The sequence below is a fragment of the Andrena cerasifolii genome, chromosome 15 (genome assembly GCF_050908995.1).
Source record: "Andrena cerasifolii isolate SP2316 chromosome 15, iyAndCera1_principal, whole genome shotgun sequence".
Classification (NCBI taxonomy): Eukaryota; Metazoa; Arthropoda; class Insecta; order Hymenoptera; family Andrenidae; genus Andrena; species Andrena cerasifolii.
In genome coordinates, this window is record NC_135132.1 from 3081531 (window position 1) to 3153619 (window position 72089).

The following is a 72089-nucleotide window of genomic DNA, read 5'->3' on the forward strand; positions in this document are numbered from 1 at the left end:
AATTTAGCGACAAAATAAAACGTTTAGAAACAAGCCCCTTTGGTGGAAAATGTAAAAAATAAGCTCTTTTGTGTGAAACCAGTTGGAAATAGGATATATAAATGTTTCTATCTATCTTTCGTCCCTTCACTGTTAAGAACTTGCGCAATCTTTTCTGCCATTTTCAAAATACTATAATATAATGCTTATGGTTGGTTTGTTCTGCCAGATTTAATTCTAAAGACCCAATGACAGTGGGTACATTTTTAAACTAATTTACCTAAGTTTGGGTAACTCTGTGGAATTAAGTTCTTTTTCCTTCGAATTCATTACAATTTCCTAGGTGACTATAGGAAATATGTCTGTTTTGTTTCGGCCTAAAAAATTATTTCACTAGGGTATGTGTCCCTATTACATCTGTTTTTGTTTAATTAAATACATTACAAAGATTTATTTTTTTTTACTTAAAAAAATTCATCCAAAAAGAAGAATTGTTCACCAACAGATATTAATTTTCAGATTATGAAATTCATGTTGCAATATTGTTTAAAAAATAGTCCTCGAACATAAGAATTCCATTTTTTTGTTCGCCTTCATAAATAAAAAATGTTCCAGAAGCATTTAAACTTTCAAAATTTGAGGAAAAAAAAGTTTATTTTTTTAGTTTTTCGGACTATTTTCGAAAACCGTTTGTCGCACGAGAAAAAGTAATAGAACATAAAAGATGCTCCTTGTCCAGATCTACAATTTTTGTTTGAAATATTTTGTTATTCAATCAATAACTTGGAGGATATTATATAAAATCGACTTCGCGAGCTGTTAAATAATTATTTAAATGTTTACGGGCCCAGGGGCACCCTTTCCCGTTATCCGATCGAGTTCAAACTTTACACGGATTTTTTTTTAATTATTTGAAACTATTCTGGAGGGTGCTCCGAAGAAAATCTTGAAAAAAAATTTTACCAAGAGTAAATAACAGCCACCCTAATTAGTCACCTTCACACTTTGACAGTTATCAACACATACTTTTTCACATCACGATACTGAGTGTATAAAATATTCCTACAGATGAAAATTTCAAACGAATAAAAAATATGAGTAGAAACGCCTTGTTGGGAGCCGCAAAAACATTCCACACCAAACCTTTTTTTCCGAGTAATCGTAATTTTTTTCAGAATTTCAAACCCGATTTGGAGGAAGGAGCAAAGTTATGGTAAAATTCCTACGTGAGTGCAAATATAGTAGAATAATAACACGCGTCCAACGTTTCGCGGTGCCAAGCAATTATTGCTACTAACCGAAGAAGTACGAGCTTGCTACTTTCAAGCTCGAAATTCCTCCTAATTTAATATCCCTGGCCGATAAATCATTCGAGGGTTTCTAATTTGGTAGGAGGCGCTTTGGCCCAAACCAGAATTAGCCCTTTGTCGGAGTCTCGTCCGAAGTGCGAAGAATCCCATTAAACACCATAAAGGAAATTTTTTTTTCTTCCCTCCCCCTTCTACCCTCGCCGCTGTTCCAGTTCTTCAATAGTTCTGCTCAGTTATTCCATATTAATTATCTCGTTCTTCGATCCACCATTACAGAGATAATCATAACGACACATTTTCTTCCCTTTTGTGCTTTTGCTGCGCGATTCAATAGGCCCAGGCAAATGGGGAACCCCTATTTCGAAGTGGAACGAATTCCGTGCAAATTTCCTTTAGGAATTTTTGGGGAATTGTGGGCTGCGAACAATTCGGAAAGGTGATTTTAAAGTGAAATAGTAAAGAACGTGGGGTCCCTAGTAGCACAAAATATTGAATACACATACATCCAATATTAAAAAGAGGTTCAATAGCTTTCTAATATTTAAATATACATACAATATTTATTCTAGATTAAGAAGCAAATATTTGTTTCCAATTATGCTGGAAATATTCATTTTATATTAGAAAACAATATTTTTGTCCAAATATAAATAAAATATTTATTTAATATTAGAAACAAAATATTTTTTTCCAAATATACTGGAAATATTCATTTTATATTATGAACAAAATATTTTTGTCCAAATATAAATAAAATATTTATTTGATATTAGAAACAAAATATTTTTTTCGAATGTTCGGGAAATATTCATTTTATATTATGAAAAATTCATATATTTCAAATATAAAGTAAATATTTATTTAATGGTAGAAACAAAATTATAAAAAAATATATATTTTTTCAAATATAAAGTAAATATTTACTTTAAATTTTTTAAATATTAATTTAATATTTCATGAATATTTATTTCACATTTTCTGAATATTTACTTTACATTTTTTAAATATATATTTTACATTTCCTGAATATTTAGTTCATATTTTCAAAACATTTATTTCACATTTTCAGTATGTATATATAATATTTGTAATCAACATTTTTGTCATATTAAAAAGTGTAGCCAAAAAAATATTTTTATAATATTTGGAAAAGATATTTAACCAATATTTTGTGCTACTAGGGGTGAATTGAAAGTCGGATATATATACCATTTGCTATTTTTAATTTACAATTTTAATTGCAAAATTATGACTGCTATCATTTTACTTCTTTTTAAATACGAATTCTGCATAAATATAAATTTCCTATTTAGTAACAATTTCACAATTCTAGGATTTATTAAAACTTTGCAATGTACCTAAATACAACGTTGTACATAAAATAAATATATTCATTTATGAATATTCATTTATGAATATATTTATTTTTTGTACAACGTTGTATTTAGGTACATTGCAAAGTTTTTCCTTCGCAAAGACTATAAATCCTAGAATTGCGAAATTGTTACTAAATAGGAAATTAATATTTATGCAGAATTCGTATTTAAAAAGAGGTAAAATGATATCAGTCATAATTTTACAGTCACAAAATTTAAATGTTGCAAGATGAAGCCGAAAAAATTAGCAAACCAGTTTTAATCACTTTTTTTTACGTAATATGGTAATATTCTTGCAGTAATCTGTTAGCATCACGCTACCTACTGACAAACCTGTGTATTCTATGTATGTATAGGTAAATAAAATTCCTTTACATCGTTTGAAGAACGAAAAGAAATAATTTCAGTTGAGAATTGGTACATCATAAAATAAACTATTAGCAGATGGGTCGAGTCGAAAAATTTCGTGCGGGTACCGACTACATACGAATGTTCGGTTAGCCCGAAATTTGCGGGCTTGGTTGGAAGAAGTCGGGCGGGTTCGGTCCAAGGCGTTATCGTCGTATTTCGTCGTCGATTTCTCATACAATCATAGCTGCTACTGACAACACAGGAAATCTTGTGTAGTTACATTTCCACGAATCCATAATGTTTGTGTATTGGGACACGACACTGTCCGAGCTAATGAATTCGCAATGCATGACGCCCAGTCTTCAGTGAACTGCAGTCAGAGCAGCAAATTTTTCGTATATGTCAGAGCGTTTCAATTTATAATTATGTCCGATGATTGTATGAGTAATCGACGACGAAATACGACGATAACTCCTTGGGCCGAACCTGCCCGACTTCTTCCAACGAAGCCCGCAAAATTTAGGCTATCCGAACATTCGTACGTTGCGGGTACCCGCCGGAGCCCATCCGAAATTTTCCGAACCCGCCCGAGACCATAATCTCGGGTACCCGGCAAAAAGCTTTTTACTCTATGTTGTTCAGTTTCTTTTTGTTTAATTCATGAAAATCACGTATTTTTCAAGCGTTTCTTCATTCTTAATCCCGGGCAATGCCGGGTACTTTACGCTAGTTAAGGGGGGAGCCTGGTGTAGAGGATCGAAGAAGTCGAATTTTTTTTGCATAAATCAATAGTTGAACATCACGACAATATGCTCCCAAAGCCGCAAAACGAAATTCGAAAAATTAAAGCGGATATAGCCGGTTTTGCTACGGAGCGCCAGGCTACCACAAAACTTGAAATGCGTTTTTCTCGAAACGACAGTTTTACACTTTGCGGGCAATGTAACTAAAAAAATATTCACCAATCGGCTTGGCCTTGTGCACGCATATTTGTGAACATTTTCTTCATAGTACTAAGTTATTAGTATAATGATATTGTTTAAATAAATAACTTTTTTTTAGATTTCGTTGGAAACAGTGAACTTTTTATTCAAGAGGCCGCCATTTGTTGATTTCGCATCTTTTAAGTTTCAAATATCTTCATTCTGTGCGTACACACATAAACTAAAAGAAAATTGTTCGATTTTTGGTTTCAGATGAAACCAAAAGACGCTACGTTGCCCGCAGTGCAATAATTGCGTCGCCAACGGACTGGGCATAACTTTGTTATCTGCCGCTCTTTTTTAATAAAATTTTTTTCTTATATACCTTAACCTGTTAATACAATACCCTGAAAGTTTCAGAAAGATCTATCAAATACTTTCTTTAAAAAAAATTCCCGAAGAATGCCTCGATTTTCATTTAGTCACACCAGGCTGCCCCCTCAAAGATGGGAATTAGTATTCAAGGAACTTGAACGATCTATAAATCGATTCTAGTTTCATCCACCCTGCATTCGCCACAATCTACTCAGCTGCTACGCCACGTTGAAAGCAGAACCACTTTACGTTGCATGTATCGTTAGCAATTGGCGGTCCGTTAACATTCATCACCTATCCGCGCAGACATTCTATTCAGTAGGGATTGCTGGTTGAGTGCCGACACAATGTACCCCCGGTGCTGACTGTGCTGACACTGTGCGTCGATATACGTAATAGCAGGCGGCTCGCCGTCACATCGGGTCTCGAGAGTGTTCCATGTTTCGTTACGTGACGATGACAGTACACGTGTAACGCGAGTCAATCATGGCAGCGGGAATCGCTTTTAAGACGCTGACAGGCACGATAAATGTAACGTTTGCAAAAAGGAACAGACTATCTTTGGTGCGCATCGAAGTGGAGAGGATGAACGTTCTCTTCGTGTTGACACCTTTCCACCTACTCGAATTGAACTTGACAGGCGAGATAGCTAGTTGGGGCCTTTTTGCACGAGACACTTTTGTGGCTTATGACTGGTGTGTCAGATATACGTATGCACACATTTGGTATCTTTTCTATCTTCCTTAAGTCAGCACTGTCTCTGCGGTGAACACGCGTGACAAGGAGTGTCACCCAAATGTTACACGCCCATTTGGATGAAACTGGTAGAGCGCCTGAAAATATTGGACGCATAGTTTTTGTAGAGGCGATAATTCATGTTTAGGGGGTGAAATTATATGCAGTTTAAAGTTAGGTGTTGGAGGACCACTTGTTTAGTCGGCAGAGATAGATAGGGGAAGGTGTTGTTCCTTTGACCACCATGTGTTACGGCGCCATCTGGGTCATTCCAAGCGAAATCGGACACTTTTTGGAGTAACATTTCGGATGTGGCTGAAATTTGAATATGTTGTAGTCTTTAGGGGTATATATACATATCTCGGAGGATTTTTGACAATTTTGAAAAATGTCGATTTTACAGCTGTTTCAAAGTAAGTGCTAACTTTTTTTTCAATAAATTATAACTATGGAACTGGTAAACGGATGGAGATGAGGTTTACGGCGATTTGTAGAAAAGACATTGAAGTTTTAAGAAAAAATTATTTCAGTTTCAGAAACAATTTTTTTTAACCATTTTTGTGCAATTATTTTAAACAAATGCAGTTTTTTAACAACGGGCGCGATTTTAAAAATCTGGAAAAAACAGAATATAGTTCTATCCTTCCTCTTCAATTGTCAAAAAATGGGCATTTTAAAATTGGCCTTGTAAAAATTGCCGAAGTTTGAATATAATAATATATAATTCTCTCTCACTGCCTCATATGTAGATTAAGAAAAATTTGGCGTTTTTTGTTTCAGATAACTACGACAGCTAGAATCATGGTCGCCAGCAACAAGCTTTTTCTCAAACCCTATAAAAAAAATTGGAACACATTCTCCGAATGCCAATTAATAATCGTATAAAGTTTGGAATTATAATAATCTACGCTGTTCTTTTAAAAAATTCCCAAAAACTGCTTTATTTTCAGAGCGTTAAATTAGGAAGACCCCTTATATTAATTTCGAATTCGCGAATTAGTGAAATCACAGAATTATTATGTGGTAATATAGAAGGAGTTAAGTTATCACCTCATATAGTTCCCTGTTAGTTCGTTTCAGAACGATTCAAGTAAAATTTACTTAGATATTTATTCTGTTCGAAGCTTTAGTCTGTGAAAAGCTGAAATTTTATATCTCGTAAAGTTTTGTACTCGTGAAAATATTAGAACGACCTTCATCTTTTTAAATGGTTTAATAAATTCTCTAGATATACTGTTGTAGGAGTGGTCCGTGAGGGTGAATATTCTTGCTCACAATTAACAATAATAATTACTACCTTTATTTACAATGAGACAATGAAATAACAGAATCACACAATTTGTGACGAAAGACCGAATGAGCGAAACGTCTCGCTCGACGGCTGGTGGACTTCTGCCCATTTCCATGAACGCCCAACGGTCGTCCAGGAAGCAGAGAGTGGGTGAAAAATACCCAAACCGTTTTAAGGGGAGGTTCCGGTCTAAAAGTCGATTTTTTTTATTTCATTTTTCGAATGTTCAACCTTTTAGGGATACTTGTTTAAAGGGAGTTGTTGAAATTCGTAATATTCCCGAAGTTATAGGCATTTGAGTAGCGGCAAATGCATGGGTAACCCCCGGCCACTCGGCACTCACGTAAAACTTTAAACGCGTTTTTCTCGAAACAGTGTTCCCAAAACGGTGGGACTTGTATCTCCGAAAGTTGTTATCCGATTCGACTGAAACCTTTTTTATTTTGAAGAATATACTTCTGGCTAGGGAGGAAATCAGAAAAAATTATAAAAATTTGAAAATTTATAAATTTTAAAGGCGTTGAAAGGACGAAAAATATAGTGAAAAAGTGATTTCAAACTTCAAGTGTCGTTATTTTCTAAGAAATGTCATTTTTGTAATTCTTTCTGGTTTTTATCCTAACCAGAAGTATATTCTTCAAAATAAAAAATGTTTCAGTCGAATCGGATAATAACTTTGGAAGATACAGGTCCCACCGATTTGGATGAATTTTTTGACGCCTTGACTTTAACGACTCCCCAGTACCGTTTGCAATGATGAATTACAAAACAAAAAATATATTTCTATAACTTAAGACATCCTTAATACAATGCAAAAAGTCCCATTAAATTATATACAGTAGTTTTCCTTTAATTAATTCCTAAAGATCACCTATATTTTGAGGCTCTAGACCGGAACCTCCCCTTGAGGGAAAGTCCTTTTCCCACGATACCTTCAAGAAGGGCGCCAAGGCTGTCGCGACCGAACTCTGGCAAGCAATACTTTTATTGCCTACGCCTCGGTCCGGTCGCCCGCGGTACGCGCTTGAGTGAGAGACCGTCTAACCCTGAGGAAATAAATTCTTTCTCCGATTCGACGGTCCGCTACACTGTTACAACAAATATCTCTACATTCGATAAATTCATATAACTGCACGTCAATGACAACTAATTGTAACACAGAAAATTCTAACATGGAATAAAGCCCTCAATTCTGTACGTTTCGATAAGAAAAACCTAGTCAAGTAAAAGGTATTCAAAGAATAATAGAAAAATTTCGACGATTACGTTCTAAAAATCCAAAGGTACACTGCGTTCCATATAAGAAGCGTACCAACGCCCCTCCCGCTTTGCGGCCGATCTGCGCAGCTCCCACGGATCTGACACACGCGATTGGTCGTAGCACTTACGCGATTGGTCTTACCACCTCCCCTGCCGGCTTACTACCAATCAACAGCGTATCCCTGCGCGAAACGAGTACGCTCTAATGTGGAACGCAGTGTAGGTAATCATACAGCAGTGCTTCATTAACTGCACGGGGTGAAAAAACGCACGATCGACAGCCCCATCTCGAGTTCTATCCTCACCCATTCTAGGTGGGTCGTGTTTAATGCCCTCCTCTCGAGCCCCGATAAAAATCGCGAGCATGCACCGAAAATCGCACGCGAGCGGGTCCTGAATGGTCGTGCGAATAATGAAGCGCCACTGTAATTTGGTGGAAAAAATTATGGAGCATTGGAATGAAAAAATTCTTTCCATGAAAAAAGTGAAAAAAATTTCGTGAAAGGAATTTGAAAAATTTGACACACTGTTTTAGATATATACAATAATTTATTTAATCACGAAGCAATGTTTACATTTACGGACGTCTTCGTGAGAGTACGATCGAGTACATTAATTATACTGCGCTTGTAGATCATTTGTGTATAAGTCGTTCGTAGATAATTCCCTTTCAATGGATCCTCGAGTAATCCTGTTGCAGAAACACAGTTTTATAGGAGCGTATAAAAATTGATCGTGGGAAGAATTACAGAACGTTTCTCGATTCCGCAATTGTAAATGAGCGACACACGCGTTAATTACAATTTTCAGACACTTCTTACAGAGGACAGAATTATTTTTCTAAATAAGCTTTAGGAATGGGTGGAAACATTCTTTAGTTTACAATGTCACAGAGAAGAATATTTCTTTGCGGAATAGACAAGTATAATTTGTTATCTCTCTTTTTGTATTTTCGAAAAATTTATCCTTCGTTTTGCATTTCTGTGAATTCAATTCGAAAAGTCGACGTTTAAGGCCTTTAAGTCTAATTTTATTGACTCTATTCAACTGATGCTCCCGGTCCTTCGTCTTTCTTCGTTTATTATTTCAAAATAGCCCTTCTTCGACAGTGTTCAATTTTATTTTGAACACTAAAAATTTACAATTACAGTTTTTACTTTGTCCTTCTTAAATACTGAGAATATAGAGATTGTTTCTAGCAGATTCATTTAAGTATCTCCAGTAAATCAATGATTCTTTAGCAATCTTAAGCCCACTATACTTCTCCTATTACGATCACATAAAAGAAAAGAACATCTTGTTGCAGAGAAAAAGAGAACAAATACAGTTTTATGCAGGGTGTGGTGATAATTATAGCACAACTGTGAATTATGTGATTCCTTGTGTGGAACAAATTGAACTTCTGGAACAATTATTTTCCAAATGGACTGTACTTTTGAAAAAATTAATTTTGAAAATCCGTCATATCTTTATATTCTATATTTTTGTTCTTTGATTTTTTTGAATTTACAAACATAATTAAAATTCACATTTCTTTATTGAAAAAGATTCATAAAATTTATAAATTGAAGAGAAGAATCGTTGAGGATGGCGCCCTCTATGGGAAACTTTATCCTTTGAATTACAAAATAGCTTGTCAATGTTTTCTATATTTACAATTTTGGGAAATAAAAAATGATCGTTTTTTTTGACTAGTCAATATTTTCGATGTTTTGAAAATACATCACTACTCCCTGGTGACTAAACAATTCAAAATCAAGTCCAATTCGATGCTGACATAGCGCATTCGAGGACTCGTGGGCTGTCGCCCTAAATGCTACTTTGAAATCCAGTAACAACACTGGAAAAATAGAATTAAGGAAGGGGGCATAGTTTTTTTTTGCCCTAAATTTAAGCATTCTTTATGATTTTTTTTCTGTATGAAATTGAAAAGCTGGAAATATGGGGTCTGTTGCAATTGAAAAATCACTCTTTGAAAGTATTAAAACCTACAGTTTCAGTGTCGAAAATCGACACCAACAGTCTGACAGGCATTTTGTTTTAAATGCGAAATTTAAGAATCGGCTCGGTCTACGATCACAAAATGTAATAAATTTTAAAGTCTTGATTTGTTTTTATGCTTCAGATAAGCATAGAAGGCGAGGGACCAGCTTTGAGCGATTATAGCGAGGGATGGGAGGGTGTTTTGTTTTTAATAAAAATTCTTTTAATACTATCAAGCAGTGATCTTTCATTTGCAACGGACCCCATCTTTCTAGCTTTTCAATTTCGTATAGAAAAAAATTCATAAACAATTCTTTATTTTTCTTTTTTTTTTAATTCCCCACCGAGTTGTCAAATCCAGTTTTTCTAAAAAGAAACTATAATAAAATGTGGATTACACACGTTTAATGCTCTACGAACATCAAACAAAAATACTACCTAATCTATGCAAAACATCGAATTGATATTTCAGGGAATTTTCATGGAAACGAAACTTTAGTTAGAAAGCAATGAATATATTTGTTTTTACCCAAGAAATCACACCATCCGTAGTTTTATAGGTAAACCTAACAGTGGTGATGTATATTAAACATAAGTAGCCAGGAAAGTGTCCATAAATAACAGAATACATGAATTGTCATTGACTGTCAGTGGTGCCTCGACATTAGCTACCTTGCCAAACCTTGAATAAATAATGTCATTATCGCATTTATAGATACAGTTACCCCAAAAAATATCCACCCACCCTATATATAACACATTTTACATATTAAATCGACTTCAAAGCAACAAGTCACAATTCCAAATCAAATTAATACAAATCCTGATTATACTTTTGTTTTTGGTGCATTGGATGGATTGAAAAATTGTACACAGTTTATTTAAAAAAAACACTGTTATCCGTGGAAGCAAAGATCGAGCAAAAAATAATTAATATTCTTCTAGTGTCCCTCCGATTTTATTATAAGCGTTGATCTATTATGCATACATTCAACTGTGAGATTCAGACTTATCTTGTTCCACCCTTCTAGCAAAATTTCTTCGAACATTTTTTAATAGATGGTACTAACTAAATATATATTAATCAAGGGTTGTACTAATGTAAATTATAATGGGTGATTCTGGATTTAACATTACTTCAATAATCAAAATATGTTATGTTTCTCACTGGCCTTCTCCACTTTTTAATACGAATTTTGGGAAAGTGGGGGTGGCTAGATTCGAGGTTTGGCAGGTGATTTAGTACCGAAGCATTGCCATCGGGTGGTTTGCAGTTAGAAAACTCCCCTAATTTCCCTTCCTTTCCTGTTATCAGCAAAACTACATGGTAACGAAAATAGATTTTTAAAAAATCCAAGAAAATACAGCGTCATGAATTTGAGTAATTTTTACCAGAATCTACAAACCAGTCATTTTAGCTACTTTGGTAGTTCTTATATATTCACTATTAAGCGTGGCTACAAAGAAATCGCTACTCCTAGGTTTACCCATAGCACTTCAGCCACTGCATCCTCTATAAATTCGAATTACATACCATTTCTATAGGAAATAAAACTAATAAAATCTCACCCCCTTTAATAAACGTGATTTCCTTATCGTTGCACGCTGGACTGTTAGACGTCGAATAGGAATCGCTTGATCGAGAGCTTCGTACGATCTTACAGGTTAACTAGATTCGTAATTATGTATAAGGGACGATAGAGTGTGACTATTAGGAGCTACGAGTACAGGAGTTATAGGGTATACCGAGCAACAGGGACATTTCTACTGCGCATGCCCAAGCGGAAAGCGGAGCAGTCGGTGGCGCCATCTGCCTCCCCCACTCCGCAACGCGAAGTCTGTGGAAGGGGGGCGATGACTAGAATCGAGACTGGCAGGTGGTCTAGTATCGAAGCATTGCTGCCAGATGGTTAGCGTTCAAAGAACTCCCGCAGAATCTTTTCTTCCTCACCAACTCCTTCTAACTCCCCCCGGCAAATCCCGTCATTGCTCGGTACACCGATACAAACTTGTCGGTTCTTACGCCGTCAACAATCCTTTCCAAGCGTTTTCGACCACGTACCGTCGATAAGTACGTCGCAATGTCTCAAAGTACTTTGAAGTGCACTCATCTACTCTACAGAATGTTTCAGCTAATCGTAGAACACCTCGCTCGATCCTCAGGCGCTTACAATTACCCGCAAGTACCTCTAATAATACGTTAAAGTATCTTTACGTGTCTTTTACGGTTTCTTTGAGTATCTTTAAGTATTTATCAGGTATGCCTTTATCCCTTTATCGCTTCACTGGTGTGAGTCGAGTATTCCTAAGTGTTTTAAATAATTTCAAATACTCTTACACGCTTGTGTCGCTGACGCGCCTCCGGGTATCCTTCGCGATGAAACACTTTGTCGGACTTTTTACATATTTTCGTCGAACAATTCTTTTTATTTACCATACGATGTACTTAGGGCTCCTTTTGAACGCCTTTTCATATACTTTTGAAATTTACTCCTGTATTCCTTCATACTCTATTAAATAATTTTATAACCCAATTTTACATTTCCCATCTCTCTCGCTGGAAAATGAGTATAAAATACAACATTTAGGGGGAATGTCTATGTCTTTACTTGGTAAAAGCAAATGCGTTGTTAAACTTTAAATATATTACTATATTAAGTTTAGTGTCTTGTATCTTTAACTGTCAAGCTTCTCGTATTCTTTCGCATGAATCGATTTCATCGTTGTTTCCTTTTTTTTTTTTAATAAGTTTCTCTGCTGTCGTTTCTTTTGAATACAATCGTGTTTCACAAAAGGCTGTTAAGTTATGTTAAAGGGGAATAAGAAGACTGACTTTTTATCATGGGACAGTGATCTTTCGAATGCTCTTGATTCGATGTTGAAACGAATAATTCCGAGAACGAATGTCTGAAAACGAACCCGTTGCTTTGATTGACGGTCATAGATACGTACTGAATAACATTTATGCACTCCGGTACACCAAATCGATATTAACTTTGTTACTCGTAATTGCTGTTATTTTTGGTAAATGAGGATTTTCAGTTTGTATCGCGAATTACATCGATCCAAAAGTAAAGGGTTTTCATTTGTTTTCATTGAGCGTCACATAGTGAACTAAAAATATCTATACCGTTTCTTTAAACTTTTCAATTATTCATCAAATATTTACCTTCACGAAATTTACAAAATAAAATTGCGAGAAATTCATTTTCACCTTGAAACTCCACTTTGAAGCTAATAATAAATTTAAAAAAAAAACTCTAGTCTATTTTGTAAAAAAAGTTATAATTTCGATTTTGATATAGATTTCCACGTTAAAAAACAGAAAGTGCTTAGGATTGAATAAAAACTCAAAATTACACCCAAAATCGATTACCGTTTAACTTTCTCACATGGATGCATACTCAGCAAATCCAAGGAGGACAACTGTAAATATAGAAAAGAGGTGAATGTCAATACACTCACTGAAGCTAACAAGTGGACCTTCAGGTTTGGCAATTTCAGAAAAATTTAATTAAAAATTAATTTCCCAAAGCAGTAAGACGCGCTTTTCAGCCAAATTCGAGAAAATTGATTTTGAAAAATTCTGAGTTCCCTTATACACAGGGTGTTCCTCTACCTGTGGTCAAGACTCTAGGGGGTGATTTGACAGGCAAAAATAAGACGAAAATCAAGAGTGACGAAATTTCGGTAAAGGCTTCGTTTTCGAAAAAATTGACCTTGAATTTCACCTAAACAGGCGTGCATCGTAGGCGCTTGAGGGGCACGCAATTTTCTCGAATTTGGCTTAAAAGCGCGCCTTACTGCTTTGAGAAATTAATGTCAGAGTGAAGACCTTCACGTACACTAACAAGGAACACTATTCAATTGATGATGGAATGGCGCAGATTTTTTTATATAGATCGAAAGTATATATCACAAAGGTCACAAAAATGTAAACTAAAGATGCTCTCAAAAGCTGGTCTGACCTTGTAAAATCGACAAAGGTGGAACTGGGGAAAGAAGAAAAATGAGGGAAAGAGAATGATAAATCCGTGTGTTCAAATTTAATTATTTCTATTATATGAAAATACATTATAGTAAATGAATGATAATAGATTAATGATAGATAGTAATTAGAAAAAATTTAAAAAAGTGATTCAAGGAATAATAAATTTCAAAATGACTACAACGAGCGAACACTGTTTCTTTCATACCTTCACCAACGAGACAGTCTAAACATGTCACTGACATCATTAGTATTATCATTTATTATCATTATTTTTTTTAATTAATATCTATCATTAATGAATTATCATTCATTTACTATAATGTATTTTCATGTAATAGAGATATTTAAAGTTGAACAGACAGATTTGTCATTCTCTTTTCCTCATTTTTCTTTTTCCCCTGTTCCACCTTTGTTGATTTTTCAAGGTCAGACCAGATGTTGGGAGCATCTTTAATTTACATTTTTGTGACCTTTGTGACATATACTTTCGATCTATATAAAGAAATCAGCATGATTCCATAATCAATTGAATAGTGTTCCTTGTAAGTATCAAATTTTTCTGAAATTGCCAAACCTGAAAGTCCCCTGGTAAGATTTCTCCACTCTGCTAAAAACGAACGAACTATTCGATCGTTTCTTCAGTGTAGCAAATTATCGTTTAAACACAATTACGCAGCATAGATTACCCAAAGTAAGAAACCTTTAAACGAACAGTCACTGTCCCTCGCATCGCCCACGAAGCCTTGTGAAGCACAAACGAGACGTTACAGAGAAACAAACAATTCAGTGAAGATCAGAACGACCACTACTATCCGCATCTTCAAAGTTTCTCATGTATCGTGTCTTGCAGAGATTTAGCGACTAACCTGAGAGCAACATTTTCGAGAGTGCAAACCACTGTAGGTATGGCAAGCAACAGTGAGATCAGCAGTACACCAGCGCAAACGGAAGATGGAAGAGTGGGTGGAACCATCGACCCCCTCCGCATGGCAACCCGACTTTTGCGGAGGAAGCGATGACTAGATTCGAGATTTGGCAGGTGATCTAATTTTGACACAGACCATTGAATGGCTGACATCCGCGGACACTTTGGTGTACAACAACTTGACACTGTGCAGGCAATCTAGTATCTTTTCTTTCTTCTCCATCCAGGTCTCTTAGTTCATCTCGCAAATCTCACTGTTGCAGGGTATACCCATAAATGTGTCCTTCGCCATTCAACACAGGGCTGCACTTGTTTGGTCGCATTACTACACCCCAGGGTCTTAAAGTCCCATTGTCAAAACAGTATGCCGGATACATTCCTGAGGTCTTGACTTTTGGTGAGACAGTAAAGTGATCCTCAGTGATCCTTTTAGTCACTAAAAGGTCTCCCTGGGTCGTTTTAGAGTCTCTCAGCGGAACCTGTTGCTCATTCAAGGTCAAGGATCTCTTTACTCACTGAAGGATCGCTCAGGGTCACTTAAGAGTCCTCCTGTGTCACTAAAGAGTCCCTCTGCGTCACTCAAGAGTCCTTTTGCGTCACTCAAACGTACCTCCAGCCGCTTAAGGGCGCTATCAACTTCTCCTCTGCTACATTAGGGCATCACTATACTTTTGCAAGGCAACCTACACTTCGCGCCATCCAAATCCACCAAGTACACGTGTCACGTTTCCAATCTCCCTCCATTCATCCCCCCTAGGCTACAAAACGCACTTCTGGAGACCAGGTTCAAGTCGCTGTCTCGTAAGGGACCTTCGTCGCAGACAAACCGAAAGGGAAGCCAGCGTAAAGCGGCCGCGGCACTAGAAGATGGCCCTTTTTCCCGTCCTCGAGGTTCCTAGAGATCTGCTCATCATCGGGCGCGATGATGTTCTCGATGGTGAAGGGCTTCTTCTTCTTCTTCTGTTCAGGCTGGATGTTCGTCTGACTTGAGATCCCAGCGTCCAGTGCGGTGCAGGAGCCAATCTTTCCATCAGCCGCTTCAACGTTGGGACCTCTTCCAACGTCCAGAAAGTGGCTGGACTCAGTCTTCTCAGAGATGCCACTGTCCATCGCAGCAGGGCAGATCTGTCTCCTTTCTGGGATCTCTGTCTGGAAGTAGGACAGCTGAGAGACGTAGGGGGACACCTGGAACCCTGGGAAACTCCAGTTCCCCGGCTGCAAGAGGTTGTTCTCGTATCCGCGGAGGATCTCGTCGGTTCCCGCGAGTCTCTGTCTGACCTCCGGCGATAGCAGATAGTAACTAGACCCAGCTTCAGGTGCGGAGAAGCCGGGGGAGGTGTTGCCGCTGGATGTCATGGTCAATCGGCGCTCCTGGAGCTCCCAGCGGAGCAGATCGTCTCGAAGGCGGTGCAGATTCGCGACCGTCAGGCTGCTCGTTTGCACGCTAGGGTTTATCGATAAAACGGGGGAGGATTCCGAATGGGGCGGTGGCATGGCGGACGCCAGTGCCTGCAGCTCTGACTTCAGGAGCTCTTTGTCCGGCTTGTGCAGCTTGAAGCGCTTCCTGCGTCGGAGGAGGGAGCCATTTTCGAACATCGAGAGGGCCGCCGGGTGCAGCGCCCAATAAGCTCCTTTGCCTGGACGGTGCGGACCACGTGGTACCTGCAAGCAAGAATTTTAAACGTGCAATCGACTGTCTACTTTTCTGTAAGCGAAAAATTCATTTGTTTTTCTCTTACGCTTGTCAGTAATAACTCTCATACAAAAATTTGTCCCGATTATATGGAGAACAGTTTTCTATCCAAGAGTACTCTATTTGTGAGAAGAGCAATTTTGAAAATCGGTTGAGTAAGGTTAGACTCGTTACATGGTATATTTACTTTTCGTAAGGAAATTTTATATCTTTCTGTATCTTTAGGTTAGTACTCCTACTGATTTGCAAGCATAGGTAACGCTTACCTACCGGTGAAGATCAATGATAAGATTTAAGAAAGCAGGGTAATTTTTCAAATTTATTAATAGAAGAGATGAATTTTTGAGAATGTACCACTATTGTTCTTTGCAAAGCTCTATCCATCGAATTGTAAATCTATGAAATCTCGTCAACGTTTTTCGAGTTGCCAATATTGGAAAATATGTAATAGACACTCGTTTGTTTCAGTGAAGCATTTTTGGTGCCCTAAAAATACATCACTACCCATTCCAGTCTAAGAGTAGTCCAGCAAAAGTTTTTGTCGGCAATCGAAGAATGAACAAAGTTATAAAAAGCGAAATTTCTTTTTCTCGGGATAATTTTTTATAGCAAGAATATCTTCCTTGTATCTGCGTGAACTTATAAAATATATAGGTATGCGTACTCATTGGAGCCTAATACGCAGTTTGTTGAGCGTCGTTTCTTGCGACGGAACATAAATTCTTAAGCCTAGAAAAATCACTACTTCCTTTGCGATCTGCATTTTCAACGACAGGTTTGTTCTAATATCGAAAATCTTGTAGGTTCTGGGAGGTAGGGATTGTAACCCGCCGGAGCGGGTTACTAGTAACATAAGACAGTCTGGTTTAGACAGCCACTTAAGGGGAGGTTCCGGTCTAGAGCCCATCAAAATAGGTGATCTTTAGGAATTAATTAAAGGAAAACTACTATACATAATTTAATGGAACTTTTTGCATTGTATTAAGAATGTTTTAGATTATAGAAATATATTTTTTGTTTTATAATTAATCATTGCAGACAGCACTAGGGATTCGTTAAAGTCGAGGCGTCAAAAAATTCATCCAAATCGGTGGGACCTGTATCTTCAAAAGTTATTATCCGATTCGACTGAAACATTTTTTATTTTGAAGAATATACTTCTGGTTAGGATAAAAACCAGAAAGAATTACAAAAATGACATTTCTTAGAAAATAACGACACTTGAAGTTTGAAATCACTTTTTCTCTATATTTTTCGTCCTTTCAACGCCTTTAAAATTTATAAATTTTCAAAATTTTATAATTTTTTCTGATTTCCTCCCTAGCCAGAAGTATATTCTTCAAAATAAAAAAGGTTTCAGTCGAATCGGATAACAACTTCTGGAGATACAGGTTCCACCGTTTTGAAAACACTGCTTCGAGAAAGCCGCGTTTAAAGTTTTACGCCAGCGCCAAGTGTCCGGTTGTTGCCCATGCATGTGCCGCTACTCAAATGCCTATAACTTCAGGAATTTTCCGAATTTCAACAAATCCTTTTAAACATATATTAAGAAAAGGTTGAACATTCTAAAAATGAAATAAAAAAAAAAGATTTTTAGACCGAAACCTCCCCTTAACGTACTCTGGTCATCCAGCCGAAAAGATGAGCAATCTTTATGAATTTTTTACTCAACCAATAACAAATATAATCGTGCAAAACTTTTTGCATAATATTCATCTACTTGTGCCCTGCTGAATTTTTCAACCAGATGACCAGAGTACCCCCTTAAGTGGCTATGTGGACTAGACTGTCTTATGCTACTAGTAGCCGGCTCCGGGCGGGTTACAATCCCTGGTGATTAGGGTGCAAGATTTTTGTGATCTGGGAATCGCAAGTTAGAGATTAACTAATTTCAGCACATCGTTACTTTTTCGTTTACTCCGCCTGAATTTGCAAAGTAAACATCACTTTACGATCACTCCACTTCGCCTACGAACTATGTTCTTTCTATCGTTTGGATGGGAAACAACAACATTCTTCTCCACTAACCTTTGTTACGCAACACTCATCATTAAATACCTGGGGAACTGTCGAGAGCCCAAGCATAACGCCAGGCATTGGTCAAACATTCTCTGACCTTTCATTAATCTACAAAGTTTCGTTAAAACGGACCTGACGCGGTTCCCTCGTTAAACATAAAACAGGAACTCTTCGGTTGATATTTCCGTGTTTGATGTTACAAAGCGAGTTGCCCCGGCTCTCACTCTCTATTCTATTTGTCGGCCATCTGTTTCGCACCTGCCTCGACCTGAATCGCCAAGGAACACGATCGCCGCGCTCGGGAATCACGAGATCCTTTGCTTTTTCCTTTTCCTTCGCACGAACTTCCGACCACAAGCGATTCATCTAGCGAAAAAGGAAGCTGAGGGCATGCAAGCATTGATTTGGTAGCTTGTAACGTGTCATGCCAGTTATTCGTTTCCTTTTTACTTTTATGCGGGGAGTTTTACGTGTAACGTATACACGGTGTCTCCGAACTAATGGGACAACACGAGGAGGGGCTAATTTGCATGAGAAAATTAGTGGAAAATGTGGAGTGACATTTTTTCATACGATACTTGTTATCGTATCTGATTCGAAGAGAAAATTATCCTCGCGTTCGAACAGTTGAAAACAGGAAATACTTTAAATAGAAAGTACTCACAGAAGTGTAATACTGACGAAAAAATATTCTTCAGCTGTAATATGCTTTGTTTATTCTTCAAAAAAATTTACCCTACATTTTTTACTTATCGGGGATTGTACTGCCAATTTATAATATTCGTTTAGTTGAAATAAAGTTAATTAATATATTCTAAATTAAGCCGATATGAAATCGTGCACAGACAGAAATTACTTTTATTAATAATTCTTTCCTGCCAACTATGTAACTAAGATTTATAACTTATGAAAAGAGCAACGTTGCTGAAGAACAATATAATCTGGGTGAAAAACTCTAGGAACTATTAACACGAAACGCCGCGACTTGTTTTTTCACGTAGACTCACCCCTTTTCGGGTTGAGCTGCTATTTCGGAGACACCCTGTACACTGCTGATGTTTGTGCACGTGTGGCCATATGCAAGTATGCAAAACATATGCAAAACGTATGCAGTACATGTGTGAAAACATTTAAGGAATACGTGAAACTGGGAATGATGTGAATCGTTGCGCAAAAATCAGTCGGAACGGTGAAAGAACTTTTTTTTTGAACGAGGCTTTGTTTTTAAGGAAATTGATTTTCAAAGTCTGTTCAGCGCGTATGCATTTGACATTCAAGTCGATTTTTTTCGAAAAGACAGCACAGAATTTTCACCGATTTTTCGATGTTCACTGAGTGTTTTCAAAGTCGATTTCTTTGAAAATAAAAGTTCATATCGAAAGATTTTATTTTACACTTCCCTTTTTATTTTTGGACTAGGAATTCATTTCATTCAATGTTGTTCCCTTTTTTTTAGTTAGCAGTATTGTGCTATATTTACTGCTAATTTTTACATGATTTTACTTAGCTTCGATCCACTGTATGTTTGGTGTTTGGTGTTTGTTTGGTGTATGGTTCAAATCTGGCAACTCAATTTTCAACCCCTTCCACCAGTCTAATTGTCTTGGAACTTTTTAGGCGTGCGTCGCACAGTGGAACGACGCACAGTGGTCCCAGTATGCTACATGCTAGCTGGACAAAATTATTTCTTCGCGGTATTGGGTTTACATGGGGTTTAAATTGTTAGAAAACAAACCTGATTCGTATCACAGTTTATTATTTCACTAAAAGTATCAATAAAATAAAAATATGACTAATTCAATAAAGGAAAAAGAACAAAACGACAGAATTGTACTTTAACTATAATTATCAGTTATAAAATTATGTTTATTCCTGTAATTTCTGAGTTTTCTGTGGAATTTTAAAAAATTTTCGAGCCACAGTTGACTCGCCTAACATAAAATGGCTATTAAAACAGTGTTTTACTGTATGTTCCACGTCGTTCCACGCAACAAGGGTTGAATGTACGGAAAGTAGAGACTTTCTATTTTTTTTTAATCTCTTGATGGATCTGCAAAAATTTGCAAAACTATATTCTATGAATTGTTTTCGAGTGCGACGCTCGGCAGGAGAGATAGCACAGTTGTTATATTTCGAACTCTATACGTATTATAGATTAACTATAACTATAAGCGTGCTTCATAACTATAGTTATTAAACACAGTTGTTATGTTTCAGACTCTATACATATTATAGATTAACTATAACTATAAGTGTGCGTTATAACTATAGTTATAAAACACAGTTGTTATATTTCAGACACTATACGTATTATAGATTAATTATAACTACAAGTGTGCCTTATAACTATAGTTATAAAACACAGTTGTTATATTTCAGACTCTATACGTATTATAGATTAACTGTAACTATAAGTGTGCCTTATAACTATAGTTATTAAACACAGTTGTTATATTTCAGACACTATACGTATTATAGATTAACTATAACTATAAGTGTGCCTTATAACTACAGTTATAAAACACAGTTGTTATATTTCAGACTCTATACGTATTATAGATTAACTATAACTATAAGCGTGCCTCATAACTATAGTTATTAAACACAGTTGTTATATTTCAGACTCTATACGTATTATAGATTAACTATAACTATAAGTGTGCCTTATAACTATAGTTATTAAACACAGTTGTTATGTTTCAGACACTATACGTATTATAGATTAACTATAACTATAAGTGTGCCTTATAACTACAGTTATAAAACACAGTTGTTATATTTCAGACTCTATACGTATTATAGATTAACTATAACTATAAGCGTGCCTCATAACTATAGTTATTAAACACAGTTGTTATATTTCAGACTCTATACGTATTATAGATTAACTATAACTATAAGTGTGCCTTATAACTATAGTTATTAAACACAGTTGTTATGTTTCAGACACTATACGTATTATAGATTAACTATAACTATAAGTGTGCCTTATAACTACAGTTATAAAACACAGTTGTTATATTTCAGACTCTATACGTATTATAGATTAACTATAACTATAAGCGTGCCTCATAACTATAGTTATTAAACACAGTTGTTATATTTCAGACTCTATACGTATTATAGATTAACTATAACTATAAGTGTGCCTTATAACTATAGTTATTAAACACAGTTGTTATGTTTCAGACACTATACGTATTATAGATTAACTATAACTATAAGTGTGCCTTATAACTATAAGTTATAGTTAATACACTTATAACTATAACTATAAGTGTGCCTTATAACTATAAGTTATAGTTAATACACTTATAACTATAACTATAAGTTATAGTTAATCCACTTATAACTATAACTATATGTGTGCCTTATAACTATACGTTATAGTTAATACACTTATAACTATAAGTGTGCCTTATAACTATAGTTATTAAACACAGTTGTTATGTTTCAGACACTATGCGTATTATAGATTAACTATAACCATAAGTGTGCTTTATAACTATAAGTGTGCCTTATAACTATACGTTATAGTTAATACACTTATAACTATAACTAAATTAACAATAACGATAAGTGTGCCTTATAACTATAAGTTATAGTTAACACACTTATAACTATAACTATATTTATAAGGCACACTTATGGTAATAAGGCCCACTTATGGTTATAAGGCACACTTATATTTATAAGGCACACTTAGAGTTATAGTTAATCTATAATACGTATAGAGTCGAAATATAACAACTCTGCTATCTCTCCTGCCGAGCGGCGCACTCGAAAACAATTTACAGAATATAGTTTTGCAAATCTTTGCAGATCTAGCATTTGATTAAAAAAAATAGAAAGTCTCTACTTTCCGTACATTCAACCCTTGTTGCGTGGAACGACGTGGAACATACAGTAAAACACTGTTCTAATAGCCATTTTATGTTAAGTGAGTCAACTGTGGCTCGAAATTTTTTTAAAATTCCACAGAAAACTCAGAAATTACAGGAATAAACATAATGTTATAACTGATAATTACAGTTAAAGTACAATACTGTCGTTTTGATCTTTTTCCTTTATCGAATTAGTCACATTTTTATTTTATTTATATTTTTAGTGAAATAATAAACTGTGATACGAATCAGGTTTGTTTCTAACAATTTAAACCGCAATATAAATTTCCAATACCGCGAAAAAATTATTTTGTCCAGCTAGCATGTAGTATACTCGAACCACTGTGCGACGTAAGACAATAACTGGACATGGCAATTACTTCCAAACGGTTGGGACTTTCATTGTAAAAATTTGCACACTTTCAATTCATGTTAAGTAGAATAACTGAGATTTAGAAGAATTTTTTTAAAAAAATTTTATTCAAAATATGAACAGAAAAATATACATTTAAAAATTAATTATGTGTTAATGTTCATTAGAGCTTCCTCTTCTTCTACATTTACATCAATATCTGTTTCGACTAAAAGTTCTATTGCTTCCGGAAGTAACGCTTGTTTCATAGTTTTAACTAATGGAGGTCGGAGAGATGATATGGATCAGACGTTATAAGCAGATTGTGCAAGATATCTTCATTTTTGGATTTTCTATTCCACTTTCTTGATTTACATTCCCGGAACTTATCGAGTATGTCTGCTGGCCGAGACTAAATACGTACAAACTGAAATGTTTACGTTAGATTTATTTTATTAATCGCAGCTGATAGCAGGTAGTTTTTCTACTTTTTAAAACCTTACCATTAAATGATCAAATTCAGGTATTTTAGATCTTGAGCGACTTTGAGCAAAACTTTAAATCACTAGTTGAATTATTATAGTATTGAGTGCAATGCACTTTTATTTTATACAGTTGTTTAGTGATGAAATCCAAGTTAAGTCAGAATGTTTTTTGTACAAAATCATTAATAACAAGATACTCAGTAATGTGTAAAATATTGAGAACTTATGAAGTAATAGGATTTAGGCAATAATTGTTTAAAGTGGTGCAACTGAAAGACAAAAAGACTGAAATTTTCATACAGGTCAGATTCATATAAAATTGGAACAAACCTAATGTGAATATAATTTATATCTTTGTGTTTTCTATTGCTACGAACACTTAATACAGATTTAACGAAGCTATAGAACAGAATTTCGACACTTCAAATTTTGGCAGATGTCCAAATAAATGAGGCATTCTCGTCCCACTGTGCGTCGGTGTGACGATAATACATTTTTTTCTAAAAAAAAACAAATGAAAAAAATATTAATAATCCATAAACACTAAAAAGTAGAAAATAAAAAAATATATATATAAAAATTATGTTAAACGATTTTATTAAAAATGCACTAAAACTAAGAAATTATTCTTTTCTTGTAGTACAATTTCGATAGTGACATGTGACTTTAAATAAAATCATAGAAACTCTGTAATTATCCCTTTTTTTACAATTGATTTGCTCGATTCTACAGGATAATCACAGAGTTTGTATGGTTTTATTTAAAGTCACCTATCACCATCGAAATTGTAGCACAAAAAAAGAATTATTTTTTACTTTTTAGTGCATTTTTAGTAAAATCGTTTAACATAATTTTTTTTATACGTTTTATTATTTTCTAGTTTTTAATGTTTGTGGATTTTTTATATTAATTTATTTAGGACCAAACACACATTAGGAATTTTGAAAGTCGATTTTCTCAAAAAGAGAGGCTCGTACCGCAAAAATATTTTTCTACACTTTTAATTTATTTCTGCGCAAGGAATCACCCTGTGCCCAATTAATCTACCCACCCTCATCCATCCTGTATAAATGCATGCATTATTTGCATAAACATCTGCAGTTTGTAATAACGTGAAACAACATGCTCATTGCGTTGGAAAATTTGCATCAATTAATTTACACTTTCGATAGCAAGACAGATGGATTTTAGTTCGATATCAGCTACGAGAACGTAGAATGACTTCGGTATTCGCAATTTGTAAGATGCACGCTAACGTCGTGCACCTTCTTCTTCGCGGAAACGATTTTTTTTTAACCACACGTCATGCAGAGCCGTTATTGTTTACGATCATACCGAGCTAATTATAAACGTGGTATGACTTCGCTACTCAAAAAGAGTGAAATGTATCCTCATGAGCAATGCAAATCAACAAGTCTGAAACCGCCATTGATCTGTATCTGGATCCTGAATTTAATTGGCGCTTGCAGCGGGTTTGAAAGTACGTTGGCAAGTTATGGCTGTGGTAGAAGAAAAATTTGTACCTGCTTAATCAATTTGATACAAATGCAAGTTAAATATCACACTTCTAGGTATCGCATTCATTATTCTGTTCTTGTACTGTAAGATTAATTTATTGCTTAGAGAAGTGACAATATTGGTATAAGCCGTAAATTATGTGATTGGTTAGTATTTCTATTTTAAAATTTTAGAAATTCATTTTTGGAAGCTGACTGCTCAAAATTTGGAAAAGGATTAAACTGATCAAATAAATAATAATAACACTGTCCAACAGCCATTTTGGTCTGTAATATTCAATAGCCGTTTCTTATAGATTTTTGTGCGCTGAAAACGAATCCGCAAACCGTTTATCGCCATCACCCTCAGTTTTTGAGAAATTCGATTTTGAAAAAAAAAAAAGAAATTTCAACTTTGAACATTTTTTGTGTCGAAACAGTAATGGTTATTCGGTTGCTTGTTGCGTTAAATTATTCTATAAACACTCCCGAATACAGCGATATAAGTTATTGGTGCATTATGAACATTTAAATATGTTTAAACAACGATGAAAGGGAAAAGAACACCCGAAATGCACCCACTTTTGCAGATATCTTTAAATTTATTTCCAAAACTAAGGGTCTAGGAGAAAATCTGACTACTCTACGCGACGCAGAAGATATTTTTCCTTCGGATAGCGTCAACAGAAGTGGTAAGACACGTTTTGTTTTCAATACAGAAGCGAAATAGTTTGGCAAAACGTGCGGCGTCGACAGTGGTGGTCAACGGCGGCGCGCGATACACTGCCGCTTAGCGCGTGACCACCACTGTCCGCGCCGCACGTTTTTCCAAACTATTTCGCTTCTGTATTGAAAACAAAACGGCACTTACCACTTCTGTTGGTGGTTTCCGAAAGAAAAATTTCCGCTGCATCGCGTGGAGTAGTTAAATTTTCTCCTAGAGCCTTAATTTTTCAAATATATAGCAAAATATCTGCAAAGTTGGTGCATTTCGGGTGTCCTTTTCCCTTTGATCGTTGTTTAAACATGTTTAAATGCTTATAATTCAATAATAACTTATATCGTTTGAACACAAAAGATGTTCAAAGTTGAAAATTTGCATTTTTTTTCAAAATCGAATTTCTCGAAAACTGAGGGTGATGGCGATAAACGGTTTGCGGATTCGTTTTAAGCGAACAAAAATCTATAAGAAACGGCTATTGAATTTTACAGAACAGAAAAAAAAGTTTAATTTTATTGGACAGTGTAATTCTTTTCCCATATTTTACAATAATTTTAGGAAAGTGTCGGAATTTTCCTTAACACAAGAATTTTTGAGTTATCTGTAAAAAAAAGGGCACAATGAAATTGATTAAGTGCAAAAATATCAACTTCATCTTCTAAACAGAAGAAATTAGTTGAAAATTCTCTGAAGAATGTATTTTATCCACTGCAACAAAAATTGGATCTGGGTTTTTCAATTACAAAAAAGTTGGATCTGGGGTCCCCAAATTTTTTGAAGAAATCTGTAAGAGCTCTCCTGATTTCTTTAGTGCGCCCTCAATTAGTAATGAAATCAACCACACTATTTACAAATAAAGTCACAGCAACTATTTGGAAGGAATTCCAAATTTTTTCGTTGCGAAGAATTTCTAAAAAATGTGCAAAATTCGAAAACGCCACGTAAATGTATGTACGTATTCTGAAAAATATTAGCATTGCTCGTAAATAGAATCGAACAGTAATAGTGGAAGTACCTACTTAAAAAAATAATAACATTGCTTGCAAATATATTCAAAGCTTAAACAAATACGATCGAACTCATTCAGTACGAGTATTTCGAGGTCACCTTTAATATTGAAATTACATACAAAATGTTTGTGAAAAGTTTTTGGATTCTACTAATTTTTAATCAGGTCTAGAATTTTCAAACTCGATTTTTTCAAAAATAAATGCTCTTATAACAGAATTCATTCTACGTTATAAATTTGTCTTTGCAAATACAATCTTCTGTTTCGTGGTTGCACCACTCATTGTGGGACACACTGTATATTGTAAGTACACGTTATAAACTTTGAAGCTAACCTACTGGACTCTATCAGCAACGTTGGTGAAAGGAAGTAATTTAACTCCTTATCTAGGAAACCTTTTCATCTTTAAGATGGTTTGAAGTGCTGTAGTGAATCAATATTCTTAATACGTGCTACAAAATTGTCACAATCACGGGGGTCCAGAGACTTTTTTCCAGGGAGGGGGGGAAGGGGCAACTTTGGGATAATGGTTAAGAAAAATATACCCCTCTTGTTTTTTTTAACCCATTTCGTAGTGCCAATTTAATTAAAAATTTAAAACCGAAATTTAAAAATATTCCCCTTTTTAGTATAAACTTAATAAAGATCAGTTTTGAAAAAAACGATTTTTTTCTCAAAATGCGGGGGGGGGGCAACTGCCCCTTTTGCACCCCCCCCCCCCCTTCGCCCATGGTCACAATGAAAATATACAGCCCAATTAAAAAAACTTATAAAAGACAATATGTTTAAAAGTATGACGTTGAAAAATTTTCATATCAATCCTATCGTTCGCTCCATTAAAAGGAAAACTTTCAATCTCAAGTAGAAAGTTTGGAATCATCAAACGCAACGAAAATATTCAAGGTGGCCAGGTTAAAAGGAACACCCTGTATATGTATAAGATTTCGACGTCCGACTGCATAACAATCATGAAAATAATAGTGTCTGTATTATTTAAAGCTTTCGTTTTTTCATGTTTCTGATGATAAGATATGAAATACATAGTACGTTTCAAAGTTACTTTCGAATACAAATACACGTGAAACGGATGCCTAAGCAGATAAGATCTACATGCTCAGGTACAAAGTTTCATTTGCAAAATGTAATTAGCGAGTGATTGTATCTCTCCTTGAATACTATTCAACAAATCCATTTGAAATTGCACATATTTATGAGGAAATCAGTCTCCTCGTCTAAAAATAGAACAGAACCAAGGGGATCTTATCGGATCACATAAATAAAGATAAACAGGAACATTCAATTTTAAAACACATTAATATAAAATAAAGTACGTTAGTTTATAATCAAACATTGTCCATTTGGATTAACGATTACTAAACAGGCGAATTAATTTTCAATCGATATTTCAGCGCAGTAGGTACATTTTTCTAATTTATATTAATTATCGAGTTCACGAGCATTAAGGTATTTTTAAGCTTTCATTTGATCCCCTTGTGATGCTCGTAATTCTTCTTTCTGTTGAAAATTTATACTCGAGGAAAGACTTTAACAGCTAATAAATAAATTTGCATAAAAGTTGTGAAATAGTGTAGATAATATTTGTACAAATATTTACTTCTATAAAGACTGAAAATTTAATATTTATTTGCTTTATATTATATTGCATAAGGGTAGCTACTGTTTACACCACAAATCCTGCTTCATTCTTGGGTGTTGAAACAATATTACAAGATGATACTACCTGTATATAAATTATAAATAGATTTCGTTCTGCCTCAAAAGTAGGGGAAATACCTGGATCATGTGCAGACAGGATTTTTTTCATGTGATTAACTAAGTAACTAGTAGTAAACAGGCCCAGCTCGTCCCTATAGGCAACATTAGGCAGCTGCCTAGAGCGTAAAGTTGGCAAGGGGTGCAAAATGGTCTTTTCATTTTTAGCATTTTGTAAAATAAATTACTATAAATGTTGTAAGTCACGAATAAAAATTCAGGATAAGCTCATCAAAAAGTTCGAATCAATGCATTATAAACAAAGGGCGCCATTTGGCAAGTTGGCCTAGGGCACAGAAGAGGCTCGAGCCAGGCCTGGTGTTAAATAGTAATAATGCAGAGAAGAGGGGGATGTTTATTTGGAAACTAAGAACCCGACCGGATCGACCAGTTGTCGCAGTTATAAAAGGTGTCTTGTAACTGCTGGTACAATTTAAGGGGCGTTTCTAAATGAAAAAATAAATTAAATTACGACCCTGCAAGGGAGCATTCCCGTTTCAAAAATTCAGATTTTAATAAAACTTTGCGCGAATGTGGAGCATATTGGAGTGAGCAATTTCTATGTCTGCGGAGAATCACTGTGAAGGGGTGAAATCAACCCTTAAAGTTTTTAACCTAATTAAAGGTTAAACTCGGTCATGGTTTAATGTAGAAAGCCTGAAGCTCTATTCGTCAGATCATAGACCTTTTAATTATTGTCAGTATAACTTAATTTCGAGTCAACGAGCACCCCAAGATGATGGAACAGTACCAGTGGGTCGGAAAGCAAACAGACGAATACGTAAAGATTTTCCAATATTGAAAGTCAATTTATTATTTATAGCTGTACCAATTTGTTAAGGCCGATTCGTTATTCATACCTGCAGGAATTTGTTAAGATGAATTTATTATTTATGTGGGATCAGGAACCCCCACTACCATAAGAGAAGGACAGTATTTTAGGTGTCCGCCTCCGATCATTTTGATTTTTGGATATGTTATAGAGGACCGAAAAATAAGAAATACGTGTTTTTTTATTTTTCCCCGTTTTCATATTTGGGGGGTGAAAACTGCGTTCAAAGTTAGGGGTGAAAAATCATTTTTGTGGATTTTTGAAAATCTGGTGAGTCAGTCATATTTCGCATTCAAAGACACAAAATTCGTCCATTGACACTATTCCCCTATCTCTAATAGTTCTCGAGATATTCCACAAAAATGATTTTTCACCCCTAACTTTGAACGCAGTTTTCTCCCCCCAAATATGAAAACGGGGAAAAATAAAAAAACACGTATATCTTATTTTTCGGTCCTCTATAACATATCCGAAAATCAAACTGATCGGAGGCGGACACCTAAAATACTCTCCTTGTCAGATCGGGTGGGTGTCGGCGGTAGCCGAGGTGACTAAAGGTCTGCGCACACATACCAGTTCCGTGTCAGTACCGTTCCGTCGTGCCAGTGGCAAGAAGAAGAGACCCTCTGCTCCCCTCTTCTTCTTACCACTGGCACGACGGAACGGTACTGACACGGAACTGGTATGTGTGCGCAGACCTTAAGGCGGCTGGCCAGCGCGCAACGAAACTGAAGATCGCGGGTTCGAGTCCCGTTTCCCAGGCTCCCTTTTTTCCCGTGATCCTACATTTATACCTATGAAGAACCAACTAAAGAAGGAAGGAAGTAGAAAGGATTACGAACCTTGATGAAACAGTCGTTGAAAGACAAATTGTGCCTCAGGGAATTCTGCCATCTTCTAGTGTCCTTGCGATAATACGGGAACCGATCTGCGATGAACTTGTAGATTTCAGCGAGTGGGAGCATCTTGTCCCTCGACGACCAGATCGCCATCGCAGTTAGGGAAATGTACGAGTAGGGTGGCTTTTGATCGCCGTAAGTATCCCTCGATGGTCGAGGCATATTTCACTCCTCTCTTCACCTCGATCTTCGCAAACAGACACCGCGGATCTCTTCTTAAATCGTCACCGTCATTTCTTTTCATCGGGCACAACTTTCTGCCACATCTTCTCATCACATTCTCTTCCTCCCTCGATGTAGGGGCCAGTAGATGACGCGTGCACAGTTAGAGCGAAGCCAGCAATACCGCGTCACTTTCGACCTTTAGTTACCATTTTAGTCCCCAATCTCGTAGCTGCTGATAGCCGGCGATTCGCTCCGCACTGAGGGTCCTGCAAAAAGAACGTTGAAGAATTTTAGCATGATTTGATTCACAGGTTATTCCAGGGCAACGTGCAGCATTAACTTTTCACTGCGAGCTTGTCTTTTAGATACGTCAAAGTTTATGGGCTTACGCTCACAATCAGTCAGGAGGCCGGAAAAGTTGTGATATTTGCGAATTTTTTTCTCAGAAACTATAAAACTTTATTCAAAAAACTTTTTTTTGTTTGAAAGGTAATGGATTTAGCTATGTCTCTGAATTTTTGCGTCCAAAAATATTTATTAATAACAAAGTTATTTACAATCTCCTAGATGTCCTGTTCGAAAGAGGGATTTGCGGTGACCACGATTACTCGGAAGTGGGTGATCTAAAGTCGAAAATTCAAAAAAATTTAGTTAATATATTAAATTATCTAGTCCTTGAACGATTGGTTTTTCGAAATATTGATTTAGGACAGAATGGGAAATGTTCAAACGTAAACTGTCGATTTTCGACCACAATGACACTGAATTTTCATGATTGTAAATAACTTTGTTATTAATAAATATTTTTTATCGCAAAAATTCAGAGACATAGCTAAATGTTCTACCTTTCAAACAAAAAAGAGTTTTTTGAATAAAGTTTTATAGTTTCTGAGAAAAAAATTCCCAAATATCACCTTTTTCGACCTCCTGACTGAACCCCCTTAAATTAATATCACATCGACGTCATCGAGCCTTGTAAAAGTGGAAGAATTCTTGACTGGTAAAATGAAATTAACTGTTCAGGGTGAAATCACTGTACTGTATTTTCTCCTCTACTCCAAAGTTCTACATTTAAGGAGTACAACTACCAAAATATCTCTGATCAAGTAACGAGGGAACAAGTTGGAGTGCAAATGCAGTAGTGAATGGAAGTATTTGGAACATATACACTAGGGTAGATGTACCATTTGTGGCCATTGTACTGTTTTTGGCCATGTGCATAATTATCGCGGTTTTCTTAGCTTGAAATTACTTACAGACACATAATTATGTATAGAATTGCACACCGTAAATATTTTGTTGAATACACCGCCAGAAATATAAGGTTACATTTATTGCTGAAAAATATTATATTTTTTAAGAAGTGGCCAAAACTGGTACAATACCTAAAAGTGGCCACAAATGGTGCATCCACCCTAGCAACTAAATAATAAGTGTGCCATCATAAAGCAATAACGTGCGTTTAGTATGACGTAACCTTCCCATTATTTTTAGGATAAATAATTATTAGTTCGTGATTCCGCGAAATGCGCAGAATTTACCATTTTTGCCATTTCGTTAGAAAATTGGCAATTTTTTGCCATTGCCCCTTACAGTCAATGCAACTACTTAAATAAATGGTAAAAGGGGGTTTACCTCTCAATGACCCATGACTGCTCAGTTAAGTTCGGGACGACTATGGTCGTATATCTGCGTCATGTGTGTGATAAGTACCAAGGCACGTGATCTGCTCGTAAAATGGAGGGTCGTGATTGATTCATAGCTAGGGAAGTGGCCAAAATCTTTTATCCCTAATACTATATGGATAGCGCGAGAAATGCAATGGCCTGCAATTTGTGGCACAGCCGTGAAGGGAGTATTTACTACGGCAAGGTTGCCAAGCAAAGAATTATTGCAACATTTGCCTCAATTACTCCGCAAGAAACAGGAAACACATAGAAGTCGTTTATTGCAAAGCTTCACTCTTGCCAATGGTGATTACTGATTACATCAAATACTTCGTGGCTGTGTATTTTTGGTTATTGTTCCGAATTATATACGTACGTACATGATAGGACGTGTAATTTTTACAATGTGGATAGGAAATCATATGTTTTGGTACGTTTCCAGTAACTCTGGAAAGTACTAATTCCAAAAAATGGAATTTCTGTCTAGAAAATACTAATACAGAAATTATAATATTTATAATTAATTTATAATTAATTTATAAGTAACTCTGGAAAGTACTAATTCCAAGAAATAGAATTTCTATCTAGAAAATACTAATACAAAAAATATAATATTTATAATTAATTTATAATTAATTTATAAGTAACTCTGGAAAGTACTAATTCCAAGAAATAGAATTTCTATCTAGAAAATACTAATACAAAAATTATAATATTTATAATTAATTTATAATTAATTTATAAGTAACTCTGGAAAGTACTAATTCCAAGAAATAGAATTTCTATCCAGAAAATACTAATACAAAAATTATAATATTTATAATTAATTTATAATTAGTTTATAAGTAACTCTGGAAAGTACTAATTCCAAGAAATAGAATTTCTATCTAGAAAATACTAATACAAAAATTATAATATTTATAATATTATTATTTCACCATTTTACTGTTTCATTTATTTATTCTTACTATTATGGGTAACTGTCCTGACTGTGTTACTTACTATTTTCGAAATGATAACATGTTCAAAAACTGAATCGATAATTTCGAAAAGGGGATAAACCCGATTTTTGGCAATATTCACTTTTTTGCATTTCCCGCTTCTTCAGGCCTTCTCCTGTCATTATCTTCGGGGAGATGTCAAATCTTCGTACTTTAAAGATTTCAAAGATTTTTATGCAGCTGCAATAAGTTGGCCTACGACAAAGTTTGAAGAATGTGCAGAACAGGACTTCTGACCCTGATTACATCTTTCATTTTATCCAAGTCCTTATCAGATTTTTTGAAAACTATTTAAATATAATGAGTTTGAGTAAAATATTAGTTTCGTATAACCATTCCTACATTTTATGCTCTTAAATAACCCCTCAAATTCCCTGTTCGATATCATTTATTTCGTAGAGGGGATAAGTCCAAACAGTAAAAAATGAAATTTGGCAACCTTAACAATTTTCAAAATCAATGAAATTTCACTGGACGCAAGATAAAATATTTCTGTATCTCTCAGATAGTTTTTCAACCTCACGTTTTTGAAGGGAAAACGCCGTGGAACCCATTCTGTTATCTCTCAAGAAATGTAAGGAACATAATCTCGACCAGCTGGATAGTAACTAGAAGCAAGAACATACCGCGAGGACTTCTAAAGATCTCCTCGTATGAAACTCTTTAATTAATCCTCCATTCATCTGGGAGCTATGTAAACCCTCTGACTTCAACTCTGGCTGATTCAGAATTGTAAAGTTGCGCCTAGGGAGACTTGGTTACATCCAGTGAGATCGGGGTCAAGTGCCCTTTCGAATCTACATAACTGTATTGGTTAACACCCTATATGTAGAATTCGCGAGTTTGATTAAAATTCTATTCGGCAATTTTCTCTAACCACTCTGAGACCCGCACCGCTAGTGTGTTAACCCCGTGCATCATTGCTAATTTAACCTTTCAATCATTTATCGCGACACAATACACGGAATACTAGGTACTGATTAATAAAAGCTTTATAACCATAAAAATTTACAAATGTCCCGCCCCAATTGTATCGAACCTTTAATTTAGAGGTAGGTACAAGGTCGCCTAACCCAGACCTAACTCAGACCTAACCAACACTTTCTGCGGCTCCCTGATCTTGCGTCTGGTCCGTCCGAATCCAACAGCTCCCTGATTTTGCATCAGGTTCGTCCGTAAGATTTCCACACTCCTAGCAGCTGCTTGGTTTGAGACCAGGTTCGTTTGCGAATTCTCCAACCTCTGGGCAGATCCTGGACTATACTATAGAGTTCTTCCGCAAATTTTATCCCAGTGACACCACGATTTCGCATCACGTTCGTTCACGAAGTTTCACTCGCCTGAGAGTTTGCGCTCCCTGACCTTTTAATCAGGTTCGTCCGCGCGTGATTCCAGTCCTAGAGGCTCCTTGATTTTACATCAGATTCTTCCTCGTTTACAATAGTTAGGGTCATCATACGACCCGGTTTTACCCGGGTCACCTTAAATCAAGAATTTTGGCGGAATTCTACAAAGAAATTCGGAATAACGAAACATTCCTGAAGAAAGTTTTATGTACAGATAAATTGACTTGGCTCCCAAATAGATTGTTGCCGTACTTGCAATTACTATTGTGCTTTTCTTTGTTGTTAGCTTTTAACCACTACAATAAAAGTAAGTCGATTTTTTTCACCTGTCCCGGTTCGCAGGACCGTTTTAAGATCGCCGTAGACCCTAGGTATTTTTGCATAAAAACGGTATTTGTAAGCCCTTTCAATTTTTAGGCTTTTTTAGGCCCCTGCAGTTTCATAGGCTCTAGACACAGTGCCTACTATATAACAAACTGATAAACCATATTCCTTAAGAAATACCCCCGTCTATAAAAAGTTTATTGAACAGTATATCATACACAGGAACCGTATTAGGTTAAAATGGTAAGTTGTGATGTTGCTCTCTAATTTCTGTCACCCTAACTGTCAGTTTCATATTATTGTTTTAAAACGGGAAATACCTCCTCTCGCGCTGCTAGCGGTCCTGTTTCGAAACACAGCCGAGTTTCATTAAGCTGAGGATTAAACCCACCACGTAACAAGTTATTATCTCCGGATCTTGCGTCTGATTCACCCTGTATATGTAAGAAGCTGTGCTATGTGTTTTATGTTTTTATAGCACAGCCAGACATAGCATAGCATAGCATAGCACAGCACAGCACAGCACAGCACAGCACAGCACAGCACAGCACAGCATAGCACAGCACAGCACAGCACAGCGCAGCGCAGCGCAGCACAGCTCAGCACAGCACAGCACAGCACAGCACAGCACAACACAGCACAGCATAGCGCAGCATAGCGCAGCACAGCACAGCTCAGCACAGCACAGCACAGCACAGCACAGCACAACACAGCACAACACAGCATAGCACAGCAGAGCACAGCAGAGCACAGCAGAGCACAACAGAGCACAGCAGAGCACAGCACAGCACAACACAGCACAACACAGCATAGGACAGCATAGCACAACAGAGCACAGCAGTGCACAACAGAGCACAACAGAGCACAACAGAGCACAACAGAGCACAGCAGTGCACAACAGAGCACAACAGAGCACAACAGAGCACAACAGAGCACAGCACAGCACAGTACAACACAGCATAGCACAGCACAGCATAGCACAGCATAGCACAGCATAGCACAGCAGAGCACAGCATAGCTTAGCATAGCATAGCATAGCATAGCATAGCATAGCTTTAGCTTTTGGTGAAAACGGTTGATAAGGATGTATTGAAACTAATTTTTTTAAAACTTAGCATAGCATAACTTAGCTTAGCTTTCAGGTGGATTCTCAGTTTTATTTAAATATTAATTGTATGGGCATTACAACTTTTGTCTCATTTCTCGTAAAGTTAGTTTCTTGGCACCTATCCCCCTTTCGAAATTTTCGACTCAAAGGTGGTCAGAGGAAGGTTGGAACTGGAACACATATTTTTAGCTGTAAAGCTGGGAATCCACCGAGAAGCTAAGCTATGCTATGCGATGTTATGCTATGCCATGCTACGTTTTAAAAAATTTAGCTTCAATACATTCTTATGGAACCGTTTCCACCAAAAGCTAAGCTAGAACATAGCATCGCATAGCACAACTTAGCTGAGCTTCCCGGTGGATTCCCGGCTTAATGCTAGATTTCATCTATTCTGTTGGTAATACTGACCTATTTTAGAACATTATTCTTTTTGATCGAGCTATTTGATTTTTCTTAATCTTCACATTTTAAACATTCTTTTAACCGCTACTCCAGGTCTCCATTAAAAGCATTCTATTTTATCATTGTGTTAACATAGACCTGTGTTGAAAAAACTTTTTCCAATATTTTTTTTCAGTATTTAAAAACACAATAAAGATTTCAGACCCCATTTCATTTTTCACAACTAAATAATTTCATTTAACCGCATGTTAAAACAGAAACCTTCAAAGCAAGTTGCAAGAAAGCTGTACGTGATGGAGCAACTCTGAGGTTGTTTTTACATTTAGAAGTCCAAACTCCTATAAAGCCAGCACGTATTTTTAAAAAAGTTTTTATGACCCCAAACTTCTGCAGCCCTGTGTAATTAATAACACTATAGCTGTCCTCATCCTAGTAGTTGTTTAAACGTTTATTTAAACATTTTGTTCATAGCAAGAGCACGTAGCATTGCGTCTTCAGAAAATATACAAACTGTAATTACTATTGACGGAGGTCATTCAAGGTCATTCTTTAATTAATACAGTACTTTTCAGGGAATGTACTCGTCTATGGGATTATAGCTAGAACTATCAATTATTTGTGTGGGAATGTCGTAGTGTATTTGCACGCATAATGGGACGTTCTCAGATCAGTTGCTTAAGATTTTCTTATCTCATGGTTCTCTACCCATTTCAAACATGGCTGTGGCGTGGTTCAGTGGATAATTAGCAGGAAAAGTGTAACAATAGTGAGCCACATTCTTGGTGCAATTATGGGCATGATATTATTATTGCGAGAGCGTCGTGAAAATTGCAAAAATGTGGCATGAAAAACGATGGGAGACTTTCAAAGTAGAGATACTAAAATCAGAGTAGGTATATTAATGTATGTCTCATAAGTTGCGTGTACAAAGTTCGTTTTATGAATTTAAGGGGTTTCCCTATTGGGCCTCACACTATTGTCTATAGTGTGGCGGCCTGAAAGGAAGGCGATATTTGGGGATTTTTTTTTAAGAGAAAGCATGAAATTATATTAATTAAATATACTTTTATAAAACAAATTGATGTTCATAAATTCCCATTTAACCAATTTTGCCGCCCCCAATTTTGCTGGTCTGCTCTCCCTAGTTCGTTTCAGGGTTGCCAACTCTCCGGTTTAGCCCGGAGACTTCGGATTTTGAAGCAAATCTCCGGGCTCGGTTTTACTGGAAAAATCTCTGAGTTGTAGGAAAAAATGAGATAATAAGAAATTGTGGTATTATACAACGGTATTAATTTTATATTAAAAAAAATAGTTATTAATTAAAAAAACAGATAATTTAAATTCTGAATTGTTTGAGCTTAAAATAATTGCACATTTGTTTTCCGGATATGCGGGAGCAAAACTTTCTTTGCTTTTTCTATCTCCGGGTTTATATTCGAATCTCCAGGTTGGAATGTGTGGCGCTCCGGGATTTATATGGTGATACGTTGGCAACCCTGGTTCGTATTCGTAGAGTTACCTAAAATTTGTATACTATTTACTCTCGTTCCTCACCTACCCCACATTGAAATGAAAAAACGCGTTTGTACACCGTGAAAGAGCAACAACCCCTCAAAGGGGTATCCTAGCCGCACTGGATTCCGGATTTAAACCGGCTACGTAACAGGTTATTTTCTCCAGATCTTGCATTTGAGTCACCCTGTATATGTAAGAACAAGATTGATTTATTTAAATGACTAAACGTTGAAATAGATAGAAATCAGTAAAAGGGTTACAGTTTCGAATTTATTATTGTGTGTATACAGGGTGGTACCAATAACAATTACCACCTTCAATATTTCCGGAACCATGAAAGTAAGAGAAAAATTTTCGAATTGAAGTTGTTTGGTACGAAATGGGCCATCGTATTATTATAACAATTTTTTGCAGGTGAAATCGCTTACGAGCAATTTTTCCCTTGCTTCCATAATTTACCAGATATCAAGGTGGTAACTCTTATTGATACACCCTGTATATGGAATGTAGGGAAAAAAATTAAAAAAAACTTTTAGCCAGCTAATCTTATACATATGCTTAATAATATTATAATATTGGAATAATCACTTTTTTATTATGAATATTATTGTGTGATTTGAAAAAAGAATGTTGAGTTATGAAAGAATGTATTTTCGCAAATATTGGATGTCGAATGGGCAGTTGTGCACTAACTACATCTTAATATATAAAGCAGAAAGTGTTTGTGTGTTTGTCTGTCGCCTAAAAACTTTCGAACGGCAAACCAGATGAATGTGGCTATTTTCACAAAAAAAGTAAACAATTTTTTTGTTATAAAATCAGAATCTAAATTTCGGGCGAAGCCGAGGAGTACAGCTACTAATACATGTCCGCAAAATTTGAACTTCGTCCATACTTGTTAGCAAACACTGGTAGTGATAAATAGGTTAGTTACAAATCAAGAAAAAATTTTGTATGCAATTTAAAGAACATTCTTCTTATAATATGATAGTCTCAAAATTGGAAATACGCTAATCGTTAAATATACTGCAGTAATTGGTAAAACAACCAACATCATATATTATGTTAAATTATTATTTTCTCAGATTCAATATAAAATAAGAAACTTATTAATACGCAAATAGTTTGCATTTTAATAAAAATTTATTACTCAGATATGTAGCCATTTATAAATAAATCTTATTATAATATATAAAATTAATTAAAAGCCATAATTTTTGAGGTTAATGGTATTTACTAAAATAAATTGAATTTCAATTATAGGGGATCCTTCTTTTCGAGTTATAGCAAATTTTATGTTGCAATAACTGTTTCGGCAGGCGAAGTCAAGTACAGGCTTCGAAGTTCCAGTAACACCTGGAAATGTCGAAAGACTAACGGATCAGTGACAAGACATACAGGCACGCATTGAGATGCAAGGTGGTCGTTCTGAGCATCTGTTATAAAGGTAATCCATTACCGGTTGACGGGACACATAACTGGCTACAACTCGTGAAAAAGGTCGAATGGGACATATGTTTACATAAACTATTCATGTTATCTTCAAGTGCTGCATTCATCTCCGAAATAAGTCCCGCATTACGAGACTCGGTGTGCGTATAAGTAGTGCATAAATACTTACACGTCACACGCTTCGAAATGTGTTTTCACCAATTTCGAATAAAATTTAATCGTTCAAAATTTCCCCTAATTTTCTGTTTTTGAGCACATGTCCAGTGAAATGTTATCAACACTTACGTTTGAAAATAAACATCGCATGCTATTCGTACACAATAAAGGAACCTTCCGCAGTTCGATAAAAAATGTATCCTACTTTTTGGAGGTCCACTAGCTTTTCGAGACGCTGTTCCCTTTCGCATTACTCGAGTATTTCACACTTCCGAGCGTCAACAGTCGGCCGATGCCTAAACAACTCGTCAAGACCCACCGTTTGAGATACGACTCATTAAAAAGGCGCCTTTTTTGTTGCTGAGCCGCTTCTCGTAAATTCTAAGAATCCAGAGGCGGGAATGTGCCTCGCCGCTGCGGCAAAAGAAGGCGGAAGGATCGTCGAGCAACCGAGCAAAAAAAGCAAACCGACAACCGAGGGCGAAGGCCAAGCAAGGCCAAGGAAGAGGATTAAAAGCATTCATAGCAGCGTTGTTTGTACAAAAAAAAACTGCGCACAGATTTCTGCATTTGTGGCAGTTTGCTGATTGGCACGAAGTATACAGGGTGCAAAAACATTGTCAACTACTGTACAAGGGACATTCCATGCGAACTCAGACAGATTTCAGAGTAAGTTTTCGCAGATTGCTGAAATTTGAATATGTTGTAGTCTTTAGTGATATTTAAACGCACCTCAAAGGATTTTTCAAAATTTTGAAAAATGTCGATTTTACAGCTGTTTGAAGTTAAGTGCTAACTTTTTTCAATACATTATAGCTATGGAAGTAGTAAACGGATGGAGATGAGCTTTATGGTGCTTATAGAGAAGACATTGAAGTTTTAAGAAAAAATTATTTCAGTTTAAAAAAAAAATTTTTTTTAACTAAATTTGTGCGATTATTTTAAACAAATGCAGGTTTTTAACATCGAAAGCGATTTTAAAAATCTGAAAAATAGGAGAATATAGTTCTATCCTTCCCCTTGATGGACAAATTTTCAAAAATATGGACATTTTAAAATTGGCGCTGTAAAAATTGCCGAAAGTTGACGCTGCGTCGCTCAGCACCGGCTCGACTGGTCGGGCCGTGCGGTACTCGCAGCGGCCAAGCGGCTCTACCTGATATTCTCACACAGGATTCTCGAAAATGGTAAGTATTTAACAAAGGCACTACTGATAACGATAACAACTTTATTTCCTGAAATCGACTAACTCTCTTCGAGAACTGTAGAGAACTGGCGGGTCCTGCTAGCTCACTCCCTCATACTGGAGCCGCTCGGTGGCGCCACAGTCGGGTCGTCACTTTTGGGCTACGCTGACCGACTAGTGTGAAATACTCTAGGCGTCGCCGTGATGTCACCACAGATTCTTAATCAGCAAGGGCGGTATTCTCAGTCGCTACTTATTCTTAAGCAAATGCTTAAGCATTCGGCATCATTTACTAGCTACTAGGTTAGTAGAGCATGCTTAAGCATTTGCTTAAGAATAAGTAGCGACTGAGAATATCGCCCTAAGAGTGTGGCTATAGCCGGTAGCAGATTTATGAAAATAAATTAAAAATTCACAAAATGGCGGGACTTTGAATTTAAAACTCATTTTTTCCGTGTTTCTTTTTCATCTTTAAATGGCCTTAAACTTGTGAAAAAAAACTATTTCGCCTTGATTCTGCTACCGGCTAGAATTATATGTTTTCTGAAGGTGTACGCAAAAGATGGACCAGATTGCCTCACTAGAAGTTGAGATATCGTGTGTACCACCATAAAGAACACCGTTTTGAGAAAAACCCATATCTCCATTAATTATTATTATATATGACTGAATTTTTTTTTACAAGTTACTGAAATGTTAGTAAATACGTGTGGGTAATGCTTATCGGTAAGAATTGCGTAATTGTTTTGTGGGTCGTCCTTAAAAAGAATAGAGGATCTCGTCTCTCTAGACCCCCTTAACGTGGCAGAGGTAGTTAGAGACATAATATATTAAATACGAATTCTAGTAATTAACTCAGTTATATCATATAACTCAATTTATCCCCATAAGGGAAGTGCACAAGGTTCGAGACCCCAGCTGCATCTTTTTCAAACCCTCGATATTAGTATGCACTCGTGCGTAAACACGAAACAGTACCTAATCGAGTTGCAGTGTCAGCTCAACCAGTGACGGATCCAGGGGGGTTTGGAATGTGTAAATAATTAATGTGAATTTAATTGTCTGGGCCATAGTGTCAGATAGACATCCTACTAATCCGACTAATATAATAAATGCGAAAGTGTGTTTGGATGTTTGGATGTTTGTTACTCAATCACGTCGCAACTACGCAAGAAGCTTTGGTATACACGTAGTCCAGGACCAGGAATAACACATAGGTTGCCTTTTATCCTGATTCTTTTAACTGATCTGGACAAAATTTTGCATAATTACTCTTCAGCACCCGGCGGAAAATATGGAGTGCCATGAAGTCTGGGAATCCCACTTCTTTCCCCTTATTTCACCCCCTTGAAATTCTGTGACAATCAAAGTTTTACCCGGGTAACGCCGGGAACTTTAAGCTAGTATTCAAATATAAATCGAAGCAAATTTTAAATCTTGCAAAAGAAGGTTCGAAAATGTACTTATGTACTTCTACACAGTTCACCCCCTCCAAGAAAGGCTCCTCGAAACGCTGGTGAGCTCAACTTAGGGGGACTAGGCAGTGAGAAAATCGATTTTTTATTGCATTCTTCGAAAGTACTATCTTTTCTGAATAAAATGCCGCTTTGTTTATAGTAAAATTCGCAAAATTGTAGATTTGGCAGCTAAAAACGTCAAGCGGCAACCTATAGCGCCGCCTTTGCCCAGAAACTTTAAACACGTTTTTCTCGAATATTTTTTTTCTCTTCGTTTCAGCTTCAGATCGACTTGGAAAAATTACCGGATGTGTAAAACATGTGCCACTTCGGGGAAAACCTCTTATAGGGTCCGTACAAATTCGAGATTTTCATAAAAAAATTAAGAAGTCACCGGAATGCGGTAGCGCACCATCATTGTTTGTGCGCTATAGGTTGCCGCTTGACGTTTTTAGCTGCCAAATCTACAATTTTGCGAATTTTACTATAAACCAAGCGGCATTTTATTCAGAAAAGATAGTACTTTCGGAAAATGCAATAAAAAATCGATTTTTCGAAAGCCTAGTCCCCTTAATCCGTATCTAAATTAATTTCAGGTATATGCGCGTGAAATTTTTACAAATTTTAAATTACTCAAATCAATCTCGTTCTCATATACAGGGCGACCTAGAACGAGAGCAGAAAATGTTTATACACCCTTTGGGAGGACATGCTGAATAAAAAATATTACACAAACATTTAGATCCTATTCCTAATATTTACAAAACTAGTTGCAACAGTTTAAAATTTCCATCACTGTTATAGTAAAATCATACGAAGAAAATCAAGTTCAAAGTTTCGTCTTTTAATAACAATAGCAGTCATTGAGAATAAAAACGACTCCACAAACATGGCCACAACAGAAGAAATTTAAATTATACCCAATCGAAGTTTCATAGGTTATGTTGCAAACGCAAATGTGTACAAGGTGGCCAATATTTTCCCTGCGAATATCGAGCGAGTAAAAAGATCTGAGAGGTTGGAGATTGCGTTTCCGTCGCTTCGCTGCCAATCGCAGAATTAAGCACATTTCTGTCTAAGTAATGGAATTTTCTGTCGACCATTTATGGGGTAGGCACCAATAGCGATGAATGCTAGTTAGGCGGCAGATTCGAAATTCCTGCTTATGTAAGTAGCCAGTATTGCGCGCGGAACAGCGTACTTGTCACTTTATAGCCACTTTTATTACTGATCCAAGGCTGTCCATAAATTTTAGAGCTAGAAGCTATTCGCGGTACGTTATTGATCACATATAAAATTTCTTCAAAGGCATATACAAAGTTTATTAAGTCTATTGTGCATATTAATGAAACTACAGTAGTATGGCCTTTCGAAACGATATAAATAAATAAAATGGTAACTTGTGGAGTTGCTGCCTAATTTTTGTCACCTTCACCGTCAATTTCCTATTATTTGTTTTAAAACGAATGCATAGGTGCACAAGATCCTTGAAATACAGTTGTGCCTGAACGTTTCTTTTAGAAATATTTCAGACGCTTCGTATATGTAGATGTTAGTGTACAAAATAATTCGTAGCAGATGCATCTAGAATATTCCATTTACATATTGCGGGGAGTATTTTATCTACACTCCTTCCCTTCGTATCCAGTTGAAGAACACGAAAATGCTGTCTTATTTTATTGAAATACTGAGTTACAGGCTGGTGATTTCAAATTAGGCCCTTTTCGCGCGAAAAACTTCTGTGGCTCATGGTTGGTGCTTCTGACATCTTCACTCCGAATAGACAAGACTGATTTAAAAAAATAGAAAACCGTAGACAAAGTATGAAAAATGAATGTTGACGGAATGTCAGTCGTGAGCCACAGAAGTGTTTCGTGTGAAAAGGCCTTAATGGATCACGAGTGGTATTTCGAACATATTCACTTCGTACAGGTAGCGTTGATTAAAAAAAAGTTTAAAAATATGGAAAAAGTGTGAACAAAAAATATGCAAAATATTTCGTCGAAAAAAGCTTTAAGGTGTCAGGTCTGGTATTTCGGATGACGTCATTTGACAGAAACGGCGCTGCTTTAAGAGGGATGGAAAACTGCAGGAAGTTTGTGGATATAGAATTTTGTTGCACAAAATTTATATTAGCATTGTAAGCAACATTTTGATTATTCCCTATTTACAGTTTTTAAGTTACACGAGCATCGAAAATTTCACCAAATTTATTAACTCTCATTTTATTCGAATTTTGGCGGATTTACTCTCACAAGGAGAGCATGTTACACGAATATCGGGTTGTCGATTTTGCTTTCGAATATAATAAACTTTAGCTCAGATACTGAATAGTTTTCGAAACATTTAATTTCCAAGAACTTTCTAAGGTTTAACTATTTTGCAGTCTGCGCCAAACTGCAGTTATGTCGTGGAAACTAATCGCACTGATAACGCCGTAAAGCGACGATACCTATCAACGAATAACGTACGGTTATAGTAACAGTGACTCGTGATGTTAGAATTAGTAGTGGCGTGGAAAACGCGCATACATTTACATACTTATTCGATGGATAATAGGACAGCACAATCGTACTACATTTTTTTTCAAAAGCATTTCCTCATTTGCTTTACAAATAAGGGGAGTGCGCAAGATTTAGATGTCCGATTTGATTCCAATTTTGTATATAGGTACTAAGTGTATAATGTGTATGACAACACTGTCCAACAGCCATTTTGGTCTGTACGATTCAATATCGTTTCTTGTAGATTTTTGTGCGCTGAAAACGAATTCGCAAACCGTTTGTCGCCATCATCCTCAGTTTTTGAGAAATTCGATTTTTAAAAAAACTGCAAATTTTCAAATTTGAACATCTTTTGTGTCGAAACAGTAATGGTTATTCGGTTGCTTGTTGCGTCAAATTATTCTATAAACCCTCCCGAATACAGCGATATAAGTTCGTTAAACAACGATCAAAGGGAAAAGAACACCCGAAATTTACCCACTTTTGCAGATATTATTTTATATATTTTAAAAACTAAGGGTCTAGGAGAAAATCTGACTACTCCACGCGACGCAGAAGATATTTTTCCTTCGGAAAGCGTCAACAGAAGTGGTAAGGCACGTTTTGTTTTCAATACAGAAGCGAAATAGTTTGGCAAAACGTGCGGCGTCGACAGTGGTGGTCAACGGCGGCGCGCGATACACTGCTGCTCAGCGCGTGACCACCACTGTCCGCGCCGCATGTTTTGCCAAACTATTTCGCTTCTGGATTGAAAACGAAACGTGACTTACCACTTCTGTTGGTGGTTTCCGAAAGAAAAATTTCTGCTGCATCGCGTGGAGTAGTCAGATTTTCTCCTAGAGCCTTAATTTTTCAAATATATAGCAAAATATTTGCAAAAATTGGTGCATTTCGGGTGTCCTTTTCCCTTTGATCTTTGTTTAAACATATTTAAATGCTTATAATTCAATAATAACTTATATAGTTGTGTTCGCGAAGGTTCGTAGAATAATTTGAGTAGCGGCAAATGCATGGATAACACCCGGTAACTCGGTGCCCATGTAAAACTTTAAACGCGCGTTTCTCGAAACAGAGTTCTCAAAACGGTGGGACCTATATCTCCAAAAGTTATTATCCGATTCGATTGAAACTTTTTTTATTTTAAAGAATATACTTCTGGCTCGTGGACAGACCAGTAAAATTTGAAAAAAATTAAAAATTTATAATTTTTAAAGGCTTTGACAGGACGAAAAATATAGTTAAAAAGTGATTTCAAACTTCAAGTGTCGTTATTTTCTCAGAAAATGTCATTTTTTGCCATTTTTACTGGTCAGTCCACAAGTGAGTTTCATGCTCTTTAATACTCTGGCATTATTTTTTATTTCAGACCAATGATTTAGGTGCTATAGGTTCCGCCGTTTTGGATGAATTTTTCGACGCCTCGACATTAACGACTCCCCAGTGCCGTTTGCAATGATGAATTACAAAACAAAAAATATATTTCTATAACTTAAGAAATCCTTAATACAATGCAAAAAATCCCATTAAATTGTATGTAGTAGTTTTCCTTTAATTAATTCCTAAAGATCACCTATTGCGGCTCTACACTGGCAGGTCCCCTTAAGGGGCCAATTGCACCCCCTTAGAGTGAATTTGGACAGCAAACGAAAATTGCGTTGTAATCAGGAGGAAATCCCCTACATATTCACAAAGTCTCAGAATTTTTTGAACCTCCAGGTTCGGGATCTTTCGTTGTTAGATGATGCACCACGTTCTGGGGGATGAAAGGCAATATACGAGAATGGCTTATAGGTAACAATTGCCATAATTCGACGCATCAATACTATATATAACTCGCGATGAAGTTTTATGTGCCCCAAACATGTAGGATAAATCCGGGAGACGCGGTCGACCGAATATAAAATGGCTATTAAAACTAATACAGTTATTACTTATTTTATCAGAGCAAATCTAATATATTCAGAATTTTATGCTGATTCAGAAAAACTGGTCGATATTTGCTTTAAGACAATATTTACTGTAAATCGGGTTGAAAACTTAAGTCATGACATCCGACTACCCCTCCCGAGGTGCCGGGAGAAATGGTTTTCGTCGTTGACAGAGACCACTCACATAATTATTCATGGAGGAATAACAAAGAAGAAAGCAAAATTATTTATGAGTGAATACAACTACAGATTCATTGATATTTAATTTGTTTACACTAAACAAGTGAAGAACACATCAAAGAAAAAGGGAACCGGCGATTAGCAAGGCAAATGAATACAAAAGTGAATAAATAAAATAAATAAACAAAAATATTAATAAAATAATGATAAAAAATAAAAAAATAAACAAAAATAACGAAAAAATCATAACTCGACCATCTCACCTTTCTGCAGCGAGAGATGCTCTTCTCGTTAGCTTTCAGAGAAAGAGTTAATATGGCCAAATACTTTGACTGCATTGTCCCTCAATATCTCTACTATCTAATTATCCCAAACATCAAACGGAAATGAACTTAGAAGTATATTTTAAATACGATTCTGTACACCGTTGCGTGACAAAAGAGGTTAAACATAACCTCAATTTACCTTTTATAACCTATAAATCTAGAAAAATACAGAAGGAAGCGAAGTGACGCCATTCATTCAACTGTTTGGCTTCTAAAGTAGCAATTGGTCTGCATTTTAACGCGGGTTTATGAATAGAGTCTGAAATATAGCGGCTCGACCAACTCTCCGGCCCGACCGCGTCTCCCGGATTTACCCTATTCTTGAAACACTCTATAAGAGTAATGCAGTGATATCTAATAAAAGAAAAGCGCAAAAACTTTCCGCTCAATCCAATAATATGCATCCGGCTGAAAGCACGTAACTGTAATTTAGTTGCAGTAGAAACTTAACTGTATCTAATAATAATTCTGGACATGGCTATGTATCATAATTATACATTTAACCGTAGTTTTCAATATCCCTGCGGTCAGTTATTTAACTGTGTGCATTTATAGTTACTAGATATGCCTACATAAAATGGACCAACTACATAATTTTAGCTAAATTGCTTTTCTAAACCACTTCCTTTCTACAGAATTTATTCAGTTTGCACAAAAGTTTCTTCGCACTCTGTAAAGAAATTTAAAGACTTTTATATGTAAAACAAAAAAATATTACAATGGGATATCCAGAACTACAAAACTTTACATGCCACTGCATTTAAAAAATGGGAAGCACAAGTTGGAGCACCATTTTGGAGGTTATAATTATTCCCATATGTGGAGGTTATAATTATTTGAGTGTGGTTATAATTCTCAAACAATTGAGAAAGGGAGAAAATTAGAACAATCCAAAAATAATCAAATTACTAATCGAACTGAATACCTAACCGTAAAAATCATAGATAAATAAAACATTAACATTAAAAATAAATTCATAGAACTAACTAAAAAGTACTGAAAAATTAGATCCTTCGAATAAAATCCGGATAAAAAAGGAATTGCACGTAAAGGAAATAAGGAAATAATTATAACCACACTGAAATAATTATAACCTCCAAATATGAAACACTTGAGTGAAGCCTAAAATTCTAAAAAACGAATTTTCTATTCATCCGAAATAATTGTCTAGTAAATAATTTTCATATCTTGCTTTTCACTTGTAACGATGGCTTAGTATTTTAAATATCGCCTCTTTCTGATTAAAAATTTAAAAAACCGCCCGATCCAATTTTAATATTCTTAGACAATATTTATGGCAAAGCCGTTTTACTCTCATAGTCACCTTTTAAAAAGAGAGTTTCAAGAAGAACACGTTTAAGTTTCCTCGTGTTTAGCAGAGCGTACCCCCTGATGACTTCATATCCCGAAGTTTGCTTTTATTAATTTTACATGACTTGCAATATACTGATTTAAAGAGATTGATCACGTTGTCGGAATAAGTTCCGAGGTATGCGCACCTACCTACAACAGTTCCGCACAGAGATTAAAATCCTCGGAAACGAGCAGAGAGGAATCGCAAGCTCCTGCCCATACAGCGCAGTCTCGTTGCAGCGATGTTACCGAATGGTTGCAGCGCGACATTGCAATGTTGCGCGCAACGTTGCCGCAACGTTGCCGTAATAATTCTATGTCCGCCTCCTGCAACGTTTCGGGCAGTAGGGCCAAACATATAAATAACGGTTATTATTATAGATGTGTGCAGAATCATAGAAGTATAAAGCTCGTGTTTATAAACGTGCCGTTTCCGTTATCGGGCTGGAACTTGCGTAATAATGCGAATTTTAAATATGAGACCACTTGTTTGTTACTTTGGAAGACCACAAAGTCTGTAGAAAAAATTCAATTTCCAGAATCTCGTACCTCCTTAAATGAAATCATTTTATAGTCACCTTAAACTGGGGTGACTTAATGGCCGTCCGAAACCTGGTTTCGAAACCATTCGAAGTTATTCAATATCTACTGGTAAGGCTTCAGTCACAGATGGGCAATTTTTTTCCGGATCACGAATAACCAAGACGTTTCTATTCGCCACAAGCGGATAAGTTTTTAGTCGAATAGGGGTTTATCGGAATAATTTTTCTAGCAAGTAACAATTTGTCCAGATAACATAGGTAATTTTTATTCGGGGTGACTTTGCCCGCCGGGGTGACATTGCCCACTGTTCGGAAAAACTTTATTTTATTTTATTGTGAAGTAATTAGAACATATGGTGTTTTGTAATCATGTCAAACGAAAAAACAATAGCGAATTCAATCATACGGTAATTTTTCAGTCAGAGTAAAAAAAGTGGGCAAAGTCACCCCGGCGGGCAAAGTCACCCCAGTTTACGGTGTGTGGAATAAATTTCATAGTTGGAAATGTGACAAGGAATGTCCTTCGTTAGAAGAAATTTAAGAGCAAAGTGAATAGCGCACATATTTTAAGATAGAGATAATTTGAATAAATTTATAAAGTCTGCTTTTCGTGAAACTTATTGCCTCTATCTAATACAAAATTTAAAACCCGTCCCTGTCCGGTTTTAAATGATCTCAGACAATATTTATGGCAAATCTGAGGCTAATCAGTTGAGCCGCTTTGATGTCGTCATAACCGTCGCTTTAAAAAAAAATTTAAAAAAAACACATTAAGTAATAGTTATAATGACAAATTGTAGATACTTGTACGGAAATTTGGGAACGAACTCGACACTTGAGAATAATAAAAAAAATTTATAGTGTTACAGTCTTGGAACAATAAATTGATTTTTTGTTAAGAATGTTACTGTGTCACTTTACATATACAGAATTGCAAATTGGCAAATATTGGTTGTCGACTAGACGGCCGTGGTTTATTGACAATAAAAGTTGCTGTCAAGTTCTTGTGGTGTAAAGACGTGATTTAAAATGCGTTACACGACGGTCACGTTCGTTCGACCACATTATGACTTTAGTCTTCTTTTTTTGCGTGAGGATTATGGAGCAAGTGATGTCAATCTATGCACCGAAAAGCAAAGGCATGATAGCGACATTCGCAATTAGTTATTCTTCTTAATTAATGCCAACAAACCTGCTGTATACAGTGGCGAATTTAAGAAAAAAGGCCCAGGTGGCAAACACTCTGGGATGCCCATTTTTTTCGGAAAATGAAGACTAGAGTTTACTAAAAACGGGCAAAATGTAGTGCAGTGGGTAGACAAATTATTATACTCAAACAAAAAGGTTTGAGATTTTGTAAGTTTAAGCGATGCACTGGCTGTGTCTCTACGAAAAGTGGTTGCAAAAAATATTTAAAAAGCGCATTTTAACGGTTAAAGATTCTAGTTTTTGTATCATGAACTCAAATTTTTGTTTCATCCATTATAATACTGTTTTATCAAGATGAAGCGCAGGAAACGAAGTTTCAGGAATTTTTGCCTAGTTTGAATGTACGCACGGGCCCAAATTTTTTTTCCGGTAAATCCAACGAGGGACAAATTTTCATGAGTGCTTTGGACAGCTAAGAAAGTTTCCTGTCCGAACCTTTAGTTGCCACTTTAAGATTTTTTTTAATCGTGTTAAATCCATTTTGAAATTACCCCCAAAATTTACGAAAATGTTTTCAGTATAATTGGTCACCCTCTGTAGTAGGTATATACAGAAAAAAAATATAGCGTTTGGATAAAATCATAATTTTTTGTGCAGATGGGGCCCTGGGTGGGCCTCCTGGGCAGGACCCCACGCGGCAATTGCTCATTGGCCGCCCGTTAAGGGGTCAGTCCACTGTGACGGTTTGAAAAATTAAGCTATTTTTAAAGATTTTTTTCTCCGTAGATACAACGTGTAATGCAATAAATCTTTTTGGTATTTATTAAGCTACTCTTATATTATACAAAAAAAATATTTAAAGAATTTTTTTAATTCGTTTTAAAACTTAAAACGGAATTATCTCAAAACAACGTTTTTTCAACTGGTGCAGGTGATTCCAAAAAACTATTTGACCAATCAGTTTGAAATTTTTACACGTTATTCAGAACATCAGTGGCTATGGCCGGGACTACAGAAACCTTTTTGGATTAACCATTTCATACTTTTTACAAGGCAAAATGATTGAAAAATTCACCGTATTTCGACACTTAAACTTCAAACCTCCGCCATTTTGTTATTTTTTTTACAGTACAAATAATCCTGGTTCCAGCGATAACCACACTTATAATGATTACAACACACTTTGAATTTTGTCTTTCAAATGCGTCGTTCTCCCGGAATCACCTGCGCCAGCACTGCATCGCTTTCTCAAGGCGCTCACATCAGTGCGATATATATTTAAAAAAAAACTGTTAAAAATTTAAAATAATTTTTTTTTATACTGCGAATAAGTGTATTAATAAGTAGACAAAACATTATTTACGTTGGACATTCCGTTTACTAAAAAATAAATCTTAAAAAATGACAATTTTTCACGACTTCACAGTGTACTGACCCCTTAAATCCGCCACTGGATATATAGTCACTATATGCTCTATTTGACATGGTTTACGAGACACAGAAAGTTTTGAGTTCTGTCAACTGTACCTATATTTGACCACCTATACAGCGGATGTTCGAAATAAGTACCTTGCACTTGAACGCATGCGTGTAAACGTCTTGTCATTGATCCTATTCTTATTACTTCTATTAAGGGCGTCCGCAGACTTTTTTCCAAGGGACGGCAACTTTGGGGTGACGGTAAGGAAAGATATAGTAATAAAAACACAACCCCCATTTTATATTTCCAATTTAATTAATTTAAAACCGAAATTTAAAAATATTCGCTTCTTTAGTATAAATTTAATAAAAATCAATTTTTAAAAATAACCGATTTTTTCTCAACTGCCAGGGGTGCTGTTGCCCCATTTGCCCCTCCTACCCTCCGGACGCCAAGGACTTTATTCTCCTAAGGGGGCAGACCACTGTAATGGTCTGAAAAGTAAGGGTGTTTTCGGGATTTTTTTGCAAACAAACAACGCAAGTAAATCGATGTATTGCTTAATATAGTTAATATATACATATCGAAGGGTGAAAATTTTTTTTTTCAACCAAATTCATAAATCCGTTTGCGGTATACTCTTCGTCAAAATGTGCGTTGCGCCAAATCGTGGCTGTGTCGTTGACAGTGCCCTAGCCATATGGTTAATCTGAATTCAAAAAGGCAAAAATATTTAGAAACTAAAAGCCTACGTCTATTACGTGACGATCAAAAAAAATTCAATATCGCAAAAAATAAAAAAATGGCAGACCACTAAAGGAAAAATCATTTTTTGGGAGTAAAAAGTTGGGGAAATGTTGATAAAAAAAATAGGAGGAGGCGGGTAATTAAAAAAAACTGATCGTCACGTAATAGAGACGGGTTTTTCGTATAATTGGATGTATAGTTTTCTCTCTATACAGTCAACGAGGTTGAAAATATATAATTCTGAGAAAAACGCGTTCAAAGTTCCGCTGGGTTCAGGCGCACCCTTAACACCGCTTCATGGAAAATACTATATCTCCGCCAATTTTATGTGTTTCTAGATACAATTTGGAGAGTGCATTCTTGAAACGTATGTCTTTCCGGAAAAATTTTAAAAATCATTTTTCCGATTTTTTACAGTGGTCTACCCCCTTAATACCTCTAGGTGTCAGCTGGAAAGCTTGTTCAAGTCTATAACCGAGTACAGAACCCATCTCAACCGAATTCCCGTTACTCGGATACTCCACTATCCGAACCTTCTGTTACCCGCAAATCGTATGCGTGGTACTTACAATATAATTCAGTAGGGAAGGGTTGTTAATATCGTGCCACTTAAGATATTTTGTTACATTTCGTATCTGGTATTAATTTGAATGCAAGGTAATATTGGATTTTGTAGCTTGATATTTTAGGCACCTACTATTAGATGTTTAACCTTTTGTCCAGAATAAATTAATTTGTTATTAATCTTTTTGCAAAAGGTACGATTTAGGCAAATTGTTTCCTAAACCCTATCTCTTCTAAAAATAGCAAATTTTCGAATGAAAATTATAATAAAAATATGGGTGAGAAACGGAATCGATTATGTACATTGATTAAGAACAAATAAAGAAACATTCAACATATAACACCTAATTAAAAAAATTCTACATAACCTTTATAACATTCTAACCTATATCACAGTGAGTTCTTAAATCGTACTGGTACGATGTAGGAGAAATGTTAAATTTATTTATAAATATTGAGTTAAACGTTATAATAACAATACAAAAAAAAATACAAAAGTACAGGATAAACCTGCATTGTTCGATTATTATCAGCTAAAATAATTAGGCAATCACTTACATCAATTACACTTGATTCCTTTAAATAGAGTAGGCTCGAAAGGTTTTGTTTCTGTGTCTCATTTCGCGTTTACTTGATATTTTTACCATTACATATCGTTTATATTCACACACCTCTTTTTTCGATCAACTTTGGCATACCTGGGTGGCTCAACCCAGTACAATTTTTGAACGACTGCCATTCTCATCTAAAGAACCCAATCGTTTTGAAAAAAATCATGGGTCAATTTCAAGGTCTCTAGAATATATTCCAATATTTTTTTTTATTGAAAGTTTATCACAGTTTTTGTAAAAAAATTCTAGATTGCCATATGTCGAGAAAACGCGAAGAGCATCTTCAAGAAGTTGTAACTTCCACAAATTTCAATATTAGAAGCTAAAAAATTACAGAGTTATTATTCAGATATAATATTTTGAGAAAAAAAATAGTTTGTATATCGGCTTTGGAAAAAGGTATTTATTTTGCATATATAGAAGGTACGAAGCGTCGAATGGTCAGGTTAATTATTGAGAAATTGATGAGGTACGACTTAGATGACCTGTATGATATTGGCAACCCTCCCCTATGAGTCTATCAGAGGACCTTGGCCAAATGTCAAATGCATGCCACTAAAAGGAGCATGGAGAAAATTATTGCCTAACGTAGGAGAAATAAACGAAGACATGAAAAATGCTGACACAGTAAATGTAGGTGCATTCCTACAAGACACTGTTCCTACCCTGCATAGAATCCATAAACGTGATAATTCTCTAAACTGACAACTGTTTACGAGTGCATAGACGCCATCTTGTACTGTTTTAAAACAAACCATTTCGAACACGTTTAATCCTCTCTCTTCAAAATTCTTTTCATAAACAATAGTTTGCATCGCACAGACAATGTTTAAAATCAATATCACGGGTTATTAACTACGCTATCTAAGGCCGTAGAAATTTACATGCCACTCCATTTAGAAATCAGGAGCTACCCATGTATCGCACAGAAGCTTGAGTAATTTCTAAAATTCCACAGCAGAATTTTGTATTTCTCTTGAGTCAGAATTATTAGTTTTGCAGGAAGACACTTGGAACATTTAAACCGCTAAGTAAGATCAGGTGTTAGATTTTCTACCTGGAAGTTGGTAACATGTATGTGAAAAGAAACTTTTATTTTTAAAAGAAGCTGTTCAAGCTTGAGGTCAAATTTGACTTATACTCGTTTGATAATTCTCTACTAAATAGTTTGTAGCCTCTTACACCTTTTAGGTGTTGCATAGAATCCTGTCAGTTGCATTCCCTTATGGGTATAATGGCACTCTGAATTTGCCACTGTAACTCTGTATCTCGTTGACAAATGAAATGTCTTCTTGTATTTACAGTGGCTCGCTAATGTTACTATTTGCGAGTTAAATAGGTAAGTATATAAAACAATTATGTCAGTCTGCACATACCTGCTGATCACACTGGGTGCAACGAAGTCCTGAGATTCAGTGGCACATCAGAAGTGTAGCTCCTGCAGCACCTTAGTTCGAACAATATCCTGTCACCGAGTCACTAAATGTTCCAAAGATTTATTTTCAAACACGTTTACTTTCTAGCTGTTCTTTCCCAAAGTTCACTGGGCGAGTCTATAGTTTACTCAGTGAGAAGTAGAGTCAACTTCCTCTTCTGCCGAGGAGTTTAATTCACTTTTGCACTAACTGTGAGGCTCCAAAGCTTCCAGGTTTCTTGGGGTACTGTGTTTGGTGTTTGCTTAAAGGAAGCTCATTTTTCTGAAGGAACATCACGCAGTGGGAAATCACGGAGGATTCGGGTTCTGAGTTCCTTAAATGTCATTGCAAATGTTTAGGGTGCTTCAAACACTCTCCCTCTACGAAGTCCAAATTCATTCTTCGATCAGGCATAGTACTGTTCCCTGAGGAATGAAGTCTTCGGTTCCATTGGAAAAATCCAAAGGCTCCAAACGCATGTACAATAATTCTCACAAGGTTTGAGACGGTCTCCACCAGGTCCCCATGTTCCAAAGATAAAGAGTGCCTACTTGTTCTTCCAAAAAAAAATCAAGAACAGGCTTCCCAAGAATCTCTCTGGATACTCAAAGCTGACTCCTTCAAGAACACTGCACGCCTCCCCCAATCGAACCTTCTTCCCAATTTCTGGTCCAAAGAAGAAAGTTTCCTCAGAAAATGTTCAGACCAACTCTTCGCTCCAGCTTTTCCAAATTCTTCCAGCGTTGATCCACCACGCCTTCCAGACTCCCACCTCCAACATTTCAGCGCATTTACTTATGAAACGTTAAGAAACTCTCAGCAAAGCTGCGGCAATGGTTCCTGCTGGCAGCTTCAGTTTCTTTTGGAAAACATTGCACAGGGGGTGCGCCAGGAGGAACACAATCGTCGGACGAATTCTCTTTGGGAACGAGCAGCTCCAGCAACCGGAAGCGACACGAGCGAGCGCACGCGGCCGGAAATCGGGCGATGAAAAACCGGAAGAGAAGAGGGAAATCGAGCAACCAGCGTCGCGTCTCTAGGGACACTGCGCGCAAACTATACCCACACTCCCGATGCGCTCGCTTCCCCCCACCGCCGGCCAGCCTGGCTCGCTGGGTGCGGCGATTGGCCGCGCGACGCTCCTCCCCCTGGCCGCCACTGGACGCCGCGACCGGTGGGCGGTCCGTTCTCCCCACCACGTCCAGCGCCGCGCGAAGCCTCGCCTCCACGCGTTCTCCATCTCAGTTTCCCCCTTTCTGTCATCGTTACTCCGTTTCTTTTTGCGGTTATCGCTCTATACGTCGCTGCTTTGTTAACATTGTCTTCCTCGTTGCCTCGAGAATCGATGATTCTAACCTGTTGGGCTGGCAATTCGCTTGATCGCGTCCTGTGCGTCCGATGGGGCAGGCGTCTTTTGTAAGGCTGATGGCTTTCGAGGGAACGTGCGAGGGTTGTCACGGTCGTTAAGGTTGGAAAAGGAAGAACATCCAAAGGATTTTTGCGACGAAAATTCGAAGGTTTTGAGCGCATGAGAAAATCTGGTTGTCAGGACATTTTGGAGATGCTTTTCTTACGGCAGTGCTCCGGAATTATTAAGGGATCGTTCCGGTTAGGGCGCCGATAAATTCAGCGATTTTCAGGAATTTATTGCGACAAAAATAATTATAGTAATGGAATAAAACTTTTTTCTATTCATTAATCTACATTTCTACAGTGAATCAAAAATATAAAAGTAATAAAATTATTGCTTTTCGAATGCTTTTGAAAGCGATCTTGATGACATGCTTAAAAATTCATGCCTCGCTCGTGAAGGCGATTTCAGCTGTTAGACTTATCTGGACCCAAAAATCCAAACAGATTCTTGATCAGTATGACTGTTGCTATCGCTCGGACTATAATTAGTGATTTATCTTCAGAATTAGCAAAATGGCGGGCAAACTGCAAAAAAAAGTGTTTTTCGGCGTTTTCCTTTTGCTATTTTCGATTTTAAAAGTAGTCCCTGCGAGAGTCATAGGTGTGCAGAGTAAGCAGTAAAATTTATAAAGCAATCGGTTAGACAGATTTTCAGATTTTATCTTCACGATGTGAAACACTGACGTTTCGAGAAAAACCCGCTCAAAGTGTTCATCTATGGAGGCCGAGACTCTGCGCTCCCTATAAAACTCCTCTGTAGAAGCTAAAATAATCGGAATTTTTCCTGGAAAAATTAACAGTACATTCTTGAGGATATGTAATTTCGAAAAATGTTTAAAATAAAAATCAATTTTTTAAACTCGTCTAACCGGAATGACCCCTTCATTCTACAATGCGTTCCACATTAGAGCGTACTCGTTTCGCGCAGGGATACACTGTTGATTGGTAGTAAACCGGCAAGGAGAGTGCCACGACCAATCGCGAGAGTGCTACGACCAATCGCGTGTGTCAGATCCGTGGGAGCTGCGCAGATCGGCCGCAAATCGGGAGGGGCGTTGGTACGCTCTTATGTGGAACGCAGTGCAGTGATCTATCATCATTCTTATGCATGAGAAGCTGGTTTTTATATTTCGCCATTGTATTCTTATGAGGTAAAAAAAAAGTACATCGTATTTAAGTCAGTGGTATCGTGGATTGAACAAAATTAGGCACTCAGCTGAAACCTGACACTTTTAATAGAAATCTGAAATCTGGAATAATAAGCTGCCTATTGCGCAGTGAAATAGCAACGCTTTACATTGATAATATCAGAATTTACGCTCTTTGAACGCGATAAACGCCGGACCAAGGAACTTTACTGTGCGCTTATAATTAAAGTAGTCACTATTGTTAACCACGAAGCTAAGCATGTATACTGATTTCCTTATCTTTAAAGGTATAGTCCTGTGAGGTGCTTTATATTGTTTTTAGTAGTGCGGATAACAAAAGAAAATTACAATTTCTGGGAATGTATGAAAGAAAATACTCTTATGACATTAAGGGGGTGGCTACCCTAAGTTTGACTGCCCGTTTTCAACGCTATTTTCTGGAATTTATTTAGTGAAAACTATAAGTTTATACCGTATGCCATTTTGCCTGCTTATTCAGGTACGTTTGAAGGGAAACTCGGAATTTTTTTTACCTTTTTTATTAAAAATTTAAAGAGCTATAGTCGGTGACGTAAGCCTCCATAAAAAAAATTGTTTGCCGGGCGCACTCGTAGCGGCGCGGCGGTCCCCATCATCTAAAATTAAAAAACCAAAGCTTATTTTCATCCTTAGAAGTGTGACTGTAATCGGTACATATATCATTCTAAAAAACCAAAAATTAACAAAATGGCGACTTGAAACCAAAACGATTGATTTTTACAGAAAAATTTGGACTGAAAACATTGTTTATTTTTAGCAAAAAACGAAGCTGCAGTCCATCCAGTAGTTTCCAAAAAATCACTGCGCCAGTCTTAAGAAATGTCTTCTTGAGAAAAACGCGTTTAAATTTTCTACAGACTATAGTGCCGCAACCTTTACCCCTTTATAACCCTGCAATTTTACGAATTTGGTTTCAGTACTCCGCAAATGCATTTTTGGATTCAAAAAGAAAAAACGATTTTTTGGGACCATCAAAATAGAGTCGTTAAACCACCTTGTATGTTTGTTAGAACTTTTTGAATCTTGAGGAAAGTCCTACCGTTTCCTTATTCACTCTTTTGACGTTGCAACGTAAACAAGTAGTAGAATTAATTTATTCGTAAAAAGTATTCAAAGACTGGAACCTGCACTTGCTTAAATTTTTAATTACTTTTATCGTTCGACAACTTTGCTAACCAAGACGGACTACCTCACAATAGCAGAGCATGAAGATGTAGTGGCTTTTGAGTTGCAATTGCTGAATGCATTCAAGCGTTGTCACAGTGGATAGCGATCCTTCTTCCTTTAACGAGTGCAGGCTTGTTATCCTTAAGGGCAGTGCTTAATTTGTTCAATTGTTATCCACTGCCATTCGCAGTTAGCGGATTGACTTTCACCTTCTCTGAAAGTAGGTACTGTAACATAACATGCTGGACCTCTTTTGTCCCACCATACACAGAGCGTAACTGCCTTCTGACGCGGCCCACGTTTTGCTACTGAACGCGCTGATGTTCCTCATTTATAATATACCTACTCTTCTTATTTGATAGGTATGTTATTGTACCTACGGTATGGATTTCTCGCGTCACGCGATCAATCTGCTCGGAAACAGCTGGGTATTCCAAACAGGAGAAGATATATAAATTCTTATTCGTTCAACTATATACCTATGTAACAAAAAATTCGCTTCCAGTGGATGATACTTTATGGGTGATGCGTGAAAAATAAATGGTAGTCTAAAACAAATATGTGGCATAGCAGAGGATCAGAGGATCCTTTGTTAATAATAACAGGCGACAAGTTTAGAGTTGCTTCTTGCATTCTTTGCAAATTATTAGCAAACATCTCAAATGGGCTTTCGATGTGCCTATTGTTTATTTTCAAGGTTTAAGTCGGGGATCCACCGGGAAGCTAAGCTATGCTATGCGATGCCATGCTATGCCATGCTACGTTTTACAAAAATTAGCTTCAATACATTCTTATGAAACCGTTTCCACCAAATGCTACGTTCAAACATAGTATAGCATAGCTTAACTTAGCTATCCGGTGGATTCCCGGTTTTATCGGACCGTTTCCACCAAAAGCTAAGCTAAAACATAGCACTCCATAGCTTAGCTTAGCTTTCCGGTGGATTCCCGGCTTTATGGAACCGTTTCCACCAAAAGCTAAGCTAAAACATAGCATAGCATAGCATAGGTTAGCTTTCCGGTGGATTCCCGGCTTTATGGAACCGTTTCCATCAAAAGCTAAGCTAAAACATAGCATAGCATAGCTTAGCTTAGCTTTCCGGTGGATTCCCGGCTTTATGGAATCGTTTCCACCAAAAGCTAAGCTAAAACATAGCATAGCATAGCTTAGCTTAGCTTTCCGGTGGATTCCCGGCTTTATGGAACCGTTTCCACAAAAAGCTAAGCTAAAACATGGCATAGCATAGCTTAGCTTAGCTTTCCGGTGTATTCCCGGATTTATGGAACCGTTTCCACCAAAAGCTAAGCTAAAACACAGCATAGCGTAGCTCAGCTTAGCTTTTCGGTGGATTACCGGATTTATGAAACCGCTTGCACCAAAAGCTAAGCTAAAACATAGCATAGCATAGCTTAGCTTAGCTTTCTGGTGGATTCCCGGATTTATGGAACCGTTTCCACCAAAAGCTAAGCTAAAACATAGCATAGCATAGCTTAGCTTAGCTTTTCGGTGGATTCCCGGCTTTATGGAACCGTTTCCACCAAAAGCTAAGCTAAAACATAGCATAGCATAGCTTAGCTTAGCTTTCCGGTGGACTCCCGGCTTTATGGAACCGTTTCCACCAAAAGCTAAGCTAAAACATAGCATAGCATAGCTTAGCTTAGCTTTTCGGTGGATTCCCGGCTTTATGGAACCGTTTCCACCAAAAGCTAAGCTAAAACATAGCATAGCATAGCTTAGCTTAGCTTTCCGGTGTATTCCCGGATTTATGGAACCGTTTCCACCAAAAGCTAAGCTAAAACACAGCATAGCGTAGCTCAGCTTAGCTTTTCGGTGGATTACCGGATTTATGAAACCGCTTGCACCAAAAGCTAAGCTAAAACATAGCATAGCATAGCTTAGCTTAGCTTTCTGGTGGATTCCCGGATTTATGGAACCGTTTCCACCAAAAACTAAGCTAAAACATAGCATAGCATAGCTTAGCTTAGCTTTTCGGTGGATTCCCGGCTTTATGGAACCGTTTCCACCAAAAGCTAAGCTAAAACATAGCATAGCATAGCTTAGCTTAGCTTTCCGGTGGATTCCCGGCTTTATGGAACCGTTTCCACCAAAAGCTAAGCTAAAACATAGCATAGCATAGCTTAGCTTAGCTTAGCTTAGCTTAGCTTAGCTTAGCTTAGCTTAGCTTAGCTCAGCTTAGCTTAGCTTAGCTTAGCTTTAAGTCCTGAGATCAAAATTTTGCAACCCATATTTGGCATTCGTTAGCTTCTTGGTGAAATTGGTCGAGTCCATCATTGCATCCTAAAATCGTTAAGGATTAATAAAAGCAATTAATTTCTAAATTTTTTACAACCCCTACTCATACATGAAAGTGAAACGTTGTCTGTTTGTTTGTCCTTCTTTCACGCCTAAACGACTGAACGGATTTCAATGAAATTTGGAATATATATTGCATTCGTCCTAGATTACATTTTGGGCTATTTCTTTAGGCTTTTTTTGCTTTGGAAACATCGTAAATAATTCTCGGGTGAAACCGGGTAATGGGTCAGCTAGTGGGGTAATAAAAATCTATATGAGGAAAACTTACGTGTTTTGCAGTAGCTTTCAATTCAACTTTAAATTTGTAAATTCAAAAAATTCTGAAACTTTGTGAATATGTAGAGAATTTCCTCCTGAATACAACGCAATTTTTATTTGCTGCCCAAATTCATTCTAAGGGGGTGTAATTGACCCCTGAAAATCAGGTTACTTTCCGATTTTGTGTTTTAACCCGTGAACTGTAAAATATTTTTTTACCAAATGATAGATCTCATTAAAAGAAGTAACTTTTGTCTTGAAACTTTTTTTCTATCTCTTACAGTTCGCGAGTTATAACGCAAAATCAGAAAATAGCCGAATTTTCAGGGGTTAATTTCACCCCCTTCGAGTGAATTTGGGCGGCAAACAAAAATTGCGTTGTAATCAGGTGGAAATTCCCTACATATTCACAAAGTTTCAGATTTTTTTGAATTTTCAGATTCGGGATCATCCCTTGTTGGTCAGTTTTACCAACAAGCCACAATATTGCAGTATAATATTCTTTCCAGGCTCTATAGATCTTTTTGCAGTTCTTGTAGTTTATTACACTGTTTTTACTGATAAAGTACCTATGTAGCGTTACAAGCGCATATTATTATACTTCATTGTATGAAAGTTGGTGAAGAAGTGTTTCAGTTCTTACAAAACCGTATTGCTTTGTAGTTAAAGTTGTACACAATAAATTGTGGTAGACCCATTACAAATTAGAAGTTTTCCCACTTACTACCAGTAAGTCAAAAATTGCAAATTTAAAAGAAAATACTATTTATCATAGACATAGTAATTAAAGTAAAATTAAAATTGTACTAACAAGGGAACATATCAAACACACACGCTGATTTGTATGAGACTGCAGATTTCCAGAATAATGAAAAATATTTCACACATATATTTTGTTTTTGGCAATCGTCCATGTCGAAGGGGTGAAAACAGCTCCTCAAGTTGGGGGTGAAAACATATTTTCTCGAATATCTCGAGAACTATTAAGCGTAGGACAAATTTTCTCTAAGAAATTTTTTTAGAGAATTTCAGAAAATATGTTTTGAATTTCATTATCTTGGACACAAAATAATTATGTTCAAAATTATTTTTTTAAATAAAATAACAGAATTTTATCTTGAAAACGAGATAATTATGAAATAAAACAACCTGTTATTTCGAATAATATTTCTTGACCGACTCGTCCCGTAAATAAATAAATAATGTGATTTCAAAAGTGCCCAGGTCTGATGAAGCAAATAGTGTGCATTAATATGAGTAGTACACAGACACTACACTTTGGATGATAAATATCCTCAAGACTATTATTAGTCCAAATCGTGACACCAAAGAGAATCAGTTTGCTTCTCATGATGCCTCATTACTCAAAAGAAGAAAAAGTCGATATGATCTCAGCTTGCTGTGCATGTGGTCAGTGTGTCAGGCAAGCACAACGCTGGCAAAACCCCCCTGATTTTGGTTCTTAATAAAGCTGAATGGCCTTGAATGCCTATGGTCATTGCAAAGCCCTTGAGAAAAGCTACAGTCGTAGGTGTTCAAAAACACATAGTTCCATTTAAAATAATTAAGTCAACCTTCAAATCTCCAAGCACCTCCACCTAAGAAGCAGTTCTGTTGGAACAGGCGATAGGCCCTTCGGAGCCAAGCAACTTTTGTCTCAAACACTTTATCTTATCTCAAAAATTGCAGAAGTTCTTCAGGTGGCTTGTCTTAGGTGACTCACCCTGTATACCCTTTTTTCTTTTGCTGCTCAATCATGCCTACAAAATTCTCATTATTATTTTAATAGCTGCATCCTACGTAGTGGCAGGCATTGCATGGACGAACTGTTAAATTTCCCATGTATTCCGCGCTCTGTCCCCCTTCTTTCGGCTTTCCCTTCCTATTGGTAGTCGATTAGCCTTCGTTCCAGCGAAAGGTGTAATTTAGTATCGTCGAACCACTGATCGGAGTGTTGAAGCAACTCGATCAAAGTACATAGTCCCAATCACTTCGCACACGTGAGTCCGAGACATAAATAATTAAGGCTCTACAACTATTCGTGTGCCTGTACGTACGACACCCGCATTTATTATACGTTTATTGTATAATTATTATCTTTCATGTATTTTATATCTATCTCCCCTGTAAGAGGAGAAATTGAATATGATCTGCTCGATACAGGATGTGGCGTAATTTGTGGTATCCACTACCAAGAAGGAAGCGATTTTTCGGATAAAAATAAGTTGTACCTAAGTGTGGAACTGTGGGTACCTGTAATTGTTTTCGTATGAGGCTCAAGATTGATACAGTTGCTGAAGAATAGCAAATACCTAAGTAGAATATTCAATAACAACTGAACAACCACATTCCTGTAGGTACATGAGCAAACACACAGCTACAAGACACCTGGAAACAGTTTTTCAAAGTAACCCACGCTCAAGACGCATTTTAAATCTCTAACGCGCATGAGTAAAGCTGGGAATCCACCTAAAAGCTAGCCTAAGCTAGGCTATGCTAGGTTTTAAAAAATTAACTTCAATACAGCGTTATGGAACCGTTTCCACCAAAAGTTTAGGTAAGCTGTGCTACGTTTTTTGTTTTATAGCACAGCCAGATATAGAATAGCATACCATAAAGCCGGGAATTCACCGGAAAGCTAAGCTATGGTATGCTATGCCATGTTTTAGCTTAGCTTTTGGTGGAAACGGTTCCATAAGAATGTATTGAAGCTCATTTTTTTTAAAACATGGCATAGCACAGCACAGCTTAGCTTAGCTTTCCGGTGGATTCCCGGCTTTATGGGACCGTTTCCACAAAAATCTAAGCTAAAACATGGCATAGCATAGCTTAGCTTAGCTTTCCGGTGGATTCCCGGCTTTATGGAACCGTTTCCACCAAAAGCTAATCTAAAACAAAGCATAGCATAGCATAGCTTAGCTTTGCGGTGGATTCCCGGATTTATGGAACCGTTTCCACCAAAAGCTAAGCTAAAACATAGCATAGCATAGCTTAGCTTAGCTTTCCGGTGGATTCCCGGCTTTATGGAACCGTTTCCACCAAAAGCTAATCTAAAACATAGCACAGCATAGCATAGCATAGCATAGTATAGCATAGCATAGCATAGCATAGCACAGCATAGCATAGCATAGCATAGCATAGCATAGCATAGCATAGCATAGCATAGCATAGCATAGCATAGCATAGCATAGCATAGCATAGCATAGCATAGCATAGGGTAGCGTAGCATAGCATAGCATACCATAGCATAGCATAGCATAGCATAGCATAGCATAGCATAGCATAGCATAGCATAGCATAGCATAGCATAGCATAGCATAGCATAGCATAGCATAGCATAGCATAGCATAGCATAGGGTAGCGTAGCATAGCATAGCATAGCATAGCATAGCATAGCATAGCATAGCATAGCATGGCATGGCATGGCATGGCATGGCATGGCATAGCATAGCATATCTTAGCTTAGCTTTCCGGTGGATTCCCGGCTTTATGGAATCGTTTCCACCAAAAGCTAATCTAAAACATAGCTTAGCATAGCTTAGCTTAGCTTTCCGGTGGATTCCCGGCTTTATGGAACCGTTTCCACCAAAAGCTAATCTAAAACATAGCACAGCATAGCATAGCATAGCATAGCATAGCATAGCATAGCATAGCATAGCATAGCATAGCATAGCATAGCATAGCATAGCATAGGGTAGCGTAGCATAGCATAGCATAGCATAGCATAGCATAGCATAGCATAGCATGGCATGGCATGGCATGGCATGGCATAGCATAGCATATCTTAGCTTAGCTTTCCGGTGGATTCCCGGCTTTATGGAATCGTTTCCACCAAAAGCTAATCTAAAACATAGCTTAGCATAGCTTAGCTTAGCTTTCCGGTGGATTCCCGGCTTTATGGAACCGTTTCCACCAAAAGCTAATCTAAAACATAGCACAGCATAGCATAGCATAGCATAGCATAGCATAGCATAGCATAGCATAGCATAGCATAGCATAGCATAGCATAGCATAGCATAGCATAGCATAGCATAGCATAGCATAGCATAGCATAGGGTAGCGTAGCATAGCATAGCATAGCATAGCATAGCATAGCATAGCATGGCATGGCATGGCATGGCATGGCATAGCATAGCATATCTTAGCTTAGCTTTCCGGTGGATTCCCGGCTTTATGGAATCGTTTCCACCAAAAGCTAATCTAAAACATAGCTTAGCATAGCTTAGCTTACCTTTCCGGTGGATTCCCGGCTTTATGGAACCGTTTCCACCAAAAGCTAATCTAAAACATAGCACAGCATAGCATAGCATAGCATAGCATAGCATAGCATAGCATAGCATAGCATAGCATAGCATAGCATAGCATTGTATAGCGCAGCGCAGCATAGCATAGAATAGCATAGCACAGCATAGCATAGCATAGCATAGCATAGCATAGCATAGCATAGCATAGCATAGCATACTATAGTATAGTATAGCATAGCATAGCATAGCATAGCATAGCATAGCATAGCATAGCATAGCATAGCATAGCATAGCATAGGGTAGCGTAGCATAGCATAGCATAGCATAGCATAGCATAGCATGGCATAGCATAGCATAGCATAGCATAGGGTAGCGTAGCATAGCATAGCATAGCATAGCATAGCATAGCATAGCATAGCATAGCATAGCATAGCATAGCATAGCATAGCATAGCATAGCATAGCATAGCATAGGGTAGCGTAGCATAGCATAGCATAGCATAGCATAGCATAGCATAGCATGGCATGGCATGGCATAGCATAGCATAGCATAGAATAGCATAGCATAGCATAGCATAGCATAGCATAGCATAGCATAGCATGGCATGGCATGGCATAGCATAGCATAGCATAGAATAGCATAGCATAGCATAGCATAGCATAGCATAGCATAGCATAGCATAGCATAGCATAGCATAGCATAGCATAGCATAGCATAGCATAGCATAGCATAGCATAGCATAGCATAGCATAGCATAGCCTAGCTTAGCTTAGCTTAGCGTAGCTTAGTTTCCAGGTGGATACCCGTCTTAAACAGAACATAAAAACGTGAGTATAAGTATAACATCTTACTTCAAACATAAATCGAGATGTTTGTTACCTATTTTAGGTACCTACCTATATTTATTAGATACATAAATGATTATTTCAATCAAGGTTACTTGAAACTGTTTTTTCTCAGTTATTATATAAAGGTATTTTAACAATAAACTATATTATTAACATTCAAAAAAGAAAGATAACATTGAAATTTCCAAAAAAAAGTAGTAGTACCTAAGTAGTAGATAATTAAATATCATTATTCATAATAATTAGTTCTTTAACACAAACAATTTCTTATTTGCAGAATATTTCGTACCTTAGAAAGGAATGAAGATACCTATTAAGGTGGTCAAGATAAACAAGGCACACCCTGCAGAGAAGCTCAATCTGGAATCAAGGAGGCAAAATAAAGAAGTGCACATAAATTTGGGGAATGTTTGGTGACTGAAGTCTCCCTCGTGTGTTTCGTTAAGGTCGGTGTGAATTAATCACGTAAATAATGGAGCGTAGTCAGAAGCAGGTGGTTTATAAATGGAACAACAAAGATGAAGATTCCATCCATGGCGCACATGCGGCCGCCCTGAGCGACAAAATGGTGCTGATATTATAATTAATCTTAGGTACGCAATGGGGCAATTGTAAACATAATTTTCAAGTTAGGTGAAACATTAGAAACAGGAAGAGAAGCAGGACTTATAAACTACATCAAAAGTTATGTAGACACCTACGTAGTTCAAATATACCTATTCTTAAATAGTGGTTTCGTGTACCCAGGGGCGTCCAAAGCGGGGTGCAATAGGGGCAGTTGCGCCCCTTGACTTTTGAGAAAAAATTGCTAATTTTTCAAAACTGACCTTTATTAAGTTTATATTAAAGGAGAGAATATTTTTAATTTTCGTTTTTAAATTTTTAATTAAACTGGCACTACCAAATGGATTAAAAAAAGCAAGTGGGGTATATTTTTTTTACCATCAGCCCCAAGTTGCCCCCGCCCCCCGGAAAAAAGTCTCCGGGCGCCCTTGCTTGTTTCATCAACTTCTTTTATGTTTATTAACGATACGATAGGTACAGTTTTATGTAGTTTTATCAAAAAATTCTTTCTGTGGGCATAGCGAAGCTTCTATTTGTTCTTTTTCACAGAGTTGTATCTTTGTGTTGATTGCCACTTATACCAAAAGGGAATTCTATTAAAAAGGTATTATTATTATTTGATAAACAGTTGCTGATTATTACTAAGTAAATTTGATACCTAGTGCTTATAACTTTTAACTATATGACAAAGAGGTATCAGTAAATTGAAATGTAGGTATGTTTAAAAACAGTAAGTAGATACCTACTGCTTCTAGTGAAAAAAGGTACTTAGAGGATGAAATGTAATTTTTTTGTTGGACCAGATAGGAAAAACTAAATAACCATTCTAAATAGTTCTATAAATTAGTAACATTAAAAAAAGATCAGTTATCTGACTATAGTCAGATGTTATAACAGCACTTAACGGTAATATTAAGCTTCTCTCTATATATTTATCTGTATTATTTCTCGCTTTTAAAAAAGTGTGATCCCTTATCTTTCAGATAACTGCAACGCCCCTTTCACCCCACCTTTCCCCTAAATGACAATTTCGTGGGGATTGGTGCAATTCTTGTGGCTCTTGTAATCTTAATACCTACATGAAGCAGAAAGCTTCTACATGTTTGTGTGTTTGTCTGTCGCCTAAAAACTTTCAAACGATAAACTCTGGGATCACGAAATGAGCCTCAGCTCATTGTGTCTGACTAATCCATATGAATGAATGACTATTTTCACAAAGAAAAACTAAAAAAAAATTTTTTTTATAAACCAGAATTTAAATTCCAGGCGAAGTCGAATAGTAAAGTTAGTACTATATAACAATGAGTGATTTCCTCCGTAATTTGTATAAAAGCTTTTCGGTAGGTTCACTCAATATTCCCATCATGCAGCTCGTTCTGAGAGCACCAGTAGCAGCCCAGACCCCTGAGTTACGGATTATACCAAGACTTTTTTAATTCGTCTGCTCGAAAGATTGACGTAATAAAAGTTAATTGAAACAAGTTAACGCGTTGCGACGAAACGGATGCAGCCAGCAGAGCAACAGTATCGCGAGATGGTGATTAAAACGCCATAAACCCTCAGGAGTTACAGCATGGTTCTCAAGGAAGATAGGAGCATAATTAAAATTTCACGCGTCGTAAAAAGTACTATACCTATATACATGCATCTCTTACAGCGTATACAACACAATAAAGTGTAGGTACAGGTACTCGAAGCACATGAAAAGTACGTGACGATAACCTTAGAACGCCCTCTTCATGTGAACCGGGTAAATACATAGAAACTGTTGAATAATATAATGAACAGTATAATGATTTTAATGGATTATATGAAAGTAAACACTGCTCCTGTTTAACAAAAAATAATAAACAAATTTAATGAAAAATAATAAAAAAAAATTTCTTTTTATTTTTCCACTTTTTCTGCCATTACGGTTATGATTACTAAAAAACGCGGAATTACAGCGTTCAGCGCGATCTATGTAAATGTTCAGAAACTGAGATATGTATCTTTCATGATAAAGTAGCTACATCGCACTACAGGCTGGTTAAAACAAAAAAATTAAAAAGAGAATATATGTTGCATATTTGCAACAGCGTGCAACGCAGGGTTAAAGAGATTAAAATCATTGGATTATAAAAAAAAAACAGTCGTATTTTCATTTACTTATCAAGTAGATACTGTTGAACTGAATTTTTTGAATTTTTCTTGAATTCCCGTTGCTTATGTTTCTTTTGAGACGATCACTTCGGATGATTATTAAATTTGTAGACTTCTTTCCAGGAGAGGACAACTTTGAGGTGACGGTGATGAAAAATATAGCAATGAAAAAACGAGTAGCCTGCTTGCATTTTTTAACTCATTTTGTAGTGTCAATTTAATTAAAATTTTAAATCCAAAATTCAGAAATATTCACTTTTTTTTAGTATAAACTTAATAAAAATCAGTTTTTAAAAATAAGCGATTTTTTCTCAAAAACCAGGGGGTAACTGCCCCTTTTGCACCCCCTCCCATGGATGTGTGTGAGAGGAAATTTTTGTTTTATTTTTCAAAGAAACTGAAAGCAACTCAAGACGAAAAACCACAAACTCAAGTAAAAAAATTGAAAGTATCTTTAAGAGCACAGGCTCCAAATTTTAAATTGCTCTCTTTAATAAAGCTGTACATGCATTATAAATACAGTTTGTTGGCATAGATTCCAAGGTAACATTTTGAGAAGCTCATTTATGTTTCAGTTCTCCAAAATAAAACTAACAAAGTTGGGCAAGGAAGACCTGTCGAACGTGTTTGATTACCAATCACTCAATGGTATTTTGCTGCCCACCTCCCCACTCCCTGCAAACACCACCCACAGACTCTTTTGTTTTCTATCCCCTCCTCCCGAACGCCTACGAATTCATTAACGCTTACTATACACACACCCAGTAGCGCACTCAGGATTTAATCTCTGGGGGAGCCAAGTTGGAGGAATAAAAATATTTTTAATGCAAATTCGATAAAATTCATTGGGTGATTATAAAAATTTATTTAAAGAATAAAATACATTTCTTTTCCTTTTCCAAAGCTCTTGAATTACTTCAGTCGTGGTTACATTAATCTCCTTTCTCCTTTTTCGTTGGGGGTGCCAGGCCCCCTTGCCCCCCTCCTCTGGGTACGCCACTGAATACACCTATAGATATCCAGGAATTTCATTTTTTATGATATATAGGTAAAGCTGGAATGTTAAAACTATTTCAAAAGAATTCGAATAAAAAACAGTAGGTACCTAACAATGAATCCAAATTTTGACCTTAAGGGGGGACAACAAGGTAATTGACCGAAAATTGAAGGTATCTTTGGAAATTTATTAAAAGCAAACTACTTAATGAATCTTTTCGAAACTTTCAGGACTTTTTTTATTGAATATTTAAGTTACACGATTTTTATTTTGAAATTTATTTACAGCAGATTTACAAGCTGTATGGGTGCAGTAACTTAGCTTTGCATAAAATCTGGTTGACAGTTTTCTGACGAAACGTGCTTCCAAAATCAAAAAAGCAAAATATTTACGAACTATATGCAGATGGCTGTGACACGATAGATTTTTTTTTATTGGTCGTTTCCCTCTATTTCTGTTTCATCAAAAGAGGTTAATTCTCAAACAAAATTTCACAATTTTTCTCAAGGGTTTGGCCTTTTTTTAAATTTTTCAAAATTGAACACATCGTCCCATACCTATCCGCATATAGTTTCTACATTTTTTTGTTTTTTTTTTGCAAAAAATCAAATCATGGGTTGGTGAAGAATTAACAAAATGGCGGACGTCCAAAGTTGAACTATCGAAATTAGCTAAATTTTTTTAATCATTCTGCAACGCAAAGTAGAAGCAAAAAACGACGAAAATGTGTGACCCTAGTTCGAGTTATAGCGACAGTCATACTGATTACAAATCTTTTTGGTTTTGTGTTTCAGGCACATGGTTCCAAAATCGACCACGCAGCCGAAGCGCCTTTTTTCACAGCGCATACTACACCCCTCTATTTTGGCGCAAGCAAGCATAAAAAAATTAGAAATCTTTTTTTGTATTCCCAAAACAATTTTTAATAAATAGAAAAAACTTCTATTTAGTAAACCCACTCGTTCTGTGACAAAAAAAAAGTTCCAAACAGCGGTACTTCATCAAGGCCTCACAGTGGAAAGCCCCCTTAAATACATTCTCAACTACCCGATGCTTGTATAAATTGTGTGAAACATCTCATATGCACTTCATTTCCGCATTTGTTTTATATATTATTGGCCATGAATTTATGTAATTCAGCAACTTCTCTAGGAAGATCCCAAAAACAAGTACAAGCCAATCAAAATTGCCCAGTACCGCCCACCTAGAAAGACAATCCCCCAACCGTTTAACCTCGCTCAGTAAAAACCCAACCCCATCACTTTTTTCCCAGCTTCCAACACACTGCTCGGAAGGTCCCGGAAGTGATTCAATCGAGCGGGTGGTTCTCGTGATTCAACTACTTAATTCTTCCTTCGTAGAGGCGAAAACACACATTCGTTTCCCCCCCTCTGTTTACAGGCATGTCTCTTACCACCCACCCACCGCTTGTCCCGGGCGCAGATTGCGTCGAAACGTATCGTTCACCAGCCTCCTTATTGTTTTGCCGTTGGTCGTTACGCGCTGCTCCCCCCACCCCCCCTTCACTCCTCCCAGTCGAGCCGTGCCCATCCATTTGTATCGCAGTGGGCGTGGCTGGTGGCCGGCGGTGTCTTTTTTCTCGCCGATTGCCGCGCGCGGTGGGCATGGCGTACGGTTTCCCGTCCTTGTTTGTCACGTGTCACTGGCTCGTGCGCGACACACGCCTCGAGCCAGCGACAAACCTTCCCATTGGCCGCGGTGGGGGCCCTCCAGGGATTCAATAGCTCTTGCCTGGGCTCCGACTTATCCATAAAAAGTTCTGCCGGCACGAGGAGACCAGAGACGGGAACGCGGAACGCGGCCCTCAGAAAACCAGCACGGGTTTCACGGCCCGTCGTCCCGCGGAACGGTAGCGACCGCCCGAGAAGTAGCGGGCTCGATCCGGGAGCCACCGATGGGAGACGGGCTGGGATTGCAGATTTGTTCTGCTATAATTGTTATTGGTTTTTGTAGTTCTGGCTTTCCGCACTCATTTCTCCACGAGTTTCTACTGCCGTATTAATGTAAACGCGAATGTAGAGTTTAGGCATGATATTCGTGGATGAGGTTATAGGCAGGGTTGCCACCTTATCGACATGTAAATCCCCGAGTGCCACACATTCCAACTCGGAGATGGAAAAAGCAAAAAAAAAGTTTTGTTCTCGAATATCCGGAAAACAAATGTGCAAGTCTTTTAAGCTCAAACATTAGTTTTATAGTTTAAGACATCCTTAATGCAATGCAAAAAGTCCCATTACATTGTATGTAGTAGTTTTCCTTTAATTAATTCCTAAAGATTACCTATTTTTGTGGGCTCTAGACCGGAAAGACCCTTTGTCAACAGTCTGTTTACTTTGACGGCCTGAAAAGGAGCGCGATATTTGAGATTTTTTTTAAGGGGAACTCTCACATAATATTAATTGAAAACTCTATGCCTATATTTGTACATGTTTAGGCAACATTTTTTTTTTAAAAAATTACTTAAAGAAACGGTACCCAAAACTTTAAACGCGTTTTTCTCAAAACGATGTTTTTCGAATTGGTACACTGTTGATTGGTAGTAAACCGGCAGGGAAAGTGCTACGACCAATCGCAAAAGTGCTACAACCAATCGCGTGTGTCAGATCCATGGGAACTGCGCAGATCGGCCGCAAATCGGTAGGGGCGTTGGTACACTATTATATGGAACGCAGTGTATATATCTTCAGTAGATATCCCCTTCTCGTTGTTACTAAAACTAAGTCGGTTTTAAAATTAGACTTTTGCGACTTGA

General features: G+C 36.8%; 1 protein-coding gene across 1 annotated transcript; it reads right to left on the reverse strand.

Annotated features, from left to right (window-relative positions):
• Positions 1 to 14225: 14225 nt before the first annotated feature.
• Positions 14226 to 54645, reverse strand: LOC143377209 (uncharacterized). Its single transcript, XM_076828262.1, has 3 exons — positions 54142 to 54645; positions 29606 to 30093; positions 14226 to 16161 (listed from the first exon to the last, which is right to left on the reverse strand). The coding sequence occupies exons 2-3, from the start codon at positions 29822 to 29824 to the stop codon at positions 15286 to 15288; spliced, it is 1095 nt and encodes a 364-aa protein (XP_076684377.1). The 5' UTR covers positions 29825 to 30093; positions 54142 to 54645; the 3' UTR covers positions 14226 to 15285.
• Positions 54646 to 72089: the final 17444 nt, after the last annotated feature.

What these genes read in the sequence shown, in the direction of transcription:
- LOC143377209 (XM_076828262.1), bottom strand. Translation starts at nt 29,824, where the DNA reads ATGCCTCGACCATCGAGGGATACTTACGGCGATCAAAAGCCACCCTAC. An exon ending in TCAACGACTGTTTCATCAAG is followed by an intron (nt 16,162 to 29,605) that starts GTTCGTAATCCT and finishes TCTTGCTTGCAG; the next exon opens with GTACCACGTGGTCCGCACCG.